Below are 61552 nucleotides of genomic sequence, written 5' to 3'. Positions count from 1 at the left end.
GTCTCACCTGTAGGTATTTATAGAAGTGAGCTCTAGGCAAGTCATATACCTCCTGCAATCTGGCGAAGGACATGAAGTTTTTATCCTCCAGAAGGTGGCCCAATCGCAGAATACCCTTCCGTCTCCATGTCCCAAAGTTAGATAAGGAGAGGAACTCAGGCAGCCCGGGATTGTCCCACAGTGGAGTGTACTCCGTATTGCCTACAACCCCTCTTAACTGTTTAACCCTGTTCCACGTGGACTGCATCAAGTGACCCAAATCCCCCATCGGACCCCCTTTCCCAACTCCTTTAGTCTCCAATATCAACATAAGTTCACTAGAGGCCAAACAACGAGTAAACAGCTGACAAGTCACCTCCCTCAATTCTGGTTCTAACCACCCTTTAAAATGTTGGCATTGCGCAGCCAGAAAGTATACCCAAGGGTTTGGCACTGCAAGGCCCCCTTCCGTCTTAGGATACTGCAACGTTTCAAGTTTAATTCTCGGTTGCCCCTTTCGCCATATGAGCTCCCTGAAAGTAGCATTAATTTGATCAAATTTGGACTTTGACAGCCAGACCGGGGAGTTATGTAGCACATAGAGTAGCTGGGGCATCAACACCATTTTAATAAGATTCGCTCTACCCGCCACCGACAGGTACAGTTTACACCATGCCTTGACTTTATTCCTGAGGCTGACAACCAGCGGGTCAAAGTTAAGGCGCTCAAAATCCCGGATTCTAGGGGATACGTGGATACCCAAATATTTAAAGGACGCTACGCATGGAATATTTCTTTCTCGCACTGTCTGCGACTGCACTTGCCCGTCAAGCAGCATAATTGCCGATTTACCCCAATTTATCGTCAGACCTGACAGGGCACCGAAGCGGTCAATAATCATCATAGCTGCATCCAAGGATGGACCAGTGTCTCCCAGGAAAAGCAAAGTATCGTCCGCATACATCGCCACTTTATTGTTAACTGTACCATATTGGAACCCCTGAACGTCACATGACCTACGAATCGCTGCGGCTAGCGGCTCAATCGCGACTGCAAATAGCAGAGGCGACAACGGGCACCCCTGTCTAGTGCCCCGGCTCAAACAGAACTTAGGGGACACCCCTCCATTCGCCCTGACACATGCTTTGGGACTAGAGTACCCAGTCTAGTCTTTGATGTAAAGTGTGTACAGTGCATGTGTCAGGACATCCACATGACCACTTTGTCTGGACCAGTCATTACTTTCTGCTCCCTCCCTGGTGACAACTGATAGACAACTCTTCAGAAAAATCCAGAATAAGAAGCCGGTGGCCGACCTGAACAGGGGCATCATCTCCTCCCTGCTACTACTACACCTGCTGGACTTGATCAAGATCCGCTCTGCAGGTACGCTCTGCACATACAGCATGGATGCTCTTTTATTCCGTGCACTGCATACGATTCTTAGAAGGAGCAAGTCATCATAGTGGTCCCAGATGGAGAAGACAGGAAAAGTGAATGATTCCAATCAGAAACATCACCTGTAAGTGACTGGATATAACTGCAGTGTAAACACTTCTGTGTTCAGCAGAGCGCCGTGTTACACTGTGTCATAGGCTTCCGTGGTGCAAGCCATCAGAGAATTCCGTTATTGTCCGTGGTGGCGGAATCCATAACGGAATTCTTTGATAACCTGAACCTGCACGCCGAACTTAAAACACAAGTTCGCTCATCACTACTGTTAATCATTGCACCGCCATATTTAGACTCTTCATAACGTAATTATTACTCTTGGCTTGTACCTTGTGAGGATCATTTATTCCATAATTTCTTTCATGCAGGTGCCTTAACCCTTTCCATTACTAACATGACATGGATTACAAAGACTCATCTAGTCCTTCAGTATGATGCTGGAGTTCATGCTTCAAGACTACAATATAAAGGCAAGTTCCATGCTCTGGCTGCAATCTATAGGCAGGAAGGAATTCTCTCCTGTACAGGGTAACCAATGTCTCCATAATGTCCTACAATCAGCACAGACTCTAAGCTTTTTTATCAGTAACCATCATGTCCTTTACTTGTAGGGGTTTGTATCAAGCCTGTTGGGAACATCACGCTGGGCCCTCCAGGTTCTGGCCTACAAGGAACTGAAAATGGATTATAATAAGCATTTAAATCCACCCAGTGGCACCAAACTGGTAATAACCTATCTTTGTGTTAGATCTCATGAGCAGTGGAGTAACAAGCACTATTATTGTGTGGAGGGCATTATTACCATCTAGGGCACTGTTGATTGTGAACATAGAGGTGGCGCAAAGGTACAGAGAATGGCAAGCAATGAGCCAAAGATGTCTGTGCGTTACATTGTGGCTGGAGGAAGTCTTCATGGCACTCTGGGCCAGATGGAGAAGAAAAGAGCAGGTGAATGACTCCAATTAGAGACATCACCTTAAGCCACTGGATATAACTGTACTGTTGAACTATCAAACACTTAAGGAATATCCTATCAATATGCCCAGATGGGAACACCCTTTATGTGCAGAATTTGGTAGAAAACCCCTCTTTAACGAAAAGGTAGATTGTCTCGCTGTTCTAACCCTGTGATTGCTAGCGTAACTCCAGTGGTTAATGAGACGTTCACCCATCTTCAGAGCCCCATCTATTGACTGCAGCCACTAACAAGACGGACTGTGCACTACTTACAATATGAGGTTATATTTATGTCCCTTCTGTCTTACAGGAAAAACCTGAAATAATGCTGGAGATCCACTGGCCTGCAGGGCGATGGACACTTTGCCACCGCCGGATTCTGCAACCTGGACAAGAGCAGATTTATATTTTATATATTCTGTCTGATGAAAAGAGACGCCTGTTTTCATGTATTACAGCCCGTACACTGACTGCTACCGTTTGATACAACCCGATTCTACTTTTATTTCTTTGTTAAAGACCACAGTCCAAATATTCTATAATAAAAATGAATGTAAAAAACCATAGACAAGCCTGATTCAGATAATCATTTATTTATTGATTTACCTATTCCCATGAAATTTCTGTGATCCGTCATCCTGTAGTCCGGTATATTTGATTATCCGTCTCTCATTTCCAGGAGAGAACTCAAATATGATCTGGATCTAAAACAGGTCTCTGATAAAGAATATAGTTTAGCATTTACATAGTAACATAGTTTATAAGGCCGAAAAAAATACATTTGTCCATCCAGTTCGGCCTGTTATCCTGCAAGTTGATCCAGAGGAAGGCAAAAAAGTTCACTTAAAGGGAACCTGTCACCGGGATTTTGATGTATAGAGCTGAGGACATGGGTTGTTAGATGGCCACTAGCACATCCGCAATACCCAGTTCCCATAGCTCTGTGCTTTTATTGTGTAAAAAAAAAACAGATTTGATACATATGCAAATTACCCTGAGATGAGTCCTGTCCCTGACTCATCTCACGTACAGGACTCCTCTCAGGTTAATTTGCATATGTATCAAATCAGTTTTTTTACACAATAAAAGCACACAGAGCTATGGGGACTGGGTATTGCGAATGTGCTAGCGGCCATCTAGCAACCCATGTCCTCAGCTCTATACATCAAATCCAGGTGACAGGTTCCCTTTAAGGGGGAAAAAAAATCCTTCCCGACTCCATTCAGGCAATCAGATAACCCCTGGATCAAAGACCCCTCTCTAGTAGCTATAGCCTGTAATATTATTACACTCCAGAAATACATCCAGGCCCTTCTTGAACTCTTTTAGTGAACTCACCAGCACCACCTCCTCAGGCAGAGAGCTCCATAGTCTCACTGCTCTCACCGTAAAGAATCCTCTTCTATGTTTGTGTACAAACATATATTTTTTCCTCCAGATGCAGAGGATGTCCCCTCGTCACAGTCATGGGGATAAATAGATGATGGGAGAGATCTCTGTACTGCCCCGATATATTTATACATAGTTATTAGATGTCCCCGCAGTCGTCTTTTTTCTAAAGTGAACAACCCTAATGTTGATAATCTTTCTGGGTACTGTAGTTGCCCCATTCCAGTTATTACTTTAGTTGCCCCATTCCAGTTATTACTTTAGTTGCCCTCCTCTGAACCCTCTCCAGCTCTGCTATGTCTGCCTTGTTCACAGGAGCCCAGAACTGTACACAGTACTCCATGTGGGGTCTGACCAATGATTTGTAAAGTGGTAGATGCAACCCATTATCCTTTTGGCCTTGGCAGCAGCTGCCTGACACTGGTTTCTACAGCTTAGTTTGCTGTTCACTAAAATTCTTAGGCCCTTTTCCATGTCAGTGTTACCGAGTGTTTTACTATTTAGTATGTATGGGTGACTTACATTATTCCTTCCCATGTGCATAACCTTACATTTGTCAGTGTTAAACCTCATCTGCCACTTCGTTACCCAAGCCTCCAATCTATCCAGATCCCTCTGTAGCAGTATATTGTCCTCTTCCATGTTAATTACTTTACACAGTTTAGTCTCATCTGCAAGAATTGATATTTTACTGTGCAAGCCTTCTACGAGATCATTAATAAATATATTGAAGAGAATAGGGCCCAATACTGACCCCTGAGGTACTCCACTAGTGACAGTGACCCAATCTGAGTGTGTACCATTAATAACCACCCTCTGTTTTCTATCACTGAGCCAGTTACTTACTCACATACAGACATTTTCTCCCAGTCCAAGCATTCTCATTTTATATACTAACCTTTTAATGCTTTGGAGAAGTCCAGATATATGACATCCATTGTTTCACAGCTGTCAAGTCTAGAACTTACCTCCTCATAGAAACTGATTAAATTAGTTTGACATGACCGATCCCTCATGAAGCCATGCTGATATGGCGTTATTTGCTTATTTTCATTGAGGTGCTCCAAGACAGCATCTCTTAGAAAACCTTCAAACAGTTTACCCATAACAGATGTTAAACTTACTGGCCTATAGTTTAAGGGCTCTGTTTTTGGACCCTTTTTGAATATTGGCACCACATTTGCTATGCGCTAATCCTGTGGAACACTTCCTGTCAGTATAGAGTCCTTAAATATCAGAAATAAGGGTCTGGCTATGACATTACTTAATTCTCTTAGGATACGGGGGTGTATGCCATCTGGTCCTGGCGATTTGTCTATTTTATTATTTTTAAGATGCCGCTGTACTTCTTCCTGGGTCAGACAGAGCACTTTTAATGGTGAATTTATTTTTACATTCTGCATTTCATCTGACAGTTTATTTTCCTCAGTGAATACAGTGGAGAAAAATATATTTAACAGCTTTGCTTTCTCCTCGTCGCTCTCTGCAACCCCCCCCTCATTACTCTGTAAAGGGCCGAAACCTTCAGATTTATACTTTTTCCCATTTATATAATTGAAGAACATTTTGGGGTTAGTTTTGCTCTCCTTGGCAATCAATCTCTTTTTCTCTAGTTTGGCTGCTTTTATTTGTTTTTTTACATATTCTATTTTTTTACTTTATAGTTTTTCAGTGCTTCCTCGCTACCCTCCTGTTTTAGTGATTTAAATGCTTTCTTTTTGTCATTTATTGCTTTCTTTACAGTTCTATTTATCCACATTGTTTTTTTCTTGTTCCTTAACCTTTTATTCCCATAAGGTATGTACCTCTCACAATTAGATTTTAGGATGCTTTTAAAAATATTCAATTTTGTGGCTGTATTTTTATTTTGGAGGACTTTGTCTCAGTTAGTTAGTCCTATGGCCTCTCTTAGTTTGGCATTTTTGTTCCTCCTCTTTTGAATGACAATTGGAAGGTTATTACTTTATGGTCACTATTTCCCAGATGTCCACCAACCTGTACATCTGTTGTTCTGTCAGGTCTATTGGTTAATACTAAGTCCAGTATGGTCATCACTCTAGTCGGGTCCTGAACCAGTTGGGAAAGGTAATTCTCTTTGGTTATTGCCAAGAACCTGTTTCCTTTATGAGATGTACAGGTTTCAGTTTCCCAGTCTATATCTGGGTAGTTGAAGTCCCCCATAATACCCACCTCATTATGATCTGCCTCCTCATCTATCTCGTTTAGTAGTGTCCTTTATATATTGCCGATTAGTTTATTTTTAGGGGGCCTTGTGGGGTACAAGGACACAATTTTCGTGATCATCAGGGGTCCCAGCAGTAGGACTTCCACAAATATAATAGTTCTTTCCTATCCTATGGATAGGGGATAACTTGAAATTACCATTAAAGGGCATCTGTTAGCAGATTTGTACCTATGACACTGGCTGACCTGTTACATGTGCACTTGGCAGCTGAAGACATCTGTGTTGGTCCCATGTCCATATGTGTCTGCATTGCTGAGAAAAATTAAGTTTTAATATATGCAAATGAGCCTCTAGGAGCAATGGGGGCATTGCTATTACACCTAAAGGCTCCACTCTCTCAGCAACAGCTGCACCCTCAGTACTTTGATTGACAGGGCCAGGTGTGTCACGTTTTCACTGCCTGGTCCTTTTTTTCCCCCAAAAAAAGTTTGGTTCAGACCAAAATGGACTCTACCCCAACCAGTATTTTTAGGAAAAGATGTTATCTTTTTTTTTTTTTTTAACCATATAGTAATATGCAGCAGACTGCACTTTCCTATACAATGGGACCAATAGAAAAATAATTTACTGTGCAGTGTATATATTTGGTTACAACCACAATTCCAAAAAAGTCAGGACGCTGTGTAAACTGTAAATAGATGTAAATAAAAACTGAATGTGAAGATTTGCAAATGTCATAGACCCACATAGACCCATTTTATTCACACTAGAACACATATCAAATGTTGAAAATTAGACATTTTACTATTTTATGGAAAAAAAAATACATTTAGAATTTGATGGCAGCAACACTTCTCAAAAAAGTTGGGACAGGCCATTTCTATTATTGTGTAGCATCCCCTCCTCTTTTAACAACAGTCTGTTAACGTCTTAGAAGATAGGAAACCATCTGCTGGAGGTTTCGGAGGGGAATGGTGTCCCATTCTTGTCTGATGTAGGATTCTAGCTGCTCCATAGTCCTAGGTCTTCTTTGCTGGATTTTAATTTTCATTATAGGCCAAATTTTTCTATTGTTGAAAGGTCTGGACTGCAGACAGGCCAGTTCAGCACCAGGACCCTTCTTCGTGTCTTGCTAAAATATACAAGGCCTTCCCTGAAAGAGACGGCTGGATGGGAGCATCTGCTCTAAACCCTCTATGTACCGTTCAACATTTATAGTGCCTTTCCAGATGTGCAAGATGCAGGCTTTTGAACTGCACTGATAACAAGCTAGATGGTTCCTCTCAAGTCCGCAGGACACGGCGTCTGTGGTTTAAAAAAAATAAACCACATAAATAAGCACGGTGCTGCCCGTTACCCCTGAGGAAGCCAGCGAGACTGGCGAAACATGTCGGGGGGCAGTTTTAGGTTTTAATTAGCAGACATGTGGCCCCTAGTTGAAGATCATCAGTAGTGACCCGTCCAGCGTTCACGACTGGTCACATATTCAGGAGGACATCAGCTCTGCTAGCCCTGCATATGTCATTAGACCTGTCTAACACCATTAACAGGCTGCCTTTCAAGTCAGACATAGATCATACCAGTCCTGATTGTGCTGACATTAATTGTCTGGATTCACCAGCAGCCTGCACATTCAGGTTACCAACAGTGCAGCCATTGCCTCTGTCAGCTGCCCTATGAGCACGTTTTGGTAGTGTAGAGGGTGGATGCCATAAATCCCCCCTCACAAATAAAGGGCAGCATTTTGCTTCAATTGTTGCCTTTTTGCTGTTAACCAGTTCTTGTTGGTAACAGTATTCCGAGACGTGTTAACGTACCCAGTCAGCAACAAATAGTGGCTGGGCTCGTTTACTGGCATCCTCACTGGCATTAGTAGCAAGTCCTGATTGTGCTGATATGAACCGTCTGGTATTTACCAGCAGCTCGCACACTCAGTTTATCAACAGTGTAGCCATTGCCATTATCTTGGGGTCAGTTGCCCCAGAGCACGTCTAACTGTGTAGAGGGTGGATGCCACAAATCCCCCCACACAAATAAAGGGCAACAATTTGTGTAATTTGTTGCCTTTTGTTGCTAACCAACTTGCGTTGGTAATAGCATTCAGAGACGTGGTAACGCACCCAGTGGCTGGGGTCGTTTCACTGGTATTTCATTGGCACCAGCAGTAGCTCACACTTTCTAGTCCAGGGCACATATGATAAGTGCCCTGTGTGCTGGCAAATAGTAGACTGTCAAACAGCCCATTAATGTATATGGTGGGATGATGACATCAGTCTCCCACCATTGACATTTGTTTACATCAATCAAGTCTAGCCAGCACTTACTAACATCACACCTTGTGGGCATGCGGCAGCTTCTCTGCTGTTCTCACTTTCATTGGAGTGAGTGATTATATATATCGCCTCCAATTGATGATATATATCATCTCTCACAGTGGGCCATAAACTGTGTTTTTAATACCCCAGCAGGTTATTTTGTGTGTTGTCTGTGTTCTTTCAGATGTGAATGACAATTATCAGTGACACTTTTTAATGATTTGTCTAATAAAAGTGAAGTATTAATTTAACTCGGGCCAAGATAGGTTTCTATTGCCTGTATAGGCATTTGTAAATACATTTTTTTTTATTACCCACAAGTCACAAAAGACGTTAAAGGTGGTCCCCGTTGAGGTCTATATATCTCTGGGCAGGTCAGATTATGTCGGCTGATACTGCTTGTAATGCTGCGGATAGTGTTTGCGATGTTTTCCTTGAGTTCATCCAGGGATGTAGATTGTTAGCGGACACTTCTGAAGCCTGCACTGCGGCCACTGCGCGGATAAAAACATCCCGCATTTGGGGGGGGGGGGGGGGGAAATCAGTCAATAGCAGGAGGTGACAGGGATGTTCTGTGTCAGGGGCCCGGGCATATTGGGGGGCATTTCAGGGGTCGGATAACCCCTTTAAATTTTCCCACGGATAAAAATGGCATGTGGACAAGTCTGGGGAACGTGGTAGCCATAACCCATTGCTCACAGTTTTCTCCTAAAAAAAAACCAGTTCATGAACCCGTGCCAGTGAATTCTATGGGGTGCGGTATGTTGCCCCATCTTGTTGGAAAAAGCAGAAATTTTTTTTTTTTTTTGCTAAAGTGTAGGGCAAGTGATAGGTAACAATTTTGCAATAGACTTTATTTAGCCAAAACGTTTATTTTTGGTAGAAAACTGGGGCTGAAATGGCCCTTAGCAGCACTCTTCAAATGAGCGTTGCTAAGGGCCATCCGTCTCCTATTAGAAAAGGGGAGATGGTCTGTGCAGATGCTGTGCTTCTGACTCGTGCTTCCATGGGAGACAGAAGGCTGGGCACAGGAGTCTTAGGAGTTAAAATTACATTTATATTCCCCCTTCTATGCAATCTAATGCTCCGTTACATTCACTGTCCTGCGATCCCTGTGATAATAATTCATGAAGCAGCAGCCGTCTCACTGCGCACAGTGCTTCTACTTCCGGTGGCTGCTTCATGAATTATTATCACAGGGATCGCAGGTCGGTGAATGTAACGGATCATTAGATTGCATAGAAAGGGGGAATATAAATGTAGATTTAACTCCTAAGACTCCTGTGCCCAGCCTAAATTTGACAGTTATCCTTTAAAGGATTTGCATTATTTAATTTACAGAACATGCCACAACTTTGAAGATGTTTTTTTTTATTACTGTGTAACAAACAATTAGAACAAAATAGCAGAAACGGTCAATGTGCCTAAGTATTCACCCCCCTAAAGTCAATACTTTGTAGAGACACCTTTTGCGGCAATCACAGCTCCAACTCGCTTTGGATAAGTCTCTATGAGCAGTCGCCACATCTTACCACTGGGATTTTTGCCCATTCCTCCTTGCAAAACTGCTCCAGCTCCTCCAAGTTGGATGGTTTGCGCTTGTGAACAGCAATCTTTAAGTCTGACCACAGATTTTCTATTGGATTGAGATCTGGGCTGTGACTCGGCCATTCCAACACATTTACATGTTTCCCCTTAAACCACTCACGTGTTGCTTTAGTCGTGTGTTTGGGGTCATTGTCCTGCTGGAAGGTGAACCTCCGTCCTAGCCTCAAATCACACACAGAGTGGTACAGGTTTTGCTCAAGAATATCCCTGTATTTAGCACCATCCATCTTTCCCTCAACTCTGACCAGTTTCCCAGTCCCGGCTGCTGAAAAACATCCCCCCAGCATGATGCTGCCACCATGTTTCACTGTGGGGATGGTGTTCTTTGGGTGATGTGATGTGTTAGGTTTGCGCCAGACACAGCGTTTTCTTTGATGGCCGAAAAGTTCAATTTTAATCTGCTCAGACCAGAGCACCTTCCTCCATACATTTTGGGAGTCTCCCACATGCCTTTTTGCAAACTCACAACGTTCCTTTTTGTTTTTAGCTGAAAGTAATGGCTTTCTTCTGGCCACTCTGCCATAAATCCCAACTCTATGGAGCGTACGACTTATTGTCGTCCTATGTACAGATACTCCAGTCTCTGCTGTGGACCTCTGCAGCTCCTCCAGGGTTACCTTAGGTCTTTGTGCTGCCTCTTTGATTAATGCCCTTCTTGCCCGGTCCGTGAGTTTTGGTGGGCTGCCGTCTCTTGGCAGGTTTGCTGTTGTGCCATATTCTTTCCATTTGGTTATGATAGATTTGATGGTTCTTCTGGGGATCATCAAATATTTGGCTATTTTTTTTATAACCTAACCCTGACTTGTACTTCTCAACAACATTGTCCCTTACTTGTTTGGAGAGTTCCTTTGTCTTCATGGCAGTGTCTGGTTAGTGATGCCTCTTGCTTAGGTGCTGCAGCCTCTGGTGCCTTTCAAGAAAGGTGTCTATATGTAATGACCGATCATGTGACACTTAGATTGCACACAGGTGGACATCATTTCACTAATTATGTGACTTTTGAAGGTAACTGGTTGTACCAGAGCTTTTTATGGGCTTTCTAACAAAGGGGGTGAATACATACGCACAGGCCAATTTTCTTTTTTCTATTTCTAAACAATAGTTTTATTTAGATATTTTTCTCATTTCACTTCGCCAACTTAGACTATTGTGTTCTGATCCGTCACATAAAATTCAGATTAACAAAACATTGAACTTAAGGCTGTAATGTAACAAAACACGAAAAAAGTCAAGGGGGGTGAATACTTTTACAAGGCACTGTAGGTATAAATTACACCTCATACCTCACATCAGTACACTGCTATATATCAATACCCACCGACTCCATTTTACCATATAATACATGCCGTGTGTACAGATATATAGTATATAGGTTAGTGTTACGGTTAGTATTAGTATTACAATTAAAGGGGTTATCCGAGTTCTATAATGCCGCCACCATATGCTCGCTCCCCGTCACCCGCGTCTCTCCAGATTCCTGCACAGCTGCCGAAGCATCTCCTCATCGCACATCACAGCCAACAGCAGGACATGACAGGAACGAGCCTCCCTAGCATCGCAGGTGACGCTAGGGAGACTCCATGGCCTCCTATTGGCTGTGTAGGATTCGCATTATTGTTAGGGGTTAGTATTAAGGTTAAGATTAGTATTAGGATTTTGGTTCAGGTTAGTATTACGGTTGGAGAAAGGCCTCATGCACACCAACGTATTCGTTTTCCATGTCTGTTCCATTTGTTTTGTGGAATGTGGAACCATTCATTTCAATGGGCCAAAAATAAATAAATTGAAACAACTCCTTGTGCATTCCATGTCTGTATGACTGTTTCGCAAAAAATAGAACATGTCCTATTATTGTCCGCATTACAGACACGGACAAGACTGTTCTATTAGGGACCAGCTGTTTTGTTCCGCAAAATAAAGAATGCACACGGATGGTATCTGTGTTTTGCAGAGCCTCAAAACAACCAACGGTAGTGTGCATGAGGCTTTAGTATTATGGTTAGTGTTAGGGTTAGTATTGGAGTTATTATTAGGGTACATGGATAGAAAAGGGGAGGACCCCCTATCACCCCCTCCATTTACTGACTCCAGGGAGAGGACCCCCTATCACCCCCTCCATTTAAAGACTTCAGAGAGAGGACCCCCTATCACCCGTCCATTTACTGAGGGATGACCCCTTTTCACCCCCTCCATTTACTGACTCCAGGGAGAGGACCCCCTATCACCCGTCCATTTACTGAGGGATGACCCCTTTTCACCCCCTCCATTTACTGACTCCAGGGAGAGGACCCCCTATCACCCGTCCATTTACTGAGGGATGACCCCTTTTCACCCCCTCCATTTACTGACTCCAGGGGGAGACCCCCTATCACCCCTCCATTTAAAGACTTCAGAGGGAGGACCCCCTATCACCCCTCCATTTACTGACTCCAGGGGGAGGACCCCCTATCACCCCTCCACTTACTGACTCCAGGGGGAGGACCCCTTATCACTCCCTCTATTTAAAGACTTCAGAGGGAGGACCCCCTATCACCCCCTCTATTTACTGACTCCAGGGGGAGGACCTCCTATCACCCCCTCCATTTAAAGACTTCAGAGGGAGGACCCCCTATCACCCCTCCATTTACTGACTCCAGGGGGAGGACCCCCTATCACCCCCTCCATTTACTGACTCCAGGGAGAGGACCTCCTATCATGCCCTCCATTTACCGACTCCAGGGGGAGGACCCCCTATTACCACCTCCATTTACTGACTCCAGAAGGAAGGACCCCCTATCACCTCTCCATTTACTGACTCCAGGGGGTGGACCTCCTATCACCACCTCCATTTACTGACTCCAGGGGGTGGACCTCCCCTATCAGCCCCTCCATTTACTGACTTCAGAGAGAGGACCCCCTATCACCCCCTCCATTTACTGAGGGATGACCCCTTTTCACCCCCTCCATTTAAAGACTTCAGAGAGAGGACCCCCTATCACCCGTCCATTTACTGAGGGATGACCCCTTTTCACCCCCTCCATTTACTGACTCCAGGGAGAGGACCTCCTATCACCCCTCCATTTACTGACTCCAGGGGGAGGACCCCCTATCACCCCTCCATTTACTGACTCCAGGGGGAGGACCCCCTATCACCCCTCCATTTAAAGACTTCAGAGGGAGGACCCCCTATCACCGCTCCATTTACTGACTCCAGGGGGAGGACCCCCTATCACCCCTCCACTTACTGACTCCAGGGGGAGGACCCCCTATCACCCCTCCATTTACTGACTCCAGAGGGAGGACCCCCTATCACCCCCTCCATTTACTGACTCCAGGGGGTGGACCTCCTATCACCCCCTCCATTTACTGACTCCAGGGGGAGGACCCCTATCACCCCTCCATTTACTGACTCCAGGGGGAGGACCCCCTATCACCCCTCCATTTAAAGACTTCAGAGGGAGGACCCCCTATCACCCCCTCCATTTACTGACTCCAGGGGGAGGACGCCTATCACCCCCTCCATTTACTGACTCCAGGGAGAGGAACTCCTATCATGCCCTCCATTTACCGACTCCAGGGGGAGGACCCCCTATTACCACCTCCATTTACTGACTCCAGAGGGAGGACCCCTATCACCCCTCCATTTACTGACTCCAGGGGGAGGACCCCTATCACCCCCTCCATTTACTGACTCCAGGGAGAGGACCTCCTATCATGCCCTCCATTTACCGACTCCAGGGGGAGGACCCCCTATTACCACCTCCATTTACTGACTCCAGAGGGAGGACCCCTATCACCCCTCCATTTACTGACTCCAGGGGGTGGACCTCCTATCACCACCTCCATTTACTGACTCCAGTGGGAGGACCCCCTATCACCCCCTCCATTTAAAGACTTCAGAGAGAGGACCTCCTATCAACCGTCCATTTACTGAGGGATGACCCCTTTTCACCCCCTCCATTTACTGACTCCAGGGGGTGGACCTCCCCTATCACCCCCTCCATTTACTGACTCCAGGGGGTGGACCTCCTATCACCACCTCCAGTTACTGACTCCAGAGGGAGGACCCCCTATCACCCCTCCATTTACTGACTCCAGAGGGAGGACCCCCTATCACCCCTCCATTTACTGACTCCAGAGGGAGGACCCCCTATCACCCCTTCATTTACTGACTCCAGAGGGAGGACCCCCTATCACCCCCTCCATTTACTGACTCCAGGGGGTGGACCTCCTATCACCCCCTCCATTTACTGACTCCAGGGGGTGGACCTCCTATCACCACCTCCATTTACTGACTCCAGAGGGAGGACCCCCTATCACCCCTCCATTTACTGACTCCAGAGGGAGGACCCCCTATCACCCCTTCATTTACTGACTCCAGAGGGAGGACCCCCTATCACCCCCTCCATTTACTGACTCCAGGGGGTGGACCTCCTATCACCCCCTCCACTTACTGACTCCAGGGGGTGGACCTCCTATCACCCCCTCCATTTACTGACTCCAGGAGGAGGACCCCCTATCACCCCTCCATTTACTGACTCCAGGGGGAGGACCCCCTATCACCCCTCCATTTAAAGACTTCAGAGGGAGGACCCCCTATCACCCCTCCATTTACTGACTCCAGGGGGAGGACCCCCTATCACCCCTCCACTTACTGACTCCAGGGGGAGGACCCCCTATCACCCCCTCCATTTAAAGACTTCAGAGGGAGGACCCCCTATCAACCGTCCATTTACTGAGGGATGACCCCTTTTCACCCCCTCCATTTACTGACTCCAGGGGGTGGACCTCCCCTATCACCCCCTCCATTTACTGACTCCAGGGGGTGGACCTCCTATCACCACCTCCATTTACTGACTCCAGAGGGAGGACCCCCTATCACCCCTCCATTTACTGACTCCAGAGGGAGGACCCCCTATCACCCCTCCATTTACTGACTCCAGAGGGAGGACCCAGGGGTCGAGTGGAGGGGGAACGCATGGGAACGGCGTTCCTGCACTATTTTCATGGCAGGAACGCCGTTCCCTTTCAGCCTCAAGCAGGGGTCGAGTGGAGGGGGAACGCATGGGAACGGCGTTCCTGCACTATTTTCATGGCAGGAACGCCGTTCCCTTTCAGCCTCAAGTCAGGAGAACACGGCTGAATCAGATTCACAGGGGGAGACGGAGCGCACTGTGCAGGGCAGGTTAAGGGAGGAGGGGCGGCTTCAGTTGAGAGGAAGCTGTCTGTGCGACTCCTCTCATGGCGCCCCGCCCCCTAATGACATCATCTCCTTCTCTACGAGATCATTCATTTAGAATGTCTTTTAGAAAAGTTTGTCCTAGGATTCGAACTCACGACCTCTACACATCAGAGGAAGGCATTTAACCTCACAGCCATGAAAGCTGTCTAGGTAGTTGCTTAAAAAAAAAAATATAAGACTTCTACTTATACCTAGTGTACTGATACCTAGTGTACAACCATACACATGACAGCTGCCCACTGTGTATGGATGTAGCAGAGCTGGGTGTGTTGGGGCAGCTGTCATGTGTATGGTTGTACACTAGGTATCAGTACACTAGGCATAAGTAGAAGTCTTATTTTTTTTTTTTTAAACAGCTACCTAGATAGCTTTTATGGCTGTGAGGGTAAATGCCTTGCCTCTGATGTGTAGAGGTCATGAGTTCGAATCCCAAGACAAACTTTTCTAAAAGTGTTTTTTTTTTTTTTATAAGACTTCTACTGATACCTAGTTTACTGATACCTAGTGTACAACCATACACATGACAGCTGCCCACTGTGTATGGATGTAGCAGAGCTGGGTGTGTTGGGGCAGCTGTCATGTGTATGGTTGTACACTAGGTATCAGTACACTAGGTATAAGTAGAAGTCTTAGTTTTTTTTTTTTAAGCAGCTACCTAGACAGCTTTTATGGCTGTGAGGGTAAATGCCTTGCCTCTGATGTGTAGAGGTCATGAGTTCAAATCCCAAGACAAACTTTTCTAAAAGTGTTTTTTTTTTATAAGACTTCTACTGATACCTAGTTTACTGATACCTAGTGTACAACCATACACATGACAGCTGCCCACTGTGTATGGATGTAGCAGAGCTGGGTGTGTTGGGGCAGCTGTCATGTGTATGGTTGTACACTAGTTATCAGTACACTAGGTATAAGTAGAAGTCTTAGTTTTTTTTTTTTTAAGCAACTACCTCAACAGCTTTTATGGCTGTGAGGGTAAATGCCTTGCCTGTAATGTGTAGAGGTCATGAGTTCGAATCCCAGGACAAACTTTTCTAAAAGTGTTTTTTTTTTTCTTTTTCTGATACTTCTACTGATACCTAGTGTACTGATACCTAGTGTACAACCATACACATGACAGCTGCCCCAACACACCCAGCTCTGCTACATCCATACACAGTGGGCAAAGTTACCTACAGTAGAAGTCTTATATTTTTTTTTTTTTAAAGTAACAAGCTAGACAGCTTTCATAGCTGTGAGGGCATATGCCTGGCTTCTCCTGTGTAGAGGTCATGAGATCGAATCCCAGGACAAACTTTTCTAAAAGTGTTATTTTTTTTATTTATTTTTTTAGTCCGCAGCGGCACAAATTACAGCATGCTAGATTTTCTGTGCTTTTTTATTTTTTGGAGGGGGGGGGGGGTTGCAGTGGATCTTGGGTGAGTTCCCACACTTTTTTTCCCAGGACTTGACCCCTGGGAGGACCCCCTATCACCCCTCCATTAACTGACTCCAGAGGGAGGACCCCCTATCACCCCCTCCACTTACTGACTCCAGGTGGTGGACCTCCTATCACCCCCTCCATTCTAGCCCCAGCCCTGAGCCCTCAGCCAGCCTTTCCCACCACCGACCTTACTGACGTGACGTCACCAGCCGCTCCTCCTGATTGACTGAGCACGCTGGCCCCGCCCCTATCGCCGTGGTGCATGCTGGGCCCAGCGAGCTGCTCTGCGGCGTGAGTGCGGCCTAGTAGTGGAGTGTTCCGTTCTCTCGTGTTCGTTCACGGACGGAGCTCGGGCGCCAAAGCCGCACCGGACAAGGCGAGCTTTCGTTAACCTTCCAGGAAGAGAAGGAGCGGCACATCCAGCCAGACGTCCTCTACCCAGCGGGGGTGGGTGAGTACGGCGGCCCTCACACGGGCGCACAGGCTGCAGTGCGGTGGTTGGGGGCAGTCTGAGGGGGGTTGTCTTCATCTCGTCGTCAGGCGGTAGACTGGTTACACCGGCGCCCTCCACGTTACACTGTAGTCCCGGGCCTGTGGTCGGTGTCTCGACCCCCGTGCAGGGGGGTCATGGCGGGAATCCCCCCTTCCCCTCCGGTCTGGACGTACTTTAATCGGCCGGAAGTAGAGGTCATGGTGTGCACAGGGCTCCTGTGTAACAAGCTATGGGGGCAGTTACCCATAGCAACCAACCTGAGGCTCCTGTGAATGGTTGCTAAAGGCAACTGCCACAGCTCTCTTGCATGGGGTTATATAAATCTGCCCCATGATATGAGTGTGAAGGGTTAAATGGGTATTGTGGTTACTAGCCATCCCCTATTCACTGGATAGGGCAGTGAAACACCAACATGTGCTGTCTGTGACCTCCACAGATCTCTCCGGGATCCACTGACTTTAAAGGGGGTTTCCTCTAGTTTTTTTGGCTGATGACTTAGGCTACTTTCACACTTGCGGCAGAGTGATCCGGCAGGCGGTTCCGTCGTCGGAACTGCCTGCCGGATCCAGCAATCTGCACGCAAACGGACAGCATTTGTAGACTGATCTGTCTTACAAATGCATTGCAAGAACGGATCCGTCTCTCCGTTTTTATTTTTCCACATTTTGCATGTGCAGACCGGATGGACGGATCCAGCACTAATACATTTCAGTGTATTAAGAATTTTGGACGGAGATAATACCGCAGCGTGCTGCGGTATTTCCTCCGTCCAAAACGCTTTTTAGTAACTGAACTGAAGACGTCCTGATGCATCCTGAACGGCTTTCTCTCCATTCAGAATGCATTAGGATAAAACTGATCAGTTCTTTTCCGGTATTGATCCCCTAGGACGGAACTCAGTGCCGGAAATGAATAACGCTAGTGTGAAAGTACCCTTATTCTCTGGATAGGTCACCAATATCTGATCTGTGGAGGTTTTGACCCCTGCTCATCAGCTGTTTGAGAAGACAGTGGCACCCGCAGTAGTGCCGCGGACTTCTCGCAGGTTTCCCTAGTGACAAGTTCATCAGTGACATGGCCTAGACTCATTTCAGTCCCTTGGAAGTGAATGGGACTGAGCACAATACTAAGCACAGCTGCTGTACAAGGTAGGGCGCTGTGCTTGGTAATCTGAGAGAAGGAAGTGGTGCTACTCCCACCAATCAGATACTGAGGATAGGTCATCGGTAAAAAAACATTTGAAAAACCACTTTAATTTGTGTATTCACACATCAGTGGGTTTCCTCAGTCTGTGGAGACACCTAGAAGCACGCCCTATTTTTTGTGCTTGATTACGGATTCCTCGTGTACGTTATAGTCTACGGACCGGACACGGATCCCATTGATGTTTGGTTCATGGTTTTCACGGATCGTTACTAGGAGATGCTCTGGAAACTAATTTTCAGCCTAGTAATGTACGTGAAACATGGACGACACATGGGCTGCAAATCACAGAACCGTGGATCAAACCAGAGTGTGAATGAGGCCTTACTGTTAGATCAGTGGGGTTCACCCAATGAGATCTCCACCGATGGCAAGAAAGGGGTCAAGAATGGAGCATTGTTCAAGCATGTGCACTTTAAGATCAAATGGGACTGCTGGGGATAGCCAAGAGGACCATTTATTGGGGGGGGGGGGGGGGGGTGTCAGCACCTTTGTGATTAGTGGGGCTCCTAGCTCCAATGGTTATTCCATATCAAGTGAATCAGGGCTAATGTGTCACTAGGATTCCCCATTATGGAGGATGTCTCGTGAGTACAACCCTTCCCCAAATGTCATTTACCAGGAGAGCTGCAGAGGAAATGTAAGAACGGCCACCATTTCCCCCACCTTCAGTAGCTCTAAACGGTGGGTGTATAAGAAACCAGACTGGTGGCTATCAGATCTCCGCTGGGGGACCAGATTATCACTGCACTGACAACTGCAGTCAACATCTGTCCACATTCCCTCTTAGAAGGTATGTCTCAAAAGGTGGGCACCTACTTTGGACCTTTAGGTCGGATTTGGATGGTCATGTCTACTTATGTCTACAAAGGACGGACATATGTGGGTATCTGTCCATTTTTTGCTGGACCCATTCATTTGAGTCCGAGTCTTGGACTGAATAAGGACATGCACTGTTTGCTTTCTATTATGGAAACTTCCTGCGGCCCCATTGGATCTGTCCTCTACTCTTTCGTATAACCATGCAGCCAATCATTGGCCTCAGTGGTGTACAGACATCACAGCAGCAGCCACAACTAAATACCAATGGCTGCAGACTGGACATAGGCCAGAGCAGCAGTTCCAGATAAGGTGTCTGGGAAGGTGCATGTAAGGCTACTTTCATACTCGCGTTTGGTGCGCATCCGTAATGGATCTGCACAGACGGATCCGTTCAGATAATACAACCGCATGCATCCGTTCAGAACTGGTCTGTCCCCATTGACTTAAATTGTGTGTCAGGACGGATCCGTTTGGCTCAGTTTTGTCAGACGGACACCAAAACTCTGCAGGCAGCGTTTTGGTGTGTGTCTCCAGACCGACATGGAGACAGAACGGAGGCAAACTGATGCATTCTGAGCGGATCCTTTTCCATTCAGAATGCATTAGGGCAAAACTGATCCGTTTTGGACCGCTTGTAAGAGCCCATGACGGATCTCACAAACGGAAAGCCAAAAAGCGAGTGTGAAAGTAGCCTAAGAGCATTCAATATTTTCTCAGACCCAGACAGTTTCCTGAAATAAGGAGGTTTTCTAGCTTCTTTTTTTTTTTATATAAATTTTGACCTCATGCTGCTGTGCTGCTTATTTCCTGAACCATAAGACACAGGTTTAAAAGGAGGAAGATAAGAAATAAAATATTTTTTATTAGACCTCAGATCAGACCTAAAATAAAGGAACTCTGCATTTGTGTGCATGAGCCCGTATGGTGGGAAATTAAAGCAGATTCTTGTCAGTAAGGTATACGAGCATATTTTTGGTTCAAATTCGAACTGCATTTTTATTCTTATTTTTATTTCTATGAGAACACAAAATGATGGACAGCACGCTTTGTCATCTGTGAGCTGTCCGCATCCATGTTTCCATCCCGCAAATTATAGAGTATGTCCTATTCTCCGTTTTGCGGTCAAGAATAGGCATTTCTACTATTGGTCCCGCAAAAAAGTGGCATGCTCCTCAAGTATTTGTGTTTTGTGGATCCGTGGTTTGCAGACCCAAATACGTATGCTGTCATGTTCATGAGACCTCCGATCAGATCCCCCCCACCCTAGCTCCATGAGACCCACATCAGACCTCTGTATCAGACCCCCATTCCTCCTCAGATCAGACTCCCATGCTACATTTGATAAAGAGAAAAAAAAATAAACTTACTTCTCCTGTACTCACTGCTCCTTGGTCCTTTTCCAGGCCCTGCACTGCGATGTCGCACAGTGTCAGGTCATAGTGCATGCCTATATGTAGTCAGGAAACAGAGCCGGGCCTGGAAGATGACTAGGGAGATGGGAGTACAGCCAGTGCAGCGCTTTCCTCACTGCTCCCTTCACAGGAACGTATTTTGTTTGTGTCCGTTCCTTTCTTTTATTTTTTGCGGTTAGGATGCAGTCCCATTTATTTCAATGGGTCCGCAAAAAATGCAGACAGCACACTGTGTGCTATCCGTATGTTTCTTCCATAGCCCCGCAAAAAAATAGAACATGTCCTATTCTTGTCCGTTTTGCAGAAAAAGATAAGCATTATTACAATGGATCCGCCCCAAAAAAAATGGATGCCATAAAGAACGTCGTCTGTTTTTTGTGGATCCGCAATTTGCGGACCGCAAAACACATACGGTCGTGTGAATGTAGCCGAAGACACACTGCTGTTTCCTCCCTTGCTTTTTTGGTGGAAAAGTGCGTCTTGTAGTCCAATAAATGCGGTAGTCTCCTGACTGCCTGCCTTGTCATGATAGCTGCATCCCTGTGGCCTCATGGTTTGCTTACGGCTGTAGCTTGCACCTGGACTGTGGCACAATATTTTATTTGAAGGTGTTGTCCCATCTGCATGATATGATGTAAAAGATAGCTGTGTCTCACCTCTGGGACCTGCTCCTATCTAGAGATTGGGACCCCGTCTTACAATGCCAAGAACAGATAGGTGCGTGCGTATGCACTCCATTTACTTCTGTGGGACTTCAGAAAATAGCAGAGCACATCTTGGATATTTTGGGAACTCCAGTAGTAATTAATGGGGAGAGCCGCGCAAGTGAAAAGTGCAGATTTTTCCCTGTGTTCCATTAACAGACTGCATTGCTCCAGACAAAAAAAAAAAACAGCAGCTATTGGCTCCTAAACTGAGAAATTTAGGAGCCAAATTGAAAATATATATAATTATAATAAAAAACAAAACAAAAAAACTTGGAGAAGATGAGACGCAGGTCACAGTAATGAGCCAGCACTACATATTAGGGCTGTTTCACACGAGCGAGTCCATTGCGGGAATTGCGCTCCGTGTGTGAGTGTGATCCTCCGCTCTGGACTTGCAGGAGCGCGCGGCATTATCATGATTTATAATGCTGTGTGTCTGCATGGCCTTTTTTCCACAGAATCGTAGTGACATAAAGCTGTCAGTATGATTCTGTAGAAATAAGGTCAAGCAGAGGCACACAGCATTATAAATCATGATAATGCCGTGCGCTCCTGCAAGTCCAGAGCAGAGGATCACACTCGCACACGGCGCGTGATTCCCGCAATGGACTCGCTCGTGTGAAACAGCACTTAGGGTTGTCACAATGTCAAAAACGAGATTTTTGTATAACTTACCAGTAAAATCTCTTTCTCGCTCTTTCCTTGGGGGACACAGAAGACCTTGGGTATAGCTCATCTCCATAGGAGGCGTGACACTAAGTGAAAACTGTTAAGCCCCTCCTCCACAGCTATACCCTCAGCCTGGAGAGAGAGAGGCTGCCAGTTGCGTGTCCAAGTAGTGAAAAAAGGCAAAGTCCAAAAGTGGAACCAACAAGCCAACTACCCAACGGGTAAAACAACTCGGAAACCGTGTAGAGAAAAACAAAGAATGGGTGGGTGCTGTGTCCCCCAAGGAAAGAGCGAGAAAGAGATTTTACTGGTAAGTTATACAAAAATCTCGTTTTCTCGCCCAGTTTCCTTGGGGGACACAGAAGACCTTGGGACGTTCAAAAGCAGTCCAAAAGGGGGAGGGACCACAGCACCAAGGCGAAGCACCCAAAGGCATCAAGAAACCGCCGCCCGCAGACCAGGCGGCCCAAGGCAGCACCTGCCGAAGCCAGAGTAGGCACCCTGTAGAACGCTGTAAGGCAGACCAGTGACCGCCTCGCACAGACGCATGGCCGAAGCCAAATGCCTCCGGCCCAGGAGGCACCGACAACTCTGGTGAAATGAACGGAGACACCAAAAGCAGAACCCTGCCCTTGGTGCGGTAACCACAGCAATAACCACAGTGAGAAAGCGGAGGAAAGCCACCCCGGAGGCCACCAACCCGTTGCGCGGACCTCCTAGAAAACCAAGTGACCCAACGTCGACAAGAGCCGGAGATCTCCAAGTAAAAACCGCAAGGCCCAAACAACTCCCAAATCTGAAGAAGAGTCCGTTCCCGGGGGTGGAAAGGGGAGGACGAAAGCCTCGTCAAAATGAAAGACAAACACCACCTTCAGAAGGAAGGAAGAGACGGGATGGAGAACAGCCCTGTCCTGAGGAAAGAGAAGGCCCGGAACAAGAAGGGCCGCCACCCAGGCACCCGCCAGAGACACGACGGCTACGGAAACATAACCGTACAGGACAGAAGGAGTAGAGAGAGCTTCTGTAACGGCTCCAAGGGAAAGACTGGAGTGCCAAGAGCCCAGTATGCAATGCCCAGGGCGGTACCCAGGGGCAGTACAAGGGAACCCCAAAGCCGCTCCATGGAAGAGGGTCCTGACAGGCCCAGAGGGCCGGGGAACGCTGAAAGGGGAAGGACAGCGCCGACACTTGACACTTCAAGCAACAGAGTCCCAGTCCCAGATCTAGGTCGGACTGGAGAAAGACAGAACCATTAGGAGCGAACACTAGCGAGCACGCAAGAGTCGCCTGGGCAAGCGGGTGAAAACCCAATGCGAACAGGCGCAGACCCGAAACACGGGCAGTACGGTCGGCAAAAACTGGTCCCGTCGGCCCCCGAGCAACGTTGTCCTGTAACCACCCGGAGTGGGGGAGCAGAAGGACAGACGGAAAGGAACCGAAGGGTCCGCCCAGTAACCGCCAGGACAAGACAGGCTAAAGGCCATGTCGATGTAGCCACCACAGGAAGACGTCCTACAGTCCCGGTGTGGGAGATCTAATGACAATCTCGACCGAATGGGGGTTCCTCCCAAGTTACAGCCAGAGTGAACAAGGGAGACAGTACGAGGCCAAGAGGAACATCAGAACCATCCACATGAACAACCAAGCTCTCCCCAGATGGGAGGGCAGTGAAGGAACCGCCACTGAAGCGCGGCCGGGGCAAAAGCCACACCGGAGGGAGCCGAGCCGAACCGAGCGGGAGCCAAGCAGAGCCGGCGAGAAAAGGCAGTCGAGACAGAGGCCGGCATAACACCCTCCAACCGAAAGGAGGAGTGGGCAACAGGGAAGCCATAGGACAGCTCAAAGGCAGAACCCCGCTCACTGAGACGCCCGGTTCACTGCCACGCAGAAGGCGAGTACCCTGAAGAACCCAAGGTGGAGGTCCTACGGACCTGGGTAAGCGAGCACCCAAGAGAAGCTGGGTGACCATCCCGAGAAAAGCGGCCCGAACCCGGTAGCGGACCAGCCTGAAGCGCGGAGGGGGCGCCAAAAGAAAAGACTCATACTGCACGACACCCGAAGAGGAGGAAACAGTAGCAGGCGAGGGAACAGCAGCCCCGCCAGAGCCAACGCCGAAAACGAGTGGCACTGCAAACGGCACTCTCGACCCAGTGACCACTTGCGCCGGGAAGCGAGTGCACGGGAGAACGAAAGGGCACCTATCAAAGAACCACGAACACTCCCCAGGTGGAAAGGCCAACGGACATGGTGGATGCCGACCAACGGGACCACAATATACAGGCCAAACCAGAGAAACGAGCACCACCCAGCTCGGCGAAGTAGAGAGCAGTAGAGCCCATCTACTATATCTAAGGAATACACCTTTGAATACAATGGCATTCTTTTAATGCTTGTATGACAGCACCCAAGGGTTACACAGGTGGACAGAATGATCTCTTTAGAGAAGAGCGCAAGGCCCGTGACAAGCACCACATCCCAAGAGAAAAAGAGGGAATGTCGCAGGAGGAAGTGAGGCATACGTACGAGCAGCCCCGCAAGCAGTGAGAAGGCCAACCCACCTATGGGAGGAGAAGGCATACACGGCCCAAACAACGGACAGAGTGCACCAGAAATACCGCTCACCGCAAAAAAATAGACACCCAGTGAAGGGGATCAGCCACAGAGTCCAACAGTATCAACGGAAGTGCAAAGTGCAACCTGAAAGGGAGTTATGCACAAGACATCAGTATGGCATGCGATGGAAATGCAGGCAGGCCCCCCAGAAAAGGGGGAAACGTATCTGGCAACACTGTAGCTGGTAAGAATGCAAAGGCCCGTCCCAAAGGGGGGATGCCCAAGGCCAGTAACAACTTCAGAGAAGTAGAACATACCATAGTCTGCCCAGAAGGTGACCTATCACATGGCCGCACAGTACCCAGCGGGAACGCAGGAGGGAGGTCCGCCCAGTGAAAGGGGGACATGCACGGGGTTATCCAACCATTAAGCGAGTGCGCAATAACCCACCTAACACCGAATACTGTGAGAGTGCAACTACTCCACAATGAAGGAGAACATGCAAGAATCCCGCACAGCATATCACGGACAGCCATGGGTCACGTGAGGGTGCAAATTTTTCGCCCATGGATGAGGAGGGCCGTGTATGGCCCGCAACACATCCGGCGAAAGAGCAGTATTCCACCCAGAAAGGGGCGGGGTAATGCACACGGCCGTCACCGCATCCAGCAAAAATGCAAGCACCCCGCCAAGGATGCGGGACATGCACATGGCCAGCAACGCACTGGCGAGAAAACAACCACAGTCAGCGGTGTTGTGCGTATGCCGCCTGAGGAAAGGATACATGCTCATTGCTGGCAGCGATTCCAGTGAGTGCAGCACACCACCCAAGGAAGGGGTCGTGCACATGGCCGGCAGCGAATCCAATGATAGTGCAGCAATCCACCTATGGAAGGAGTTCATGCACATGGCCGGCAGCAAATCCAGAGAGAGTGCAGCATTCCGCCTATGGACGGAGGTCATGCGTATGGCCGGCAACGAATCCGGAAAGTGCAGCATTCCGCCTATGGAAGGAGGTCATGCCCATGGCCGGTTCATGCATATGGCCGGCAGCGAATCCAGCGAGAGTGCAGCGTTCTGCCTATGGACGGAGGTCATGCATATGGCCGGCAGCGAATCCAGAGAGAGAGAGCGCAGCAGTCCTCCTTTGGACGGAGGTCATGCGTATGACCAGCAGCGAAGCCAGAGAGAGTGCAACATTCCACCTATGGAAGGAGGTCATGCATAAGGCCGTAGCGAACCCAGCGAGAGTGCAGCATTCCGCCTATGGAAGGAGGTCATGCATAAGGCCGTAGCGAACCCAGCGAGAGTGCAGCGTTCCGCCTATGGAAGGAGGTCATGCATATGGCCGTAGCGAACCCAGCGAGAGTGCAGCGTTCCGCCTATGGAAGGAGGTCATGCATATGGCCGTAGCGAATCCAGCGAGAGTGCAGCGTTCCGCCTATGGAAGGAGGTCATGCATATGGCCGTAGCGAATCCAGCGAGAGTGCAGCGTTCCGCCTATGGAAGGGGGTCACGCATATGGCCGTAGCAAATCCAGCGAGAGTGCAGCGTTCCGCCTATGGAAGGGGGTCGTGCACATGGTCAGCATCGTATGCGGTAAAAGGGCAGTATTCCGCCTACAGAAAGGGGGTCATGCACAAGGCCAGCCCGCAGCCAGAGAGAGTGCAGTATGCCGCCTATAATGGGGGGTCATGCACATGGCCAGCACCGCGACTGGAGAGGGCGACTAATTCTGCCTATAGAAAAAGGCGGCCTGCACCTGGCCAGCGCCGTACCCCAGGAGAGGGCAAGGGTCCGCCTAGAAAGGGAAACATGTATACCTGGCCAGTGCCACGGAGCGCAACATGCCACCTATAGAATAGGGGCAGGCATACGGCCAGCGCTCTAAGGTCAGGCTGCAGTATCCTGCGCAGCCAACATAAAATACAGATATTTCATATATATGATATATATTCACACTTCATTATTAATATTATTATATATATTTTTTTTTTTTTTTTTTTTTTTTCTATTTATTATTGTAAAACACAGCCTCTTTTAGGCAGGAAGGGGCCACCATATAAGAGCACAGCCTCACTGAGAGGCTAGCCATCCCAGGGTCTCCTCCAGATGGCAGCCGTCAGCGTCCAAGAGGTTAATACAGATCGGACCTGAGGGCGGTGCAGCGATCCCCTGGGGGCGGGGGGACCTCCGGCGGGAAGAATTCGCGCCTGCGAATGCCCGCCCCCTCCAATCGAGGCCGGAATATTGCGGCCTAGTAGGCCGCGAAGCCGGGGCCTAAAGTTTGCGGTGCCCGGAGGTACCGGCCGGGATCTGGAGGGAGCGAAGCGGCGCATGCACAATACCGGCCGCGGGAGCCCACCCCGCGGGCCGGAGAATCAGGGGGCCCGGAAGAAGGAGCCCGGGATAGAACCTTTCTGCGGCGCCCGACCGACCGGAAGACAGCCTCTCCGAGCACCTGCGGTCGGCCGGGGTCCGCTGAACACCGCAGTCATGCCGGCCGCGGGAGCCCACCCCGCGGACCGGAAACAAGGGCCCTACGCCGCAGCAGTTAGGAGAGGGCCCAGGCCCTGAGCCGTCTCAAGGAGGGATGCCTGCGCACCGGTAAGGCGATAGGGGGGGGATGGGGGACCCTGCAAGGAGAGAGGCAGCTCCCTGGGCGGCATGATAGGGACGCCAGCATAACCCCTCAGTGGATGCACCTATAGTGGAGGGGAGGAGAGGGAACTAATAAAACAAACTAGGGTGGCCAGACCAGTATGGGGGTCAGTCAAGCAGGAGACCGGGGTGGGGGGGAGGGGGTCGTAGGGCTGGAGAAGCCACTCTCTCACCACAGCCGTCTTCACCCTCGGTCCGTTCCAGCAGGGTCGCCCCTTCAGCTACTGGCACCGTAGTGGCAGGACGCTGGAAGAGGGACTTGGCGTGCGGGCGACCCTTACGCTGGCGGGATGCAGGGGAGCTGGGCTGCCCTGGTCCACCTTGCCTTCTGTGGGGGAGGCAGCAGTGCGGATACCGGCACTGGCGCAGCTCAACCCCGGGAGAAACAGAGAGGTCTAGTGCGTCTCTGTTGTCCCGTATTCTGGAACAAAAGAAAATAAAAAAGTAAAAATCAAAATTTTTTTTTTTTTTTTAAAAACAACAAAGGAGAAAACAGCCCTGCAGTAGCAGGGAGTGTCTTGCCTCCTTGGACACTAAGCAAAAACTGGCAGCCTCTCTCTCTCCAGGCTGAGGGTATAGCTGTGGAGGAGGGGCTTAACAGTTTTCACTTAGTGTCACGCCTCCTATGGAGATGAGCTATACCCAAGGTCTTCTGTGTCCCCCAAGGAAACTGGGCGAGAAATTTTGTTTCGATACCATAAAAAAAAGTATTGTGATACTACGCAAAAAAAACCCCCCACCATTCCGCATTTTATGGAACGTCCAGCCCATAATAGAACAGTCCTATCCTATTTTTTGGGGGGACAAGGTTACACTGTTATAATTTTTTCTTTTACGACCGCATAGGAGATTTTTTAATGGTGTGGACTTTTCGCACGTGGCGATATGTAATATGTTTATTTAGTGTTTATATATTTTATAAGTAAAATTGGGAAAGGGGGCGATTTATACTTAAAGGGTTTGTCATCAGAAAAATCGTTATGTATCTGGCTGACATTAGCGATGTGCTAATGTCAGCAGTACAGAACTGTATGATTTTTAACTCCTTGCCTGCCGCTGTTCCCTCAAAGACATTTATAATATGCTAATGAGCCTCTAGGTGCTACTGGGGCGTTGCTGCAGCACCTAGAGGCTCCGTCCATGTCCAGTTGATTGATGTCCTAGAACTAGGACGTCAGTCAACTGGACATGGGCGTGCCAAAGGGTGAGAAGACGGAGCCTCTAGGTGCTGCAGCAACGCCTCAGTAGCACCTAGAGGCTTATTAGCATATTATAAGAGTCTTTATTTTGAGAGAACGGCGGCAGGCAGGGAGTTAGTCATACTGTTTGCCAGATAATATAATATTTTTTTCTGATGACAGAAACCCTTTTTAATATTTTGGTTTTTGTGTTTTTACTTATTTTTTTATTTCCTAACTTAGCCCCCTTAGTGGCTACAACCCTTGTCCTATTCGCCCTGATAGAGCTCTATTAGGGTGTATAGGACTTCACACTCTCCCTGCTGCCCTGTGCATAGTACACACAGCAGCAGGGAGCTTACCATGGCAGTCAGGGTTTCAGTAGCATCCTGGCTGCCATGGTCACCGATCGGAGCCCCAGGATTACACTGCTGGGGCTCCAGTGGGAACTGCCACTGAGGAGGAGGGGAGGGGATCCTGACTTTAATACTTGGAGGGGCGTGCACTGCTCCACCAATGTTTTTAATACTGGGTCTAAGAGGGGTTGGGGGGGAAGGGGGGGGGGCACACCGCGCCACTAATTGTTAACTCGCCCATTAATTCAAATACAGGAGGCGGGTGCTGGCTGCAGAATCACATAGCCGGCACCCGACCTCTGACAGGTAGCTGCCATCTGCGGCAGTTGAGGGGTTAACTGCCGCTGACCGTCGCTACCTGTCACAGAGCTCGGCTGCCGGCTATGTGATTCTGCAGCCAGCACCCGTCTCCTGTATTTGAATTAATGGGCGAGTTAACATCATTGCGTAGTGGCCACAGCCCCGCCTCCTCCCGTCTCTTCTCATTGGTGGCAGCGGCACAGGTGGGAGGGAGAGAATTTTGGGCGACTTTGATGCACACTGTCACATCTTCAAGGGGCATTCCAAGGTTGCTTTTTATTTTAAAATCTTCCCACCGGACGGACCCCTGAAGGTAAGCATACTTACCTGCTTCTAGCGGCTTTGCCCCTGCTCTATGGGTCCACCTTTGTCTTCACCATGCTTTGTCCCAGCATGTAAACTTCCTGCATGGTTGGTGTCCCGTGTGCTGCTGCAGCCAGTGACTGGCTGTAGGGGTTACGTGTCCCTCCAGACAGCACATGACTGCAGGGCACAGGACCCTGTCCATGTCCTAAGTTTACATACAAGGACTGAAACACAGTGAAGAAAGCAGTGCACACAAGGAGCCGGAACAAGAGACGTGGAGCAGGCAAGTATGGTTCCCTTCACAGTTTGGGGGTTGGGGGGGATATAAAATAGAGTTCCCCTTAAGGACCATCCACTGTCTTTTATTCATTTATTGTGCCTTTTGAAAAAAAAAGCACACTTGTTAGGTATGCACGGTACCAAAATAGCTTCTACTCAGTGTTAAAATATGTACAGTATGCATATGCAGTTATTTTTCGGGCAGAAAGCCGTAAACCTGACTGGTCCCGTTATAGTGAATGTGGATTAGGCGGTGTCCGTCTGTAATAGATACGGTCACTCCAGCATTCTGCTGGGACTGAGAACTTAGTCTTAAAGGGGTTGTCTCACTTCAGCGAATGGCGTTATCATGTAGAGAAAGTTAATACAAGGCACTTAATAATGTATTGTGATTGTCCATATTGCTTCCTTTGCCAGCTTGATTAACTTTCTATTACATTATACACTTTTCGTTTCCATGGCTATGACCACAGTGGCCGAGTTTGCACACTGTAGAAAAAAAAGCGTCATCCTTTTCGCAGTCCCACTGTACCGGCCACCAGAGAGGCCAGCCAATAGTCTGCAAGCACAACCACCACTGATGGATTGCAGGGTGGCTGTTAGAATGGAAACAAGCAGTGTCTAATGCAATGGAAAATTAATCAAGCCAGCAAAGGAGGCAATATGGACAATCACAATACATCAATAAGTGCCTTGTATCTGCATGATAAATGCTACTTGCTGAACTGAGACAAGAATAGCTAGACAGTTAATCCTAGTCTATTCACTTTAATATCGCTAACTTTGTTTTTTGTTCAACAGGTTGATACTGTAAACATGTCTTACCCACCGCATCTTAACCGTCCACCTATGGGGATTCCAACTCTCCCTCCAGGCATTCCACCCCCACAGTTTCCTGGGTTTCCTCCCCCTCCAGGTAAGTAGCAATGGTTGTGGAGTAATCTGTGGCAACACAAAATAAATAATAGTTTTCCCCACCAAAAAAATTGGACAAAGGTTTAACTTTTTCTATCTGTGTCAATGGTACTAATAAACCTTATCTCTAAATTACTAAGAGGTCATAAGTACTTATTTAAGCCACATTCATATCAGTAAGATAAGAACTGAGCTATAATGTGTATTTATAAGGTCAGAGGCTGAGCCCGTCAGGTAACTGGCTGACGGAGCAGACAGAAAATTCAGATCCCCTATTAGAGCATCTCGGCTCTGTACAGAAAAAAGAGCTCCATATTTGTAATAAAGACCAATTTAAAGTCCATGTTCATACCAGAACTAATTCTTATAGTATTCAATGTCTTTGGTGGTAACACTATTATCTTGCTTATTTTTACTATAACATAACTTCAACAAATTAATTTCATGGAATTTATGTTGCAGGTACTCCAATGATTCCTGTACCGATGGGATTAATGGCCCCAGGACCAACTGTAAGTTTGCATTACACTCTTGAATTGTGGATATAGCAATGATCTAAAGACTCCCATGTTGTCTATGCATTCACAGATATTTAACAGTAAACATAATAGCAGACTGAAGCTGGCTGTACACATAAGAAGTTACAAGTTTGTCAGCCGAGTGCTCATATAGCAGTAGGTTCCCATGTTATTCCACTGACAGCTGTTATATACACTGCATTATTATGTCAGCATATGCTTCATATAGAAATGGCTTACAGTAAAAAAGTGTGAAAAAAGAAAAAATTGGTGTGAGAGTTACAACATTTGTTGAAAGGGTTATGCCAAGTTCTGAAGTTATCACCTATCCATAAGATAGGGAATAACTGATCGGTGGGGGTCCAATTGCTGAAACCCTCTGATTCTGATAAAGGGGGTCCCGTTCCCCCGATCTGATGGAGCGGCAGGGTGCACTCGTTCTTTCTCTATGGGACTGACGAAGATGGCTGAGTATAGGTCCTTCCGGCAATACCGTAGAAAGTGAATGGAGTAGCAGGGTGCATGCTCGAACTGCAATGCCATCAGTTTCTGGGAACAGGGCCCCCGTTCTGGGGATCGGTGGGGGTTTCAACAGTCGGACCCCCATTGATCGTATAGTTATCACCATCCTATAGATACGGGATAACTTAAAATCTTGGCACAACCTCTTCAATACTTATTCAAAAGTTGACGTTTTAATCTTCTTCTTTTTTTTTTTTTTTCTCTTTTCAATCGCAAGGTTTTGTTGCCAACTGTACCTATGGTCGGAAAGCACATGGGTCCTCGTAAAGACTTAATGGGTATGAAAAATAAGGAAAATGACGAAAACAGCGGCCCTACAACCACCGTTTTTGTAGGAAATATTTCCGAAAAAGCATCAGACATGCTTATTAGGCAGCTCTTGGCTGTGAGTATATATAGTTTTTTTCCAGTTATATATCCACGTGTTGTAACTAAAACTGACACATAGTTGTAAGTTAATTTTAGGTAGGGATTGACTGATATAGATTTTTTTTAGAGCCGATACTGATAACCTGTGAACAGCCGATATTCTGTGCATTTTCATAAAAAAAAAAAAAATAAAATTCTGTTACGGCGTAGAAGACTTTTTTTTTTTTTTTTAAAGCATTTTAGTAGTTTGGACTTTTTGGACGTGGCAATATGTGATATGTTTATTTAATAACTATTCCCCCCCGGCAACTGAGGGGTTAACTTCCAATGATCGCAGCTTCCTATCATATAGGCTGGGCACCGCCTCCTGTATTTGTATTAGACGTTAACTTTCATTGGTGGCGCAGTGCGACCGTCTCTCCTCATTGGCGGCACGGGGGGGGGGGGGGGAAACTCCTTCTCCCCTGTGCTACTGAGGGAACATGAGCGCGCTGACAACAGCACACTCATGTTCTGTGATAGCGTGCTGGACGTATTATCGGCAAAGTTAGATACCGATAACGTTAAAAATCATGAATATCGGCTCATAATATCAGTAACTCCGATAATCGGTCGATCCCTACTTTATAGTAGGAGTGCTTTGTAGGCTATACAATTCTATGTGGGGATTACAATGGTGAATATGTTCTCTATGAAATTCAGAGGAAGATATAGTGGTGAAAACTAATTGGTGTTCTGCCCTGGGATGTATGTACAGTTTTCTATAGCTTTATTATTATTTGCTCTCTCTCTAGAAATGTGGTTTGGTATTGAGCTGGAAAAGGGTTCAAGGGGCATCTGGGAAGCTGCAAGGTAAGTGTGGTATGTAAATCTTTTTTTCTATTTCACTTAGACTAATTTATTACAATTTATTACAGCTTTTCCTGTATAGTCTTGTCTGTGACATTGCTCTAAACCAGTTAATGACCTCCCATTGTCTCGACAGCCGACAGGATCCTCAGTTTGCAGTGACGTCTTTTGAAATCGCACCTCCTGCTGTACTATCTGAATTGGAGGAAGTTTCAGTCCTGTCTGTTTAGCACTTTTGATTCAGTCTGTGCCTGCAGCATTATCAAAAACGGGGACTCCCCTCCTTTTGATCAGGTCACCAAGTTTCCCAGTGAACTTATCAGAGATTAGGGGCGGGCCTGCATTGAGTCCTGGAAACCCACAAAAGACACCAGGGCCATCAATACACTTAGCCTGCACTTTGGGCACTTGAAGTCGCGTTTGGACTGCCTCTTTTGCAGACATAATTTGGTGTGGATTCTGTGGCAAAAAAATGCTGGGTGGCTTCTTGAAATCCATCTCCCATTTTTATTTTATTTTTTCAAGTGGAGGCTGATGCCGTAAACCGTGGCTGTATGAACGACAGTGCAGCCTCCCACATTAAAAACAATACTGATACCGTCTGGCAGTAATGTGACATATAATCCACACTAAATACAATCTGCAAAAGGCGCAGTATGGGGAGTTCCTAAAATGCCCTTGAGCAGGCTTTGTGAGAGAGACAGCATAATGTACAGGAATATGTTAGTGCATTATAAATGTAAAAAATGTCAAATAGTAATCCCCTGATGGGGAAATAAAAAAATTTGGTCTGTAGGAAGTGAACAAAACCTACAACATTCAATGCTAAAGATTAACAGTATAAAATAGTGCCAACATTGTGTACATTACGCACTACTTCATACACAACCCAAAGGCATCCACAAAAATAAGATAATTTCCCTCATATTAAACAAGGCCTCGTGCAGCCATGTCAGGGGGGAAAAAAAATCTAGTATTTTCGTCCTTTTAAGATGCACCTAGGTTTTAGTGTCAACATTTTTTTTTATTAAGGACATCAAGAGCAAAATGACAAACTACATATTCTCACATTGAAGTAGTGTCATGCCACTGCGTAAGGAATATAACCAATACAAAAGATGTCATTTTGTCCAGTGTACAAATACCATAGTTGCAATTCCCATTAAGACAATGGATAGTCCACATAAAATGCATGGCATTATGGAGAAACATACCTGTGTAGTGTGGTGATAAAAAAAGTCAAACCATAAATGAACAAAACCATAGAAAACAACTGGGGTAATGGGGAGTCAGAGGGACAGGAGGGAAAGCAGGAGTGGGAGAGGGGATAGTAGAGATCCGGTTAGTTCCTTTTCTCGCATAGGGGAAATATTACTCTGCAAGACCCGGAACCATTAAGACGCACCTAGGTTTTAGAGGAGGACAATAACCCTGGGTTCACACCTGAGCGTTTCTGAGACGCGCGTATTTGTCGCGCGTTTTTATGCACGTTTTTTGCAATAGTAAACGCGTGTTTGTGTGATTGACTGCAGTGTTGTCCAATGAGTCTATGGGCCAAAACGCGCGACAAACTCCTCAAAAAAAGCTCAAGGACTTGTTTATGCGTCGGGCGTTTTACAGCGCGTTCAAACGCGCTGTAAAACGCTCAAGTGTGAACCAGGGCCATAGGGAAGCATTGGTTTTCACTTGTTGAGCGTTTTACAGTGCGTTTGAACGCGCTGTAAAACGCTCAGGTGTGAACTTAGGGTTAGGAAAAAAATATTTTTTCATTAGACTGCAGATCAGACCTCAGCTCACAGCTCCAATCAGACCCCCAATGTTAATAAGACCCTCAGTCATACCTCAGCTCAGACCCCAATGTGTATGACCCCCAATCAGACATCAGATAAGAGCTCCAATATAAATACAGACCTCAAAGCAGCTCCCAGCCTTAGATCCACTTACCTCTCTTGCTCCAGACGCTGCCGCCGCTCCTCACCTCCAGCATTCTTCTTCCTGCTGCAGCTGTGACTCAACGTGCACAGCTTGAGGTCATAGAGCGCCCTCGCGCTGTGCGCAGACACAGCACAGCCGGCGGCAGAGGACCAGGAAGCGGTGAGTACAGAACCCGGGGAGCGCTGCATTCACTGCTTCCCGGTCCTCCGGTACTAATGACCGATTCCATAATGGAAGTGGTCATTAGTATTCACCCCACATAAAACGCAGTGACATTTTTTTCCCCCCACTTTGGAGGAAAAAAAGTGCATCTTATGGGATTGAAAAATAGGTTATTTCTTGTGAAATGCTGAGGCAAAAATGAAGACATTGTACCTGGCCGGGGTTTCCTGGGAGTAAAATATTGATGACCTAGGTCATCAGTATCCAATTTTTGGGGGTCTGACACCTGGCTCTATGGTGAACTCTGTGGCCTCCACACAGCATACCAAGCAAAGCATCATGCATTGTATAGTATTCTCAGTAAAGTCAAGAATCGGCACTCCAGTATCCTCTGTGGAAGCTTTTTAAAAATGGTTCCATCTAGGGACTGACACGTTACTGTTCTTTAGGTGAATAAGTGACAGAATTTCTTCAAGATATTGAAGTGCTGCTTCTTCACTGGGGATATGTTTAAGGCTACTTTCGCACTTGCGGCAGAGTCATCCGGCAAGCAGTTCAGTTGCCGGATCCGGCAATCTGCATGCAAACGGACAGCATTTGTAGACTGATCCGGTTGCAGATCAGTCTCACAAATGCATTGCAAGAACGGATCCGTCTGTCTGTTTGTCATACGCACATTCACATTTTTAAAGGTTTGCGCATACAGGAGGGACGGATCCGGCATTGCGGTATTTTTAATGCAGGATGTGGCACTAATACATTTCAATGTAAATTAATGCCGGCATTCCGATAAGGAATTTTGGGCGGAGATAAACCCACAGCATGCTGCGGTTTTATCTCCGTTCAGAAAAGTCAAAAAGACTGAACTGAAGACATCCTGATGCATCCTGAACGGATTGCTCTCCATTCAGAATGCATGGGGATAAAACTGATCAGTTATTTTCCGGTATAGAGCCCCTAGGACGAAACTCTGTGCCGGAAAAGAAAAACGCTAGTGTGAAAGTACCCTAATCTGAATTTTTTTCAATTGTTTATTTATTAAAAATGTTTAACAGTTTTTTTTCCTCTACAGTGCATTTGCAGACTTTTTTTGTTCCCGATAATTGCCTTCTCGACAGATGGTGAGATCTGCATTTGCATTAGCAGGCACCTCTGCAGTATGGGACAAGCATTTCTGCTGAGATTCCTCCTCCTCATACAGATTTTCTGGGTAGCAGATTGTGCTGTGTAAATAGCGCAATCTGCTGCCCAGAAATTATGATTTTAGATGTTCACATCAACGGTGCTTTCAGCTGATAAGAGCTTTTACTTGTTCATTTGGTGATTAGCGGCACCTTATTACACGGGTTGATTATCAGGCCTAAGTAAAGGAGCCTTGAGTTTTCTGTATGCCAAATCGCCCATTATATACACATTTACTTTCACCAAAAATCATTGATCTCTGCCCAGTGAAAAACTTAATGGAAAGGAATGTATATTAAGATGTATGCACACAACATTATTATAGTAGCTTTAGTTTGTAGCCTGACCATTTCTAAACATTCAGCCAGATTTACTAATCCTGCTGAAGACACTGACGACATAAAGTTAGTCAGACAAAAAAAAAGCCACCTTGTAAAGTAAAATTGGTGCATAGCTAGACACTTGTCTCTATTAGTTGACTGACTTTGCGCCCTAATTTTGGCAGTTAGTGCACAATGTCTCATCTTAAGAGCTCATGCAAACGAACGTATCTTCTTTCCGTGTCCGTTTTTTTGCGGACTGTATGCGGAACCATTCATTTCAATGGGTCCGCAAACAAAACTGAAGTTACTCCATGTGCATTCCATTTATGTATTTCAGTTCCGCAAAAAAAAATAGAACATGTCCTATTGTTGTCCGCATTACGGACAAGGATAGTACTGTTCTATTAGGGGCCAGCTGTTCCGTAAAATACGGAATGCACAATTTTTTGCAGACCGCAAAATACATACGGTTTGTGTTTATAATCCCTAAGGCACACTTTTTTCAGTAAGCAATGCTCCATTGTCGAGCTAAAACACGCACAGTGGATTATTTTTTACCACAATTGCTTCATAAATAGGTTTAAATCCTGCTGCAACATTATGCACCATAAAACTGCCAAGTTTTGGGTCATTTTAGGACAAGGTCTAGTAATTGTGGTCTATTGAGTTTTATTAATAACAGGTGTTCACCCTTCAGCTTCTGAGATGTTTGTTGTATCTTTTTGTAAGACCTTTTCTCTCTCATCTTCCTTCCTATATAGCTTTTGGATTTTGTGAGTATAAAGAGCCAGAATCTACTCTGCGAGCATTGCGGTTACTTCATGATCTACAAATTGGAGAAAAGAAACTACTTGTAAAAGTAGACGCTAAGACTAAAGCTCAACTGGATGAATGGAAAGCCAGCAGGAGGGCTTCTAATGGGGTGAGTAGCACATAGAGAGTTTTCTTTCTAGAAGTCTGTTTGTTAACAAACAAGTCTTGTTTTTTTTTAATTTTATTTAATAAATATATATTATAACCTACGTTCCAGAATGCCCGTCCTGAGAGCGCTGCTGAGGAAGATGATGACCTTGATGAAGAAACAAAAAGAAGGGATAGCATTTTTAAAACTTCAATTGAGCTTCTAATAAAAGAGTATTCTAGTGAGCTGAATGCACCATCTTTGGACTCTGACTCGCATCCTAAAAAGAAAAGGAAAGATAAAAAGGAAGAATTGTCAGTAAGTATTCCATTGTGTGTAGATGAGGGCTAAGTCAACCTGACTGCACAAATTAAGCTACCCATACACATTCAATAACTGTTAATCAAATGATCATTTGGCTGACGGGTATCTCTCCTGGTTTCCACATATATGTACACGTTTGGCTTGTGTATTCTATGGCGAAAGTGAAGAAAGCCACTGCCACACACTTCTGGCGGCAGCTTATCTCCTGGGATCCGCCAAAAATACGGATGACGTCCGTGTGCATTCCGTATTTTGCAGAATGGGACAGCTGGCCTCTAATAGAACAGTCCTGTCCTTGTCTGTTATGCGGACAATAATAGGACAAATTCTAAATTTTAGCGGAATGGATATACGGAAACGGAATGCACACTGAGTACCTTCACAACCCCCCCCCAGAAAACTGAACGGACATGGAATGAAAATACGTTTGTGTACAAGAGGCCTTAGTCTAATGCTGGCCGAACCCACCTAATGTGTATGCTGCTTCTTTTAGTTCGCAAGGAAGATATGCTGTCGCCAGAGGAATCTGGCAGTGACTTATCCAATATGATATCGGGCTTATTATCAAGAGCAAGTGTTCATATACACAATTGTTCCCAATAATTGGGCTGTATCATCAGCTGATTAACAGCTGCTTGGCATCTTTTATCATAATGAAAGATGCACGGTTATTGGTGGCACATTTCCCTGTGTAATCAGGGATGTGCTGGCGATAATTGAGCGAGGGAGGAACGTCTGCAGTAGCAATCGTTCTCTCCTCATTCACATTGCAGGGGGTTGGGGGAGAGCTGACGGCTCTTTACACAGGCTGATGCACAGTCAATTATCAGGAACGATCGAACGTTCACGATTATTGCCTGATTGTGATCATAGCTGCTTTTTACTGCAATTGTTTATTCCTATTCAGGTTCATTGTTTGGCAGCACATACTGTTAAGGGTACTTTCACACTTGCGTTGTTTGATTCCGGCAGGCAGTTTCGTTGCCTGAACTGACTGCCTGATCAGGCAAACTGTATGCAAACGGATGTCATTTTTTCTGACTTATCAGGATCCTGATCAGTCAGAAAAATGCCTGATCAGTCAGAAAAATGCATTGCAATACCAGATCCGTTTTTCCGGTGTCATCAGGCAAAACTGATCCGTTTTTTCTTCTTTTTTTTTTAAAGGTCTGCGCATGCGCAGACCGGAAGGACGGATCCAGTATTTTGAATGCCTGATCCGGCACTAATACATTCCTATGGAAAAAAATGCTGGATCCGGCATTCAGGCAAGTCTTCAGTTTTTTTCGCCGGAGATAAAACCGTAGCATGCTACGGTTTTCTCTTTTGCCTGATCAGTCAAAACGACTGAACTGAAGACATCCTGATGCAAACTGAACGGATTACTCTCCATTCAGAATGCATGGGGATATGCCTGATCAGTTATTTTCCGGTATAGAGCCCCTGTGACGGAACTCTATGCCGGAAAAGAAAAACGCAAGTGTGAAAGTACCCTTACACAGTTCAAATTGCTGCGTACAAACAATTATACTATATGTAACATAACACGTGTTATCACCTGATGAACAATTTCCTTGTACATGGGGCAGTTAAGATAATTACACCAATCCTCAGTTTGTGCAAAATGGCATTTTACAGTAATTGCTATCACCCCTTTGAAACAGATCTTCAATACTCAAGTTGTGTTTATCAATTTATAGCAGGAAGACATAAATGCAATAGAAATGGAAGAAGATAAGCGAGACCTGATATCCCGCGAGATCAGTAAATTCAGAGATACACACAAGGTAATGTTTGATTTTGTTTCTTCCTTTCTGATAAAAAAAACAAAAACGTGCTTCTTGCAGATTCAAGAACCACATAGCTTTAACACAAGCATCATGCCTAATATGTGAGAGAAGGTAAATGTAGATATTGAAATTCAGCATTTTATATCTTTCCTAAATAGTGATTGGCATTAACAATTGTAACTCGCTGTTATTGTCACGGCAACAAAGAAAACTGACTAAGCTTTTATCATCGAATGAAAGCTAAGAGATTTGAAATATTTATAGCCATCTCACCACCATATACAACCTTTAACAACATCACACGTAATATTTTCAAGAGCTAAATGAGTAAAAGGCTTTCTACATACATGTAGTGAATCAAAATAGATCAGTGGTTTCCACATGTGCCACAGTTAAGATGCATGGAAGATTTGTAAATTCCCTATAAAGCTAATCTATTCATTGACCCCCACCATTATGATAGAGATCATATGGTGACTAATGCAAGATGAAACTCAGCTTGGAAAGTAACATGGAATAAGAATGTAAGTATGAGCTCCCATTTTTTTTACTATATTTTTCGGATACCCCCTCTGAAAAATGTGCAAAGCGGCAACTGGCTTGGTTATTGATCATTTTCTGAGCATTTATGGCCCCTTAAATCATCATTTTTTTTTATTAATTTTTTTGCGCTGTGGGGTTTTAATAGTTGTATAGAAACTATTCATTAAACTCCACTAATATTGCAGTTTAGAAGTTTATATTTATCTGAACTGTATTATGAATCTTCCACTTTGACAGTACACAACTATATATGTATGTGCTTTACCTTCTCCCTAAGGTTTATTTGTATTTAATCTGTGTACATGGAGTATATTTGCAAAGGCGTGGTAATCGGTTCTAGCATTTAGTGTAAAGGCTCTGCTGTGTTTTTGTAGAGCTGTGGTAGCACAGTGAACCTTTGCATGTTTGATAGGGATTTCTAAAATAACACTGCAGCCACCTTGCGGCTGTCAGGGTATGAGTAATGTAGGGGGTGTCCATTTACAGCACTGATGAATCTGAAGAACATAAGGTAAGATTTTTCTAGTTCTAAACTTTCTCTTTGCCGTGATTTCTGTTTTACCCTATCCTTTCCCTTCTGTTTCTTCTAATACTAACAAAGTGCAAATAAAACTACACCTCATTATGAACTATTTTTGATTGATCTGTATCACCATTGCTAGCCTGAAGATATAGCTTTATACAAATAGCATATTTTTATAACTCTTGGGATTTATATAATCCTTTCATATAATATTTTGGATCATCCTTTGGCTCTTCTAGAAATTAAAATGTAAGTATTAATTTTGGTGGAGATACTTTACAGTTGTAATGCTTGAAAGAGGTAAGTTTCCCAAGATATACATTACAATTTCAGTAGAACTTATAACTTTAATTGATGACCACGTAGATACAGTTCTCTTTTGTGTGATGCACTTTGTGTGTTTATTATTCCTTTCCATTTCTTGCCTTGCCTGTACTGCTAAAACACGCGAGGCAAACCATGTCTCATGACCAGCTGCATTTGCACTGTGAATGCCTTCCCTTCTGTCTGTGTCCTTGCTCTATTCCTTCTTACCTGTATGTACTTTTCCCCGGGATCCAAAGGCAGCTGATTTGTAAGGTAAGATGCCTTTTAATGATTTATTTTAATTTTTTTTTTCTGTAAAATGCATTGTTTGTATTCTTGCAGTTTAATTATCTATGACATGAAATTGAAGGGATGAGCGGTCATCTGTTGGTAAATGCGATGAAATCTAAACTGTGATGCGTAGACATTTGTGCACCTAGACTTGTCTGTCTTTGAAAATGTACTTGCTCTTCCTCCCAGAATCATAGCTTGTAGGCAAAGTTAATCCCGTGTTGGAGAGCCATGTCCTAGCACATCATCTGTAAGTTAATTCAAAACAATTGTTAACAAGGATGGGATATATGATCTGTGGATGTCGTATTTCCAATGTGTTTAAGGTATTTTGGGCATAGACACATTCCTCCCCTTTCCCCCACAATAAAAATAATTGCTATTTTTTTGGCCATTGCTATGGAACGAACGGATACCCCTGTAGCTTTCATGTCGCAAGCGATTTCCAACCATCCTGCAGTTTCTATGTTTAGCATCCTTCTGTGAAGCGCTAAACCAACATTTGTAAGTTTACTGACGTTCCTAGTCTTGTTGTAGGTAAATGTTCCCATTGCATTTAATCAACGTGCCCACCAATTTTTGCCAGTAGAATTTGACCTCAGATAGTGTACTTGAAGCTTTTTAATGTCCCCAAGTACACATTTCATTTTCTTTCTCTTGTGTTTGTGCTCTCAAAAGCAGCATTTCATGTTTGCACTTTTGAATGTTTTAGTTTTTATTGAATAATCTCTTAGAAAAACGTGTCATTTCTAAATGATTGACGTCTGGACCACCTCGTCACCAGCTATTTCGACTTTTAACTCCAGCAGTCTCTTGTCAAGAGCCTGGACTACTTTGACCACCCCTGGCAGTAGCTGTGTGCCAGAAAAAAAAATTGGATGCTGTGCTAGATTTTGGTACTAGGACTAAGTGCAACAGAATTTTATATATCTTGGCCACGGTGTATCCCATGTCATACACTTTTTTTATTTTTATTCCCCCCCCCCCCCCCCAAGCTGTTTTTTTTTTTGTAGTGGTTATGAAGTGCTGCTTTACTTGGAGCCCTGGATCCTTTAGAAAACATGGTTGGCGATTGCTGGTCCTTTTGTAGCAATATACTTCTTGCACGAAATCTAGTCTTGTGCCTTTTGCCTTTTTTCTTTTTGCTACACATTTTGATTGTCTTTCATTTTTTTAAAATATTTTTTTAATTAAAATAAATAAATATATATAATTTAGCATTAATATGTTCTTTCTCTTTTCATAGAAACTGGAAGAGGAGAAAGGCAAAAAGGAAAAGGAGAGACAGGAGATTGAGAAAGAACGGAGGGAAAGGCAGAGGGAACGTGAGCGAGAAAGAAGAGAGCGAGAACGGGAACAAGATAAAGAGCGTGAGAAAGAGAAAGAAAGAGAGCAGCGGGATCGTGACAGAAACAAAGACCGAGACAGAGACCGGGATCGTGATAGAGACAGAGAACGTGAGAAAGAAAGAGACCGTGGGAGAGATCATAGTAAGGATCGGAGTCGATCAAGGTACATCTATTCTTTTTATACATGAGGCTATAGAGATATCACCCCTTTTTCCTTTTATTTGGACCAAGAATTTCCATCATGTTTGGTATATCTTTGTAATAGTATTGCCTTGTGTGCTACAGATATTAGATACATTTTCTATAATTTTGTGTCCTTGTGCACATTTACTAGATGATGAATATTGGTCTCAAATGTTACCAAAAATATACATATCTAGATGAACAGATAGCCATGCTCATGCTGCAGAAAAGACCTTATTCACATTCATGTAATGGATTTTTCAGTCCCAAAAATAAAATTATAGAGGGGTGGCAAATCTGTCTGTGAATATATACATCTTTAGACCTAAAGTGGTTAGCTTTATTATTAAAGCGCTATTCATTCCATAGCGCTGTACATATAAGGGCTGCACATACATAATACAGACAAGTTACAAACTGGTACAGAAGGAGAGAGGGCCTTGCCTGTGAGGGCACACAATCTACATGTTAGGGAGAAGGACACAGGAGGGGAGGGTGAAGCTGGTCATGGCGGTATAGAGGCAGCAATTTCACTGGTTGTGGGCCTGTTTGAAGAGGTGGGTTTTTAGCTTTCTTTTAAAGGATTCAACTGTAGGTGAGATTCTGATATGTTGGGGTAGCAAGTTCCAGAGTATGGGGGATGCAGGTAAGAAATCTTGAAGGCAGTTGTGGGAAGAGGTGATAAAAGAAGGAGGCCTGGGAGGATCGGAGAGTGCGTGTGGGAATGTATCGGGAAAGTAGCTCAGAGATGTAGGGAGGGGACAGGTTGTGGACGGCCTTGTATGTGTTGGTATTTTGAACAGAATTAACTGGGCAATGGGGAGCCAGTGAAAGGGATTGGCTGAGGGGAGAGGCAGAGGAGCAACAGGGTGAGAGGTGGATTAGTTGGGCAGCAGAGTTGAGGATAGATTGGAGGGGTGCGAGAGTGCTAGATGGAAGGCCACAGAGGAGAATGTTGCAGTAGTCTAGGCATTAGATAATGAGGGCATGTACTAGCATTTTCTCTGATTCAAAGTTAAGGAAAGCGCGGATGCGGGAGATGTTTTTGAGTTGGAGGCGGCAGGTGGTGGAAAGGGCTTGGATGTGCAGTCGGAAGGAGAGGGCAGAATCCAAGGTCACTCCAATGCAGCCGACTTGGTTGATCGGGGAGAGTGTGCAGCCATTACTCGTGATTGATAGGTCTGTTGGGGGGGTTGAGCAAGATGGGGAAAAGATGATGAATTCTGTTTTTATCCATGTTAAGTTTTAGAAAGCGAGATGAGAAGAAGGAGGATATAGAAGATGGACATTGTGGGATTCTGGATAATGTGATGTCGTCTGGACCAGAGAGGTAGATTTGTGTGTTGTCAGCATAAGAGTGATACTAAAAGCCATGGGACTCTGAGATGTCCCAGGCCAAAAGTGTAAATAGAGAAGAGCAGCGGTCCTAGGACAAAGACTTGCGGGACACCAACAGAGGGGGAATGAGACGAGGAGGTGGTGTGAAGGTGGGAGACGCTAAGGCCCCTTTCACACGGGTGAGTATTCCGCGCGGATGCGATGCGTGAGTTGAACGCAATGCACCCGCACTGAATCCTGACCCATTCATTTCTATGGGGCTGTGCACACGAGCAGTGATTTTCACGCATCACTTGTGCGTTGCGTGAAAATCGCAGCATGCTCCTCTTTGTGCGTTTTTCACATAACGCAGGCCCCATAGAAATGAATGGGGTTGCGTGAAAATCGCAAGCAAGTGCAGATGCAGTGCGATTTTCACGCACAGTTGCTAGGAGACGATCGGGATGGAGACCCGATCATTATTATTTTCCCTTATAACATGGTTATAAGGGAAAATAATAGCATTCTGAATACAGAATGCATAGTACAGTAGCGCTGGAGGGGTTAAAAAATAATAATAATTAAACTCACCTTAATCCAATTGATCGCGCAGCCCGGCTTCTCTTCTGTCGTCTTTTTTGCTATGTGATGGCCCATGTGATGACCGGAGTGATGTCACCACAGGTCCTTTTCCTGAACACAGCAAAAAAGAAGACAGAAGAGAAGCCGGGCTGCGCGATCAAGTGGATTAAGGTGAGTTTAATTTATTTATTTTTTAAGCCCTCCAGCGCTATTGTACTATGCATTCTGTATTCAGAATGCTATTATTTTCCCTTATAACCATGTTAAAGGGAAAATAATACAATCTACAGAACACTGATCCCAAGCGAGTTTGGGTACCAAACATTTTTCCTCTTTACCCGAAGGATCCGATCCTCCACAGACCACCTCTACAGGGTTAAGAAGATTGGCAAAATAGTGAAGCACCCTCTTACAAGTTGGTTTAAAAGGTTTTATTCTACTCACAAGCGTTAGTAGACAAAAGGCATATAACAGTTAAAAACCGTCACGTTCCTGCCCGACCCGGGTTTCGCTCTCTGGCTTCCTCAGGGGCGACAACCTGAGGAAGCCAGAGAGCGAAACCCGGGTCGGGCAGGAACGTGACGGTTTTTTAACTGTGTTTATATGCCTTTTCTCTACTAACTCTTCTTAACCCTGTAGAGGAGGCGGTCTGTGGAGGATCGGATCCTTCGGGTAAAGAGGAAAGAGGCTGGTGCCCTGCTTCATTCACCTGTGAACCGGATGACATAGTCTCAAGCTGCGCGGTTCTTAAACTTCTATTACCTGATTATCCAGTGTGAACTACCTACCACACTAAATCGGAAACAGCAGCGCAAGTAACTGTCCGTGTTGGGACACAGGACTGACTTTTATATTTTATTTTATATTGGGTACCAAACATGCCGATTTTTCTCACGCGCATGCAAAACGCATTACAATGTTTTGCACGCGCACGGAAAAATCGCGCATGTTCCCGCAACGCACCCACACCTTTTCCCGCAACGCCTGTCTGAAAGAGGCCTAAATGTCTGTTCTGTGAGGTATGATGTGATCCAGGAGAGGGCCAGGTCAGTGATGCCAAGAGATGAGTTTGCAACAGAAGGGAGTGGTCGACAGTGTCAAACGCAGGGGACAGGTCAAGGAGAAGGAGGACAGAGTAATGTTTTTTTGGTTTTGGCTGTTAGTAGGTCATTGGTGACTTTGGTAAGGGCAGTCTCAGTCGAGTGCAGGGGTCGGAAGCCAGATTGTAGCCAGTCAAAGAGGGAGCAGGAGGAAAGGTGAGAAGACAGTTCCGAATGGACATGTTCAAGTAGCTTTGAGGCGATAAGTGGACAAAGATGGGTCAAGTGAAGGCTTTTTGAGGATGTGTGTAATGGTAGCATGTTTAAAAGCAGAGGGGAAGACACCAGAGGTTAGTGATAGGTTGAAGAGATGAGTTAGGGCTGGGATAAACACTATGGTGAGGTTAGTGATAAGGTGGGATGGGATTGGGTCAAGTGCACAGGTGGTGAGAGGAGATCTGGAGAGTTTTTCTTCTGTAATGGAGAAGTGGGTTTTGGGAGAAGAGGGCTGAGCAGTTGTGTAGAGGGTCTGTGGGGACTGTGTACTGAAGCTTTCTCTGATGTTGACTATCTTTTTGTTTGAAGTATGTGGCAAAGTCCTCAGCTGAGAGGAGAGGGTGGGGGCGCTGGGGGACGGAGAAGGGAGAAGTGTTAAAAAGTTGTTTAGGGCTGTTGGGACAGGAAAGATGAGGGACGAGAAGTAGGCCTGTTTTGCATCAGCAAGTGAGGATTTGAAAATGAGGAGGGATTGCTTGTATGCAGTGAATTGATTTTTAGAATGGGATTTCTTCCATCGCCGCTCAGCAGCCCTGGAAGCTTGTCTGAGTTTTTTGGTCAGGTTGGTGTGCCAGGGTTGTCTGTCTGTTCGGGTTTTGTTGTGTGTGAGGGGGCAAAAGTGTCCAGAGCTGTACTTATTGTGGTGTTATATAGAGTGGTGGCAGCATCTGGTTCTTGGAGAGAACAGATGGTAGAGATTGGAAGAAGAGTCAGAAAGCAAGTGAAAGTCGAGATGTTTAAGGTTCCTGGGGGTGTGTGCTAGTGTGTGGACCGGGGGAGCAGTAGAAGAAGAGACCAATGAAGAGAAGGGGGAGAGGCGAATTAGAAAGGTTAGATAGGGAGCAGAGGCGGGTAAAGATAAGATCCAGAGTGTGACCATCTCTATGGGTGGGAGCTGAAGAACACTGTGAGGGGCCAAAGGAGGAAGAGAGTGATAGGAGTTTAGAGGCGGCTGAGTGGCAGGTGTCAATAGAGATGTTGAAGTCACGCATGATGATAGTAGGGATGTCGGCAGAAAGAAAGTGTAGTAGCCAGGTGTTAAAGTGGTCACGAAAGATGGAGGCTGGGCCTGTCGGGCGGTAAATGACAGCTACTTTAAGGTTGGAGGGAGAGTGTATGTGAGGTGAGTGTAATGGAGGGTGGCAGTGGAGTTGGGCTGTAGGAGCAGGTGTCTGATAGGAGAAGACCAACTCCTCCACCATGTTTGCAGCCGGGGCGGGGTGTGTGAGTGAAATGAAATCCATATGAGTGCAGTAGGGGAGGAGGTGTCGGGGTGTCAGCCATGTTTCTGTGAGACCCAGAAAGAAACATTTTTGAGATGAAAAGATCATGAATGTAAGACAGTTTGTTACAGACAGAGCGTGCATTCCATAATGCTCCTGCAAGAGGAACCAAAGGAGCAGGGGTCAGAGGAATGGTTATTAGGTTTAAGGGGCTGCAGAGATTTGTACTTGGACATGGAGGTGATGGTGGGGATTTGCTAATTATCTTTTTTTATTTATTTTTTTGCCTTCCTCTGGATCAACTTGCAGGATAACGGGCAGAACTGGATGGACAAATGTATTTTTTCGGCCTTATGTGCTATGTTACTATGCTACTATGTTATCTCCTAATTAATGTAAAAAATTAAAGTTGGACATCACAAGACAATCTCTTTCTAAGGGTACTTTCACACTAGCGTTTTTCTTTTCTGGCATAGAGTTCCGTCACAGGGGCACTATACCGGAAAAAAACTGATCAGGCATATCCCCATAAATTCTGAATGGAGAGTAATCCGTTCAGGATGCATCAGGATGTCTTCAGTTCAGTCATTTTGACTGATCAGGCAAAAGAGAAAACCGTAGCATGCTACGGTTTTATCTCCGGCGGAAAAAACTGAAGACGTGCCCGAATGCCGGATCTGGCATTTTTTCCCATAGGAATGTATTAGTGCCGGATCCAGCATTCAAAATACCGGAATGCCGGATCCGTCCTTCTGGTCTGCACATGCGCAGAATAGTAAAAATGAGAGAAAAGATACAAGACGGATCCGTCTGTCTGCATGACAAGCGGAGACACGGATCCGTACTTGCAATACATTTGTGAGACGGATCCGCGTCTCACAAATGCTTTGTCACATCCAGATCGGTGGATCCGGCAGGCAGTTCCGTTGACGGAACTGCTTACCAGACCACACTGCCGCAAGTATGAAAGTAGCCTAACAAAGCTAGAACCAGCCCTGTACCTCACATGGGTCCAGAGATCTCCTCATTCATTGCTTCAATTGCTCTGCTAGATTTATTTCAGACTGGCAGTTCGGGAAGCGTGCCCTTTCTCAGGGGTAATGTTCGTGTCCTTTTTGCTTCAGCTTGCTCCCTATAACTGTTACAGCTCAGGGGGTGTGTCCTTCTCGCCATGTAACTGTCACAGCTTTTAGCAGTCGAAAGGGCTAGGCCAGTTGAAGGATGGAACGGAACATGTACATCCACCTCAGAGAGGCTGACCGCAAAATAAGTAACAGGGCAAACTGGTGCCACTATACAGATACATTTTATTGCATAACTCAATGACCATATTGAATTTTTAGGGTACTTTCACACTAGCGGTTTGCTTTTCCGGCATAGAGTTCAGTCACAGGGGATCTATACCGGAAAATAACTGATTAGACATATCCCCATGCATTCTGAATGCAAAGTAATCCGTTCAGGATGTCAGTTCAGTCGTTTTGACTGATCAGGTAAAAGATAACACAACTGACGCCGGATCACACTGCCGCAAGTGTGAAAGTAGCCTTAATTACACACAATTACAAAAGTATTCAGATCCAGGTGCTGGTTTCAAAAAAATATGGATTTTTGTACTTACCGTAAAATCCTTTTCTCGTTGGATGCATTGCCCAGCTGCCACTAGGAGGCTGACTCTAGAAATAAAGTGTTGGCTCCACCCAGATGGGCTATACCCTTTGCACAGAAACTAAACCAACCAGTTGGTACCAAAGCGGTAGGAGCACCAAAATCCAGAGCGAAAAGTAAAGCTAACATGTCCTTAACCAGAAAGAGGACCAATATCGAAGAGCCTCGGAAAACCAAACGAAGAAAAAAAACAAGAATGGTGGGATCTGTGTCCCCCAATGCATCCAACGAGAAAAGGATTTTTCTGTAAGTACAAAAATCTATTTTTCTTGTGAATAGCATTAGGGGACACATCACCATGGGACGTCCTAAAGCAGTCCCCGAGGGTAAGAAGAAACAGCCATGCGAAAAATCTAATGCACCGCTGCTTGCAGAACCTTGCGACCCAACCTGGCATCAGCAGAGGCCAAGGAATGTATGTGGTAAAACCTGGAGAAGGGGTGAACTGAGGCCCAGGTGGCGGCCTTGCAGACCTGGGAGGCAGAGGCCAGATGCCGGACCTCCCAGGATGCCCCGACCACCCTAATGGAGTGAGCGGTAAACCTGAAAGTGGATCACTACCCTTCGCCACACAGGCTTCCTTGACAGTCGACCAAATCTAAGGAAATGGTGGCTTTGGAGGCTTGTAAACCCCTTTACGTGAGCCCTCGGGTACTACAAAGAGAGTAAGAACGACGGAAGGACTCCGTTAACTGGAGATACAGCAGGCGTGCCTGAACCACATCCAGACTGTGAAGAGACCGCTCTCTGGCATGAGAGGGGTTGGGACAGAATGAAGACAGTACAATATCCTAATTAATGTGGAAGTAGGAAACCACCTTGGGAAGAAAGGAGGGAACTGGGTGCAGGACATCCTTGTCCTGGTGAAAAACCAAAAAAAGAGACTGGCAAGAGAGCGCAGTCAGCTCAAAGACTCTGCGAATGGAGGTAATCACGACTAGAAAGGCAACCTTAAGAGACTAAAGAAAGTGAGATCTCCTTCAAGGGCTTGAAGGGAGAGGACTGAAGGGCATCTAAGACCAGATTCAAATCCCATGGTTACACTGGAGAACGGAAGGGAGGGACGCAATGAGCAAAGGAAGGTTTTCACTTGGGAACGAGAATCCAAGGGCCTTTGGAAAAGAACATAGAAGGCAGAGACCTGACCTTTGAGGGAGGCCAGGTGGAGACCTTTCTAAGGGCTGGCCTGAAGAAAGGCAAGAATCCTAGGTATGGAAATAAAGAGAGGGTGAACTTTGCCAGATTCGCACCAAGCAAAATAAGCCTTCCAGGTACAGTGGTAAATCCTGGCCCACTGGGATTTACGTGCATGAAGCATGGTTTGCATGACTGACTCGGAGAGGCCGCGGAACCTCAGGACTGCGGCTTCAACAGCCATGTTGTTAAATGAAGCGGAGGTAAACTCGGGTGGAACAGTGGACCTTGTGAAAGGAGGTCGGGACGCAGATGTAGCCGCCATGGAGTGTCGGCGAGCAGGAAGATGAGATCTGTTTACCACGTCCTGCAGGGCCAGTCTGGAGCCACCAATATCGCCAGGACCCTATCCATTTTGAGGCATTTGAGTACCCGAGGAAGAAGCGGGAGAGGAGTGAAAAGATACAGGAGACTGAATTGGTGCCACGGGAGCAACAAGGCGTCTACCGCAACAGCCTGAGGATCCCGAGACCTGGCGATGTGAAGCAGAAGTTTGTGATTCAGACGGGAGGCAAAAAGATCCATGTCTGGGATTCCCCAACGCTGACAGCTGTTGAAACACCTCTAGATGGAGAGACCTTTCGCCCAGGTCGAGACGTTGGCGACCGAGGAAGTCGGCTGACTAATTGTCGACTCCGGGGATGTGGACAGCTGAGAGAGCGGGATCGTGTCCCACTGCCCACCACAGGATGCGAGAGTCTTCCTTAAGGACCGCCACGCTTCTGGTGTCCCCCTGGTGGTTCAAATAAGCCACCGCAGTGGAGTTGTCCATCTGAATCCAGACAGGATGACCGCGGAGGAGGTGAGTCCAACAGGAGAGAGCTAGGTAAATGGCCCTGAGCTCCAGGATATTGATCTGCAGGGAGCTCTCCGGTATCGGCCACTGACCCTGGCTGAGAGAGACCCAAAGACTGCCCCCCCAACCTGCCAGGCTGGCATCGGTGGAGATCACCTGCCAACGGGGGCAGGGTGGATTTGATTTAGATCTTAGTTTTCTACATAAAGACCAATTCTTGCTGTTATAACTTATAATATGCAAGTAGATGAAGATTTTTAGAATAACAACTTTTCATATTAGTTTGATTAGGTTGATTCTGTATTCATACGTTTGTAGAAGTTAGGATTAAGGTCTTTTTTTTTTTCTCAACTCTGTTCATGTTATAACATTTTTGCTGTGAAGAAGAGGCATGTGATCTCTGCCGAGTCAAATTCAGTTTTGAGAACTGCAAAAGTAAACCCAGCATCTGTAATATTTTGTAGGCAGAGATACTGCCCAATAATCTTACAAAAACCTCCTGGGAGAGCATGACCATTGTGAAATGGATTTATGGAATTTATTTACCCAAAAAATTAAACATATACAGCCTTATTCTACATAATTAAAAAACAAATCTTTATTTCATGATGGAATATCCTTTGGTTGGTAATATATTTTCCTCCAAAAAGCATTTTTATAAAAAAAAAAATTGATATTTAAATCAAAATCCGATTTAAATAAAAAAAAATATATATTTTTATTTTTTAAATAATTGTTTTTTATCTACCCTGAACGGGGGGGAGGAAGGATCTGCTGAGGGAGACTGTTCGGGGGTTCAGCCACCAACGCAAGTCCCAGCGGACCTGAGAGGAAAGGCGAATTGAGCGATCGAGGCCTGACAGAGGCTTGTTCCACCGTGCAAGAATTGAAAGCTAAAGGGACTCGGGGTGGAATTGGGCATAAGGAATTGCCTCGAAAGCGGCAAACATTCGGTCCAGAATGCACATACACGCCCTGATGGACAGAGGAGAAGGCTTGCCACTACCTTGTCCTGGGGAAGGAACACTCATCCGAGGAGTGTGTCGAAGACCATGCCCAGGAAATCCATCCTCTGGCTGTGAACAAGGGAGGACTTGGAGTGGTTCACCAGCCCCCCCGAACTGGAAAAGCGTGGACAGGGACAGGGTGATGTGGAGGCTGGACAGGTTAATAGAACGGCGGAATGGTACGGATTCCTGAGCCGAGGAGGAGGGGTCTTACTGCACATGGAGGGTGTCCCTAACTGCCCTGATGAGATCCTGCATGGCCGCAGACAGGGCTGTGCTCTGCTCCGATTCAGAATCTAAGTCAGAGGTGTGTCGTCCCCCGAGGCGGAGGCAGGGGAGGATTTGTCGCCAACCTCAGACCTGTCCTAGGAGTGACTAGAGGATGCCGAGGAGGAGCAGGACATAGTTGTGACAACCCAAGGTCGTTTGCGGGACCTGGTGTCTGAATGTGAGCGTGTCCAGTCCCCGGAGGGGTCCCTGGGATGGCTAGAGGTGGTCGCAAGTTTGGCAGGCAAGCGGTCCAGCGACTCCACAATGGATTGGGAGAGTTGGACAATGTTCCCTATGGCTTGGGACAGGAAAGAGTCCCATTCAGGAGGGACTGACACAGAAGGGGAGGTCAGGGCATCCTTAAAGGGTCTGGGGACAAGGCACTGCGCACAACCAGGTTCAGGCTGACAGTATGGCGACATTTTATTGCAGCGGCGCACGTAAGATACGTGGTGACCCCGAGGGGGGGCTGGGAATGGGAGTCCTCTCTAGAAGAGGACATGAGGGCTAAGTGGGAGCCTGAAAAAATAGGCGGTTGAGGATGCAGCCTAGGCGAGGAAAAAGCCAGGGCCTCGATTTGATAAAGCGGCTGGTAGGAACTGCGGGAAACCGGGGGCCCTCTGGAAAAGAAAAAACAGGTGGGGGGGGGGGCTCCTGAGGAGGAAGAGACACCCAGGGAGGTGGAAAAATCGGGCAAAAGGTGCACCTGGGACCCGAGGACAGGCCAGAGAAGATGTGGGACTAAAGTAGAATGGAAGGCTGGGGAGAGGTATGGGTGGCCAGGGAGAAGGGAGCCCAAGGGAGGGAAGAATAAAGTGAATCCCACCCTCTGGCCAAAAGAGGGGAACTAACCCAGGAGACCCCATGGGGCAGGGACACAGGGAGCGTACTTACCGTCCGGCGTCTTCAGGTGCCGCAGGGTCACCCCTTCGGCAAACTCGCACTTGCGTGGAATTGCCGTCATGCCATTGCTGATGCCGTAATGGGGGACTGGATGACCGGCGAGGTACAATAGTATGCGACCGCAGTGGGTGCTACTAAAGTGGAGTCCACGATGAAGCCCCTTCCTGCAGCAGGCAGAGGCCTGCGGAAGAGAAATAGAGAACTTAAAAAAGTAGCAAGACCTGCAATAAAAACAGAACAGGTCATATCTACCTCCTACGTACACTAGACTAAGGCTGAATGCACGCGGCCGTGTTTCGCGGCTGAGAGCGGTCCGTGGTATGCCGGGCTGGATTCCTGTTTATAGCAGGAGCGCACGATGTCATTGGTTGCTATGACGCCGTGCGCTTCATGTCGCTGCTGCACTACAGTAATACACTATACGTGTGTATTACTATAGTGCGGCGGCATGAAGCGCACGGCGTCATAGCAACCAATGAATCCAGCCCGGCATACCACGGACCGCTCTTGGCCGCTGAACACGGCCGTGTGCATTCGGCCTAAAACTGGTTAGTTTAGTGTCTGTGCAGAGGGTATAGCCCATCTGGGTGGAGCCAACACTTTTCCTTTCTAGTGTCAGCCTGCTAGTGGCAGCTGGGTATATACCCATGGAGCTGTGTCCCCCAATGCCATTCATGAGAAATGTAGAATTTTTTTTTTTTGGGGGGCGGGGCACAACTCTTAAATATGAAAAAGTACAGTAGCCTTTGAAACATAACCTTTTTTTTTTTTTTTTTTTTTTTTTTCTCTTTTTTTTTTTTTTAAAGGCTTCACTGTTTGTTTATATTTAACTTCTTTTTTTCTTTTAGGGAGAAAAGTAGAGACAGGGATAGAGAGCGGGAGCGAGAGAGAGAACGAGACCGAGAAAGGGACAGAGAAAAAGAGAAAAAAAGGGACAGAGAGGAAGATGAAGAAGAAACCTATGAGCGACGTAAACTAGAAAGAAAACTGCGTGAAAAAGAAGCTGCATACCAAGAGGTAAATGTTCAAATATTCCACCATTAGTAGGGAGGCATAATTTATTTTAATATTGTCTTCCAGATTTTTATTTTTTTCAAATTTAAATCGGACCTTTTCGTGTGTTTTTTTAATAATTTTTTTATTTTTGTGTGTGTATATATATATATATATATATATATATATATATATATATATATATATATATATATATATATATATATATATATATATATATATTTTCTAGGTCAGTGATGGCTAACCTTGGCATTCCAGCTGTGGTGAAACTACGACTCCCAGCATGCTCCATTTATTTCTATAGAGTTCTGAGAGCAACCAAGCAAGGGGGGCATCTTGGGAGTTGTAGTTTTACCACAGCTGGAGTGCCAAGGTACTTAATTTGGCCTTAAATGCAAAGATTGCACTGCCACATTGAAATGATCTTTCCTTCTTTTTAGCGTCTTAAAAATTGGGAGATCAGAGAGAGGAAAAAAGCAAGAGATTATGAAAAGGAATCTGAGCGAGAGGAAGAAAAACGCAGAGATGTGGTATGTTTTTCTGTGATGGTCTAACTTATATTTTGTCTATTCAACCCACCAACATTAATCCTTTCCTTATTGTGTACAATAATAGGCCTTTTTTTTTTTATTCCTGCCTTCTAAACAGGCAAAAGAGGCAAAAAGGTTAAAAGAATTTTTGGAAGATTATGATGATGACCGAGATGATCCCAAGTATTACAGGTATTCTGCATATTTTAGTTTTCCAGACATGTATTTACTGTAATAAGCAGAATTAATGTTGTAACTGTAATGTGTTTATATTTTTTATTCAGAGGTAGCGCACTCCAGAAAAGATTAAGGGACAGGGAAAAAGAAATTGAAGCAGATGAACGTGACCGTAAAAGGGAGAAAGAAGAGCTTGAGGAAATCAGGCAGCGGTTGTTAGCAGAGGGACATCCCGATCCGGATGCTGAGCTTCAGAGGGTCTGTATTAATCACTTTTGACCACTTTTTTTAAATTATTTTTCTAATTTGCAATCAGCAGAGGCTAGATTTATTAACACATTTGGACTACTGATGTAAAAGTATGTATAATAGTGAATTTATAATCTGATATTATGTGAACTACATTTACCTGTAGCAATGGTAGGATGCTTTTCTTGTTACTTTTAATAAGGTCATGTGAGTAGTAATGGGTGTAGTAGTAGTTCTTACTGCAATGATTTGCTCCAAGACTAAATATTTTACTGTTCAATATCCTCATGTGTATCTTTAATTGCAGATGGAACAAGAGGCTGAAAGGCGAAGACAACCACCACAGATTAAACCACAGCCAGAATCTGAGGAGGAAGAGGAGAAACCCATCAAAGAGGAGAAACATGAGGAACCTATTGAAGAGGAGGAAGAGCCTGAACCAAAACCCTGCCTTAAGCCCACCATGCGGCCTATTAGCTCTGCCCCATCTGTCTCTTCTGGTAGTGGCCACGCCACTCCTAACTCTCCAGGCGATGAATCTCCTTGTGGTATTATTATTCCACATGAAAATTCACCGGAGCAGCAACCACAAGAGGAGTACCGACCAAAAATAGGTCTTAGTCTCAAGTTAGGTGAGCATGAAATGTATGGTGTGGACGTGTTTGTTTTTTTTTTTTTTTTGGAGGGAGGAGAGTGACTTAACAAATCCTGGTTTGTGTAGCAGTAGCTACGAGTATTTTTCTTGTCTGTTACTCGCACTATATAATCTTTCTTTACTATCTTTTCAATCTTAGGTGCTTCCAGTAGCCCAAGCCAAACAAATGCTGCTAAAAGGAAGAAGCTGCCAGTGGATAGTGTTTTCAATAAATTTGAGGATGAAGATAGCGATGAGGTTCCTCGGAAAAGGAAGCTGGTGCCATTGGATTATGGCGATGATGACAAAGGCTCTGCCAAAAATAATGTGAATACCGAGGAGAAGCGCAAACATATTAAGAGTCTTATAGAGAAAATCCCCACAGCTAAACCAGAGTTGTTTGCTTATCCTCTGGACTGGTCCATTGTAGACACTGTAAGTACATTTTTTGTGTTTCAATGATTTTTAGTTGATGGATGTTTGAAATCTTTTTACTATTAAACAGTTTATGCAGACTACAAAAGACTAGGAATTCTGGTACGCTGCCACACTACATTTATTTTCCTGCCCTTTTTTTTAAACCCCAAAAAAAAATGACCCTAAGGAAGGTTGTCTAGACCTTCCTTAAGTGTACACGATCTATAGGATTAGTAAATCTGCTCGTGTTTCTATGACGTTTTAATTTTTATTTTCCTACATCTAACATCTGGATGCAGCATTTTTTATTGCAAGAAAAGCACCACTAGAAGTAGCAGCCTTTTCACAAAGACAGTGTGACACCCACGTAGCTGTAGTTTTTAAGACTATTTGCTGAATCCCATCCCCCCTTCCAAAAGTTTACGTCCTAGTGTGTATGCTGAATGTATGATTAGGGTCCTATTGATCCCACTTGAGTGTCCTGTTAGCATGTGTTTTTCACCTGTATGGTGTTCATATACGTCAGTTTTTAGTGACTTGCTACACAATTTCCCTCCTCTTAGACGTTAATGGAGCGAAGAATTAGGCCATGGATCAATAAGAAGATCATTGAATACATTGGTGAAGAAGAAGCTACACTAGTTGACTTTGTGTGTTCTAAAGTAAGTAAAATAATCAGGCGATTCATATGCATGCTATATGTACTTTTTTTTTTTTTTTTTTTTACAGCATTTGGGGTGCAAAAAGACATTCTAAAGTTGTAATGTGAATGTTATTCAACATTCTCCATTGTGTATTCACAAAGATGTAATTACAACCAAGCCGTTCCATTCATTACAATGGGACGGGTCACTCCTGTTCACTTCTATAGGAGCGATCGGTCCTATTCGGCTTGTGTGTAATTACACCTGCTCACCGCTGCAGATGCGACGGCGAGCAGGTAAACAATAAAGAGAATAGGTCATCAATAAAAAATAACTTGCATAACCCCTTTAAACAATGTGCATCTGGTGGTCACCTATAACATGTTGTGCAAAGCACTTTTGGAAAATTTGACCGCCATTTCCTGCAAAACTTCCAGTGTGTTTCAGTAAATTGTAGCCAAGAATGATCTATCACATGACCCACTTCCCATTGGAAAAGCTTGTGCTGAATTCGACATAAAGCAGATTTCAACATGACAGCTAAAAACATTTCCTCCACCAAGTAATGCAGCTGAAGCCTGAGGCTTTAGTGTCCTTCAGATGAGCAAACACCTTATGGCAGTTTCATTTTATTGTCTATAATATGGTTGCAAGAACCAGGATTCCTACCCTCTGAGCAGGGCTGAACAGACCTTTAATTCAAATTTAAATGGGACAAGGAGAAGTAATCTGGTAATCATATTACATTGTGTTTGACTATTATATTTGACTTGCATTTTTTTGTTTTGCATGATAGGTAATGGCTCACAGTTCACCGCAAAGCATTTTAGATGATGTTGCCATGGTAAGTTTTTCTTCTATGTTTGCACAAATTTTCAACCCTATGTTGTATGGTATGTCATTATATGTGGCATGTCATGATATCATTGGGACCTCCATTGATAACATTAGAAAAAAGGGGCCAAGGTACTAGTAAAGCACAGCAACCATTATATAACTTAATATTTTAAGAATACCTCTTTAAAGGGTTTTTTATATTGATTGCCTCAGGATAGGCCATCGATATCCGATCAGCAAGGGTCCAACACCCCAGCTGTATCTACAAAGCTTCATCCACTACTTGGTTATGGAGCTGTATAGTACTGGTGCTAATCTCCAACAGCTGATCGGTGAGATGTTGGACCACTGCCATTCTGATATTGATGGGCTGTCCTGAGGGGGGTTTACGGATGAAAGTTTTGTGGCTTAAGAAAAAGCCGTTGGTTTCAGTTTGTGATATCCGTTCAGGGCTCTCGCAAGTGGTGCAAAACAGATCAGTTTTGCCCTAATGCATTCTGAATGGAAAAGGATCCGCTCAGAATGCATCAGTTTGCCTCTGTTCCGGCTCCATTCCGCTTTTAAGGCGGACACCAAAACGCTGCTTGCAGCATTTTCGTGTCTGTCTGACGAAACTGAGCCAGACTGATGGAAACTGATCCGTTTTCACTGGCACAATAGAAAACTGATCCGTCCCCCATTGATTTTTTAATGGCGTTAAAGACGGATCCGTTTTGGCTATATTAAAGATAATATAAACGGATCCGTTCTGAACGGATCCAGACGGTTGTATTATCTGAACGGATGCGTTTGTGCAGATCCATGACGGGTCCGCACCAAACGCGAGTGTGAAAGTAGCCTAAGATTTAAAATCTGAATGTGCTTTATGTTAAATACAAGAAACATAACACAAGAATATGAGAAATATTTATTGTTGGAGTGTTTGGGTATTTCTAATTTTAACCAAATACTATTTAGTGTATTAAAATGTTACACTTCCTGATTTGTACTAAAATTTGTAGTAATTTTTTTTATTTTATATTATGACACCTAATGTATTTTTTTTCTGGCTCATAGGTGCTGGATGAAGAAGCAGAAGTATTCATTGTAAAAATGTGGAGGCTACTAATATATGAAACAGAAGCAAAGAAAATTGGTCTTGTGAAATAAAGCACATTGGCTTAGTACAAAAAACAAATCTCGTATGGAGCCATTACATCTTCAGTAGGGCCACTAAAACATCGAGGAACAGAATGTTGCAGCCCCAGATTTCTGCAAGGTTGTTCTTAATTCCTCAGTCCTCAGACATTTGTAAGATCTGGACTTCTGTGCAGACCATGTCTTTTCCCCCCCCCTTTCCATTAATAGTAACTCTGGCTATTGAACTCTTAGAAGTTATCATCACAGTATTTAGGCACACAAGCAATCCGGTGCGTCAACTGGTACGGTTTAAAAACTACAGCTATTGTACAATGGCATCTCCTGGTATTTTTCCAACTTTATGCTGTCCATATTAAAATTTCCATTTTTTGCAAACTGATTGCACTTACCATATGTCCCATGCCTGTTGTACATATGAAGAACAGACTTTTGAGTCACTTGTGTCTTTTAGGATTTAAAGACAGGTCCGCCGCACTAATTTAAACTTATTGTGCTTCAATCTGTTAATTTTTTCATTGCAGAAAAGTTATTGTGTCAGACCTTTTATTCTTCACGCCTGGTTTCAGTGTGGACACAGTTCTCGGTGGCTTTGGGTCGCACACCATGCTGCCTGCCAACGTTGAGGCTTCCTGCCCCTGGTGTGTTCTACATTGCACTGCTTTCTTCCGACTCCCATTTCATGATTGTAATACATATCACTTTGTACCTAATTTCCCAACCCAAAATATTCCTTGAGCATTTTAAGCCATATCCTTTTGTTCTTGTCTACACTGTGCTATTCTGGTGCAGTTTTTGTACTACTTATCTGGAAATCATTGTGGTTTTTGGGTAAGAACATAAATTGAAAAGCTGCACCAAAATTGTACTGTGTGCAGCGGGGGTTGAATCAGTTTTGCCTCTTTACTAAGTTGTAATACCTTTTTGAAAAGGGCTGCAACGTAGTGTCTTATATCAACATTTCTTGCTCTAAATTTTTTTACTCCCTTTTTTAATGTCCTTTATTTAAAATGACTAGCCAAACAAAAGGTTTGCCGTCAGGATAATCTTATTTTGTCCAAAAATAAAAGTTTTTGTTTTTTATATATATATAACAAATCGACACCTTCACAGATTCCATTTGTGTTTTTGGCAATAATTGTTGAAAGGATAAGCACATTTTTAATTGATCTAAACCAACCCCTGAAAGGAAGAGAAGTATGAGGGGTGGGGGAAACCGTTCACATGCTGCCGCTTGACTCCTCTACAAAAAGGGCATCTATTAACAAGCCCAGTGACATTCTCTTTTGGTGCAGTAAGATGCATTTTGGGGGGGAATGTCCTATGTGCAGTTACCTGCTTACATTTATCAGCATGTGCTAGGGTTAAACACTGTAATCCCAATTCAGAGACGAGTCATGGGTTGCTAGATCTCGCTATAATCTATGTAGTTGTAATGTACAGCTGACCAATATTTATTTTGTATTGGGACTGATTAACAATTGAACCTAAACTGCTGTTTCTTTTTTTTTGTAAAACTGCTGCAAATATCAGTTGTTGTATTTAAAACATTGGTTTGTCTAAAATGTGGAAGCTGTGATCCGATTGCCAGACAACTTGCAAATTTGGAAACTGTGTCAAGCCATTGAAGGCTTATTCTGTACATAATTCAAACATTAAAATGTATATATTTGATATGTGAGCTTAGTCTTTATAGGTTTCTGTTTCAATGTCCTGCTTGAAATTCACTGACGTTACAGTATTGATTGACTTTAATGAGGTCCTGCCGCCTCTCCTGACAGGTCTGTTAGTAAATGCTGAAATTCTCCATGACTAGCAATGTTAAAGCATATTTTTTAGAAAGTCAGTTTCTGTTATTCCTCCTGAAAATCTGTGTATAAATTCATGTGTGGGTATTAACATTCCCTTTGTCTCTGCATAGTCCGACACTGTCGAGTCAGGATGTGTTCACATTTGGCAAAGATTTCTGAAACAAATATGTGGATATAGTAAACAATGGATCCTGCTTAAAGGGATAGATGTTAAAGGTATGCTTGCTGGGGTCCCTACGTTTTCAGTTTCAATGGAGAGGTAGTGCGCATATCAGTCCGCCACTTCCTTCACTTTCATGTGACTGACACACTGCTGTCTACATCAATCCCATAGCACGAGTGGAGCATGCAGAGGACTGAAGTGTAGGAGTCTGTCCTAAAAGTTGATTCAGCAGAGTCATCACTCCCGAAGGAACCCATGGATAAGAAAGGGGATTCACTATATAGAAAAAAAATCTGCTAACTCCCCCTTGGCGGCCCATAGAATGTCTCTGCCATCTATTTTTGTGGTAAGGGTAGGCCAAAACAAGCTGCGTTCGGGTTATTTCACACTAGCGTTATTCTTTTCCGGCATTCAGTTACGTCCTAGGGGCTCAAAACCGGAAAATAACTGATCAGTTTTATCCTAATGCATTCTGAATGGAGAGCAATCCGTTCAGTATGCATCTGGATGTCTTCAGTTCAGTCTTTTTTACTTTTCAGGATGGAGAGAATACCGCAGCATGCAACGGTTTTATCTCCGTCCAAAGTTCCGGAACACTTGGCATTTTTTCCCATTGACATACATTAATGCCAGATCCGGCCCCGAGTGTTCCGGAAAAACAGATCTGGCAAAAAATGTGAAAAAAATTCATGCCAGATTCGTTTTTCCAGATGACACTGGCGAGACTGATCCGGCATTTCAATGCATTTATCATACGGATCAGGATCCTGATCCGTCTGACAAATACCATCAGTTTGCATGCGTTTTGACAGATCCGGCAGGCAGTACCAGCGACTAACTGCCTGCCGGAATCCTCTGCTGCAAGTGTGACAGTACCCTTAAGATGTGTAATTGGGTCTGTCAAAAATGCAAAGCAACTACGATACGTCGTTTTATATATTTCAGCGCTGTAGTCCAAACTGATGTGGGTAAGTCTCACACTATAAAAGCAATAACAAAAAACAGACCGCGCTGCTGTACACCAATATGAATCTACTCGTCGCTCACGTTTTTCTTTCCTCCGAAAATTGAAAACACCATCCAGCTCCCCAGGATAGTCTCTCCTCTTCCAGACACTCCTATAGGGATCAAGGATTCGTCACAATAGTGAAGTATTGTCAGACTGTGCATATAAAAAGGTTTCTCGCCCATTCCATTGGGGGACACAGACCAT

General features: G+C 45.3%; 1 protein-coding gene across 5 annotated transcripts; it reads left to right on the top strand.

The window, feature by feature from the left end:
- Positions 1-16766: 16766 nt before the first annotated feature.
- On the top strand, positions 16767-60046 carry RBM25 (RNA binding motif protein 25). Of its 5 annotated transcripts, none has more exons than XM_044271712.1 (19): positions 16767-16973; positions 30267-30381; positions 30843-30892; positions 31638-31805; positions 32584-32650; positions 37002-37162; positions 37271-37459; positions 39166-39252; positions 42165-42430; positions 43694-43780; positions 53575-53743; positions 54181-54270; positions 54389-54462; positions 54555-54705; positions 55004-55328; positions 55491-55765; positions 56311-56409; positions 57188-57235; positions 58285-60046. In XM_044271712.1, the coding sequence occupies exons 2-19, from the start codon at positions 30282-30284 to the stop codon at positions 58375-58377; spliced, it is 2499 nt and encodes an 832-aa protein (XP_044127647.1). In that variant the 5' UTR covers positions 16767-16973; positions 30267-30281; the 3' UTR covers positions 58378-60046. The 5 variants fall into 5 exon arrangements, with proteins under 5 accessions (XP_044127647.1, XP_044127648.1, XP_044127646.1 ...); XM_044271713.1 differs by having other exon boundaries at positions 16767-16977; positions 32584-32641; XM_044271711.1 differs by having other exon boundaries at positions 16767-16977.
- Positions 60047-61552: the final 1506 nt, after the last annotated feature.

The sequence above is a fragment of the Bufo gargarizans genome, chromosome 11, assembly GCF_014858855.1.
Source record: "Bufo gargarizans isolate SCDJY-AF-19 chromosome 11, ASM1485885v1, whole genome shotgun sequence".
Lineage (NCBI taxonomy): Eukaryota > Metazoa > Chordata > Amphibia > Anura > Bufonidae > Bufo > Bufo gargarizans.
This window is presented reverse-complemented; position numbering and strand designations above follow the sequence as displayed.

Coding starts and splice junctions, on each gene's coding strand:
- RBM25 (XM_044271712.1), top strand. CDS start 30,282: ATGTCTTACCCACCGCATCTTAACCGTCCACCTATGGGGATTCCAACT. Junction 37,163..37,270: donor GCAGGAGGGCTTCTAATGGG/GTGAGTAGCACA, acceptor CCTACGTTCCAG/AATGCCCGTCCTGAGAGCGC. Junction 54,706..55,003: donor CGGATGCTGAGCTTCAGAGG/GTCTGTATTAAT, acceptor CTTTAATTGCAG/ATGGAACAAGAGGCTGAAAG.